We start from the raw sequence: 72,089 nt of genomic DNA, 5'->3' as shown, positions 1-72,089 counted from the left end.
CGAGCTCTGCCAATGGCTCACCCCTGCCTTATGGCACCAGGACACCCCCATACGACATGCCTTCACCGTTGAGAAATGCATTGGCATCGCTGTCTGGAAGCTGGCCACTCCAGACAGCTACCGATGTGTAGGGCAGCAGTTCGGCGTGGGCAAGGCCACCGTAGGGGCTGTCGTCATGGAGGTAAGAGGACCCAGGGGGAGGGGGGAGCCCGGCGGGGAGCTGGTGCTTGGGGGGAGGGGGAGCTCGGGGGGGAGAGGGAGCTTGAGGAAGAGGGGGAGCCCAGGGGGGAGCCCTGGGGGGGACGGAGCCCGGGTGGAGGGGGAGTCTGGGGGGGAGCCCTGGGGGAAGGAGGAGCCCAGGGAGAGGGCCAGACACACCCTTCACACCCTTCATGGGTGTTCTCTCATGACCTTCCCCTGCAGGTGGTCCGTGCAATCAATGCCCTGCTCCTCCACAGGCTCATGCGGCTTCGGGACCCGGATGCCGCCATCACAGGGTTTGCCAGCCTGGGCTTCCCTAATTGCTTCAGGGCTCTAGATGGGACCCATATCCCCATCTGTGCCCCAGAACACAGAGGAGGACACTTCCTGAATAGGTCCTCCAGGCCTATGGACCACCATTCTGTGGTCCTCCAGGCCTTGGTGGACAGCTGGGGCCGCTTCTTGGACATTTATGTTGGCTGGCCTGGCAGCACCCATAATGCCTGGGTGTTCAGGAATTTGGGCCTGTGCCGCCAGCTGGAGGCGGGGACCTACATCCCCCAGTGGGAGATCCCACTGGGGGACACCACCATGCCCCTCTGCTTCGTCGGAGACGCGGAGTACCCCCTCCAGCCGTGGCTCATGCACACCTACACAGGCCATGTCAGTGCCACCCAGGAGCGGTTCAACACCGGCTTGAACCATGTGCAATAGGTGGTCAGGCGCACTTTCGGCCACCTCAAAGGCTGCTGGAGGTGTCTCCTCACCCACCTGGATGCAGGGCTTGCCAACATCCCCCAGGTTGTGGGCACATGCTGCGCACTCCACAACCTGGTGGAGAGCAAGGGAGAGGCATTCTTCCAGGCCTGGGCGGTGGAGGCTGGCAGGGCCAAAGCTGCCCCCAGTCACCAGGTCGACCCTGAGGGGATTTGGGTCCGGGAGGCCCTGTGGGCCCATTTTGAGCAGGCTGCGGGGTGAACGCTGGCAGGGCCAGCTGCTGGTGAGCCCCCCCCGCCCCCCCCACATCCTCCACAACACTACCTGCCCCCACGCCCACACCACTGAGCACCAGAGAGCACACACCACCCACACACTTCTTTTGTAAATAAACCAAAACCTTTTTTTGAAACAAAACAGTGAAGTCATTACATTAAGAAGTGGGTAACGATGTACATGGGGGTGGCGGCTACTAAAGGGGGTGGGACAAATAAACTATTTACAATTATGGGGGGGAATATGTACAAAGGAGGGGGGGCCTGGGGGAGCTACGTTCTTGGCCTCCTTCATCCCTATTGTCCAGCACTTGGCGTGGGGGGGCGCGACCCATGTCTGGGCCGGAGGCTCCATCGAGGCTGGGTGGTGGCCGGGAAAACGGGGAGATATGGCCGGGCTGGTTCCTGAGGCTTGTGGTCCCCCTCGGCGGCAGGCTCCATGACAGCTGCTGGTGGAGGGCAGCTCAGAGGGACGGTGGGCGGAGCGGCGGGGGGGGGCAACTGCTCCGCAATCTGCTCGAAGGTCCACATGAAGGCCCCCCCAAGCCTCCTGGTGCCAGGACAGCGCTCTCTCCTGCAGGTGGAGCTGCTGCTCCTCCACATGCAGGTGGCGCTCAGAGACCTCCACCTGACGTCGGAGGGTGGCGAGGAGCTGGGGGTCAGCAGACGCCCGGGGATGGCTCCGGCGTTGTCAGGCTCATCCTGGGGCCAGTCCCTGCTCCGCTGCTGGGCTGGCCTGCTGCGATGGCCCCAGTGGGCTGTCCGGCACAATGGACACAGCGCCTGTGCTCTCGGGGCCCTCACATGGTGCAGCTGTGGAACAGAGGGGGGAAGAGCAGAGACAGCCATTAGTCTGGGCCCTGACCCATGGCCCATGTCCTCCCACCCCTCTGCTACTGGTTCCCCATCCCTGTCCCCCAGAGATGCTGATGATGATGATGGGTGTGCTATCCCCCCTGGGGGACCTCTAGGTTCTGCTCCCACCATCCCCAGGGATGGGGCATGGCACTGTCCTGCTGGGGGGCAGGGGCTGATGGACTCTTCTGAGGGACATGCCACTGCTGTCCTCAGGGCCATGGTCATCTGGGTATGTAGAGGGCCCTGGTCATATCCCTTGTTTCTTCCCCTTAACCCCTGGGGTGTGCACTGGGGTACATACCTGACGGTCCACTCCCACGGTCGGGTGACACCCATTGGGCAGACGCCCTGCTGGAGCTGTAGGAGGGGAGGTCTATGAACAGCCCCCCGCTGCTGGAAGCCTCCTCCTCCTCCTCTGCTGTCCCAGGGGTGGGCTCCTGTGGGGGACCCTGGGGTGCAGGGCTGGCCTCCGGGCCGGACTCCATCTCTGGGGCCTGCTGGGGCTCATCAGCCTAGGTGTCAAGGGTGGCCAGGGGGAAGGTGGTGTACCGGGGGCCCAGGATTTCCCTGAGCTCCCTGTAAAAGAAGTAAGCAGCGGGGACGGCCCCAGATCGGCTGGCCATATCCTGGGCCCGGGTGTAACCCTGCTTCAGCTCCTTCACCTTACTCCTGATGTGGTCAGGAGTGTGGACAGGGTGACCCCGGGCAGCCAGGCCCTCGGCCAGCTGAGTGAACGCATCTGCGTTCTGCTGCTTGCTCCCCATTACCTGTAGCACCTCCTCCTCGCCCCAGAGCCCCAGTAAGTCCCGGATCTTGGCCTCCAACCAGGAGGGGCCCTGCTGCCTCTCCCCCCACTGGCTGGCTGGTTGGGAGCCCTGGGTCCCCTTGGGGTGGGTGCTCTGTGGGTGCTTGGGGGGCTGGCTGGCTGCCATGGGTGCTGGGTGGTGGGTTGGGGCTTGTGGAGGACATGCAGCTGGGCACATGTCTGTGCTGCTGCCTGCACCCTCTCATCTTCCTGCACAGGAAATAAGGGGGTGGGGAGCTTTAAGGGGCTGCTGCACACGGCGACCATAGAGCTCAGGGACTGGACAGAGCGTCTCTCAACCCCTCAGCTGATGGCCGCCATGGAGGACCCCGCTATTTTGATGTTGTGGGATGCGGATCGTCTACACGTGCCCTACTTCGATGTTGAACATCGAAGTAGAGTGCTATTCCCATCTCCTGATGGGGATAGAGATTTCTACGTCTCACCGCCTTACGTCGATTTCAACTTCGAAATAGCGCTTGGCACATATAGACACGGCGGGTGCTTTTTCGAAGTTGCCTTGGCTACTTCGAAATAGCCAGCTAGTGTAGATGCAGCTTAGGTGATTTATATATTTTGAACGCCATCAATATTTCTTCTCTGAGTTTCATAGTGATTGATCCAGTCTATTCAGGGAGCCCATTCAGGAGAATCACTTTCACTGCTTTACTGTCCTTACAACTGACAAAATCCCTTTAGAAGCTACAATTCAGAAATGGTTTGCTAGCAAAGTTCTGGAGGCAAGCATGGTCTCCTATGTATATACAGCTCTGACGCTGCTCTCAACAGTAAAAAACTAAGGCAACAGAATGCTATTCTGCATTATTATGATTGACAGGGTATTAAATAAAGGACAGTTGTCATGCATTCAGGTCATGCAATAAGAAAACTAGAGGCATTGAACAGTCCATTACATACTGAACTTCAAAGAGGGTGATACTGTAAATATTCTAAATGGTAGAATCTAGAACTTAAGGGGGGGAAATGTAATGGAATGTTAGATTCTATTATATGGTTCAGTTATAGGTGCCACTATATGTAAAATACCTTATTCAAATGAACCTCCACCATATCTAGCTGAGGATTTTATGATGAACACTTCTCATGTTCAGTAAGCTCTGTTGTAGAGGAACATAACAACTAAGAAATATGAGACATTTGCTGTGAAGATGCAGACCAGATCCTAACATTAGATCTTTTCACCCGTTGCCCCTCATCGCTTCTTGCACAAACATCTCAGGCTAGATTCTGCCTGTCCCTCATACAGATGTGCAATGTAGAGGGAAGGAATAAGATGCCCTCACTCCAGGTGCATTCAGAGCAGCGCATGGATTGTTCTCTAAGCATGTCGCTGTAGGTGCTCTGCATCACAAAGGAGAGGGGGCAGAGAACAGCCGAGATCATGACACTGTCCTTGAGACCAGCAGCACAAGGAAGTAAGCTGCACCCGCTCAAAGTAATACAGCATTTTTGTGTTCTCTGAGACAGATGTGCCACCCCCTACCATCCACATACAGGCCTGAGTCAAAATGTTATTGTCTAGAGTAGACCTCAGTCATCTTACATTCCCCTGAAAGAGATGTTCCTGCCTGAAATCAGAGATGTCCTCACTGTTGGTTTTGAACAGCTCAGGAGGTTTGATGGTGTGCTCACGTTCCAGGGAGGAACAAAGACAAGATTGGCTTGAGTAACTGTGGATCCAGAATAGCTATTTTTCTCTTCTCCCCTCCCCCTTTAATTAAATTGATTCTGTGCTAGTGGATCTTATTAATGCAAATTCTCATTATGTCATTTTGATGGCATTTTTTCTAAGACAAATTGAAGCAAGTTAAACATTCTTAATTATTTTATTATTTCAGAAACATGTTTTAAGCACAGTAAAACAATTCCTTCAAAGTATATTTTCTTCAAAATCAATAATAGTTCTTAATGGCTCAGAAAAAAAATATCATAATACACCACTATCAAAGCTAATCTACCATAAGGAGAATAGTAACATCAAATGGCTTCTCCTACAGCAACAAATTGTAATTAATTACCTAATTTGTTGGAGCATTAGTAATATATTTTTTCATAGCTCCACAGCTTGATATAAACTTCCAGACAGCTGTCTGAAGAAATATGATCTAAGCGTTGTCTCGAGCAGATATTATCAAATAACTCACCATGCTATACAAAAGCTCAAACAAAACAAGAGTATAATGTTTCAGCTTCTAATGCCTCAGGAAACTTTCTGTTCCTTCCTAATGTTTCACTCCAAGAGTCTCCATCCCTTTGCCTTTATATCTGGAAAGTGCAGCCGATCCTTTAAATATTCAGCTTTCACTTCCTAATGCGTTCCTTGGTATGGGTTGGATCATTACTGCTAACCCAAAGCAAACGATGCCCCCTCACTATACATCATAGTCCAATTACAAGAGACTGCCATGTGTCTAGAATGTGATATATCCCACCTTTTATGCTGGATGACAGGGGTGTTAAAAAATGCTGAATTGTTGTAATTGAACAGTTAGAAGCCCTGGGGCAGCTTTGCATTGTTAACACCACTCTTATTAATGAGGTTATGTCACAGTTTATGTCAATGGAGCCCTTTGTTTAACGTCTTCCTGGTCATGCGACTTTTTTGCAAACAAAATGGTTACTTACTGGGACTGTGGTTCTTCAAGGTGTGATACAGTTGTGTATTCTAAGGGAGACTTTGCAAGACTTTGGCCTACCATTACCTGTAGAGGGGCAGCATGCACGCTTTGCTCTTATGGCATTTCCCATGGCTATATGCATGGCACTGTCCCAACCCCCCTTACTTCCTTGGCACAGAACATTCCAGGAAAGACTCCAGTGCAGACAGGGTGACTTGTGGAATATATACATCTCTACAATCTTAGTTACAGTAAGCAACCGTTTCTTCTTTGAATAGATGCAGACAAGTATTTCAAGTAGATGACAAGCAAGCAGTATCCCTGTCCAAAGGCACGGTTCAGAGGCTATCTGAGTAAGGAATGCAGGGCTGCTCTTCCAACATTAGCATCTGCTCTGGAAGAAGCAATTGTACTGTAATGGTCCATAAATATATGTATGAATGATTGTAAGGGTGATCAGCAAATGTTTACCTTGGAAATGTCATTGAGGAGCACTACCAATGTTGCCTGTGCTCTTGTTCGATGAGTGTGTATCTGCGCAGAAAGCATAACCAACACTACTTCATATGTAGTCTTGATATTTCACCCATCTTGAGATGGTTGGCTCAGAGACTGCTTGTTCTTTCATGTGGTCCACATGTTGATACAGATCGGTGAGGTGAAGAATGAAAGTGTTCAGCACCTGTTCAGGTAAAAGATTAGACAGCGTCATTGCCTTTCCAGGTCAAGTGGAATGCAACATGGAGGAGAATACAGGCAAATTCACTTATTCGTTCAAATGAAACTAAGAAACTATCTTGGATATAACTTTCAGGTGTGGCTGAAGCATTACCCTATCCCTGGAAAAATAAATGTAAGGAGCCCTGCCATCAGGGTGTTCAATTCACCCACCTTTCTGGCAAAGGTAATGTCTATCAATAATGCAGTTTTCTGAGACAGGAGGGACAGCAGAGAGGATGCAAGGGGCTTAAATGGAATTTCCCATAGGTCTTCTAAAATCTGGTTGAGGTACCAAAAAGCCACCAGCTTTTTGACCACAAGATGCAGGTGGAGAAGTCCTTTCAGAAATCTTGTCACCTTGGTGTAGGAAAAAATTGATTTCCCATAGACAGGGGGATGAAGTGCCAATATAGCTGTCAAGTGCACTTTCAACAAACTGAGTGGGAAACCCAATTTCTAAAGGTGTAGAAGGCATTCCAGGTTGCCCTGGATCAGAGTTCCCATCCGATTGGTCCTGCAGGCCAAAGCTGACCCTGAAAAACTCCTCCACTTTGTCAAGTAAAGCACCTGATTGAAAAAGTTCCCTGCTGTTGAGTAGGATCTGTTGGACAGTCTCTGAACAACATTCTTCCTCCTCATTTAGTCATGCAAAAGCCATGCTGCATCATACGTGGAACTGATCATCACAATCAGAATGTAGCCATGATCCTGTGTAAGGAAGATGGGAAGGGGAGGCTGAACTGATGTAAGAAGGACCTAAAACTAGCACTGTCTTGGTCAGGGGTCGGCAACCTGCAGCTCTGGAGCTGCATGCAGCTGTTCGAGGAGTCACTTGTGCCTCCTTGAGCTGACTCCTCTGCAGCTCCAGAATCTGGAGTTAGGCTTACCATACATCTGGTTAACTCCTTGTCTGGCCAGGCATTACAAAATCTGAAAAATGGCTTGGATTTTGCTCAGTCTTGCAAACTTTTTTTGCAGTCCCAGAGCTTCCCCCTGCTTCCTATTCACACCTCCCCCACTCCCGCTATTAAGTTTACCTCAGCTCAAGGTACAGCTGCTCCACTAGTCGACGAAGAGCAAAGTCAGAAATGGAGCGGGCAGGAGCAGAGCCATGCTAGGAGACAGTAGGACGGGTCCCCCCCTCCCTTTTTGTTTAGGGAAATAAGATCTGTGGGGGTCGGGGAGCCAGGCTGGAAGCTCAGCCCCTCCAGCTGGCAGTGTGTTTGCTGCCTGCCAGGCCAGGCATTGCCCCTCAATGGCAAGGTAAGCACTCGCCTCGTGGGGGCGGGTTCAGGCTGGGAGCACAGCCCAGCAGGCAGGGTGCTTGCAGCCCAGCTGTGAATGGAGCCAGTCTAGGGTGGGGGAGAAGTAGCTTCCAGGCAGGCTGCATTGCTGAAGTCACCACACAGAACTGTCTTGGCCTGATTGCTGTACAGTTACTGTCAGGGTTTTGGACACTGTGTTCAAATAAACTAATATGGAGATTTTCCTAGCTATGGACTCAGGGGAGCAGGAGGGAAGAAAAAAGTGTTCAACTTGGATGGCAAAAGGGTGCTCACATTCACCGCGGGCTATTGGATTCTCTTCCACCTACTTCCCTAGGTCTATGATGATCTAAGGCTCAGGGTCTGTCTACCACTGATGGGCTTTCAGCTTTCCTTCATGCCCTGAGCTGTACATCCCAGCAAGTAGGAGGCTTCAAGATTAAGCTTGCCATAGGCTGCTGGTGGGGATCAACCAGATAAGTTTTGATTCATTCTCCTAGTATCTCTGTGAGACAGGAATTATTATTAAACCTATTTCACAGATCAGGCAACTAAGGCTGAGAGAGCCAGGCCTCATAAGCATTACAAACCTGTGTCTCAAAAATGGGCCCTGGCTAATTCTGTTCTGCTGCCAATGTGCGTTGAAAGCTCCTCTCAATCTTGGTGTGTGATTTATGGACTTCCGCTTAAGCTGAACCAGTGAAATGCCAGAAAGAGAATTCACCTCCAGATGCCTCAGCTTCTGCTCTAAGCACTAGGTGGGGGCATGAAATTTCATAACAGGGGGGCACACTTCAATCAGCCTCCCCCCGCTGCCTCTTCCGGTTCACGTCCTCAACCCTGCCACTGCAGGGGAGCATGGCACATAACTTGTGGGAGACCTAAGCTTGCTTTGGGGGCATTGGACAAGCTGGGGAAGGAGCCTTGCTAATTGCAGGGACAAAATGTGGGGCCCAATATAAAAAAGTTTGCTGACCACCAGTATACTGTATGCTCCTAAATTGACTCCTTTTGGATCACCAATTAATTTCTGGTAGTCATTGCCGCTAGATAGGACTGATCTTGGAGCTTACTAGAACTCAGAAAAGGGATAAATATTCCCATGGATCACGTTAAAAGTTATTGTGTGTGCATTGTTGTTAAAATAGGGGTGACAAAAAGTACAGTTTGATGTTATTTATTAAGGACTGTCTTGTATTCACATTGTGGCTCTTAAGTATTGATTTTGTAACCAAATCAAAAAATGGCTCTTCTCGCTATTTTGGTTGCAGACGCCTGGTCTTGGTCATACTGGGATGACCAGGATCAGCCTGATATGATCTGCCTTACTCTTGACAATGACCTGAAGAATGATTAGGATAGGAGGAAAGTTGACTTTCAGCTGCAGGGGAAGGCCTCAGAGAGGGACTGAGACCTTCGTGAAAGAGGAAAAGATGACACTTTCTGTTTTCCTCATCACCAAAAGGTCAATCATGGTAATGCCCCATATGGTGGGAACAATCCAAAGGACACTCGTCTTCAGGAACCATTAGTGGCTCAGGAGAAAATCCCACTGAGTTAGTCTTCAAGGAATGTTTATATTCCTGGCAAATGGAAAGCTGTCAAGGTGACATCTTCTTCAAAGCAGACACCCACAGACTGGTCATTTCGAGGCAGAGCAGTCTGGAGTGGGCTGTCCCTTGTATAGTCGTGTAGTTGTTCTGGTGGTGTTATTGGAGAGTATGTGAACCACTGGATGCCTGATGAGGCTGTGCAGGTCCCAAAGCACCAACATACTGATGTAGAGTAAGGGTTTTTCTTCCTACCATAGTATCTTCAACATCAATGAGTCCAGATATGCCTCCAACCAATGCCCAAATTTGGCACGATTGGTCATATGAGACCTCTTTCTTGGTGCCAATAACTGAAAGCGGCAGCAGCATCTCTTCAGAGAGGTCGCTGTCCTGGAACAAGAAGCAGCAGCACTTTCTGATAGCTCCAATTATGCTGTGGATTGGGATTTTTTTACAAGCTTCCCAATCTGAGGGTGAAATGCAGCCCACAGAAGGCCTTAGTACCAGGTCAGCCTGCATGGCCTGCTGAGGCAGGTGCTGCTTGAGGCAAAAGTCCCATGCTACTGAAGCGCTGTTTTGGAAAGTTTTACATATTACAGAGCGCTCCCTAAGGTAGGCTTTGCTGCACGTGGATGTCACTGTTGGGAGTTTGCACTCCCATGAAGGGCAGTGCTTGAACCCTGCTGAGGGCATCAACGAGGACACTACTACTAACACTATACAACTTTAAAACAAATCTAATAGGAACTATTAAATGTGCAGGGAGCTAAGTTAAGAAGATGAATGTGATGTTGTGAAACAACAATTACACAGAGGTCCAACTCCATGATGAGAAGGGACTAACTAAGGTTGAGGCAGCACTTCCACAGTTAACCAAGGGAAGGAGTGTAGGAACAAGATCTGAGCACCACTGCTTTACAGATACTGCCAGGCAAAAGCCTCTAGCTTTAGCATGTATCAGAGGGGTAGCCGAGTTAATCTGTATCTTCAAAAACAACATGAAGTCCTGGGGTACCTGATGGACTAACGGATATTTTGGAGCATAAGCTTTTGTGGGCAAAGACCCACTTTGTCAGATGCATGAGCAGTCAGCTTCAGCATGCGGATTTATGGAGCCAGTGAACTTCCAGGCAGCTTTGAGGGAAAATGTTGGTCAGCTGACTTGACCAGTCTATCAGTGCTTTGCCAGAACTTTATAATATATTACAGGTGGTTAAAAAGGCATAGTTTTAATGAGAAAAGTTAATACCATTTTGCCTTCCTTTTACTCAAAACTAGCTGAGACATTTTAACTCAAATTTTACACCCCCGCCCCGACCCAAAAAAGACTAATCTGGAGAAATGTTAGCTTAAGAGGTAAAAATTTCAGAAAGTGGTAAATTTATAGAATTATAAACTTATAAACTAGAGTGTGCAGTTAAAGCAATGAAGCACAAGAGAATAACCCTGAGTAATGTTCTGTGAAGTAGAATTAGACTTGGCAGAAGTTTGCTGTGGAATAGATATAAAAACATAAATTTGCTATAAGCAGCCAGGCAGCATGGTCTGATGAGCTGATGCAAAAGAGAATGACAAAGCTCGTCTTTGAACGTTCAAATGTCAGTAGTTTAGCCTATAATGAACTGTGCAACTGTAGACATATCATGACTGCTGCTACAGATACTTGTAGGCTGTGTATGGAGGGAAATGGTGTTAGGCAGTCACTCTAACTTTTATCTCTGTGACATGATATTTAAAAGAACCAGTAAAATTACTGTACACGTTCAATGTTGACAACATCTAATGACAAATTCTAAAATAGCTTAGCAAGTATCTTGTATGCAAAACACAAGAGTAGGTTACAGAGTAAGGCTGTGTCTACATTAAGCCCTTGTGCCAACAGTCTGATGCAAAATAAGAAGTCTTGAAAATGCAAAATTGTGGTTTATTTGCATATTGGTTCAGCTAATGTGCATATTCATGGTGCTAATTTGCATATTTTGGCAAAACTCAGTCAATGGTTCTGCCATAAATATGCAAAAATGGCTCCCTAAATATGTATATTAGCCACACAAATATGCAGATGAGATGCCATTCTTCATTTTTGAGACTGCTTATTTGCATCCAACTATCAGCACTAGGGCTTGGTGCAGACACAGCTCAAGAAAAATCCCCTGTAGAACTTAATCATTTGTTTCTATAGCATGATTCTTTCTTTATTAAATTCCAGTGCCATATAGTTTCCAAGGTGACAACCCTGGTTTCTGAAAGCCCCTCCATATTCAGCACAGATGCCGCAAATGTCTTCACACCGTTCCACTGTCAAAGAGCAGTCCTGACTGGCGTCCCAGCTTGAAACAGGCCACAACAGGCCACAAGACAAGGGTGCCTGCTTTAGTTTTTTTCTCTCAGGTATCCCAAGATCTCCACTTCAGACTCCTGTGCTTCAAATATACTGTGGTTCTGGATATTTTTACAACCTTCCCAAACTAGCATTGATGCACAGGGAAGAAGCCGTACCAGTCGTATGCTGCTGTTTTCATTTATCCTAAGGAATTGAGGTAAACTATTTCTTTCTGCCAGCTATGGTTCTTCTCGAGTTTTATCTTGGGTGCCCTCATTTATCTCATCAGTTGCTTTCTACCTAACAGTTTCATGTGGGCATCTGTGTTGGGCATCCAGAGTGCAGCCCTCCCCAGTAGGACCAGTATTTCCTTCTGATTCTGGAGAAAACAAGCTGCTGCTTGATCATTTCTTGGACGCGTTCTTTACTGATTCAGTCTTTTTAACCAATCATAGGGGCATCTCATGTTTTGTCTGATGTCTTTATAGCTGTGCGTTTCTCACAGCCAGGTTACAACACGATTGCATTTTAGTTGAAAACTCTCAGGTTTGTTCGGGTGCTGTATAACTTTGATTTCCCTATGGCTATGATTACACTACAGTGCTCTGTTGATAGGAGTCACTGTAGGAAGAGATTTCCCAACAAAACGTCCGTTGACAGAGTGCAGCCACACACAAAAGCCAATCAAGAGCGTGCTCAGCTCAGTCGACAGAGTGGCTGGACATCCCGGCCACTCTCTTGACAAAACAGGCCCCCAGAAGCGCAGCAGACAGGGCTGCCCATTGTTGTGAATGCCCTGTCTGTTGAAAGGAGGGCCCCAGAGCACCCACACAGCTTTTTCGTCAACAGAATCTGTTGACAGCAGCATTATGCCTCAAGACTTTGAGGCAGAACACTGCCGGCAAAAGGGCTGTGTTTTGTCCAGAAGCTGTCTACAAATGCCAGTTTAGGGGATTTGCACGAAGTCAAGTATTTTTTCCATGCTAGCCCTCTTTGTTTGTTTCAGGATTGTCACTCAGTAGCACAATATTGTTAGCAAAGTCTGTGTCCTAGGCATGGCCCCTATACCTATGACATGTTGATGTTTGTGTTGCTAATACACTTCTTAATAACCCAGTCTATGTCAATGCCAAACAACATTGGAGATAAAATGCAGCCTTGTTTCACATCAGTGTTCACACAGTAACACTCTGCTGTCTGGTTATTCACCCTTGCAGAGCACTTCACATCTGCGTTGATGATGTTTACATAACTATGTGGAGACTAGTTAAAATTGAATAGATGTATAAACACTGAGTTCTGATCACAAACTCTGCACAATGAATAATCCCAGCACATTTGATCCTGACTGTTGCAATCATTACAGTTCTTATGACATTTATTCAACAGCATGTTTTTAACCTTAGCCTCCTGGTCACATTCACTTCCAGTGAAATAATGAGAGAACTCTGAATTCTGAAGCATTTTTTCAATGAATCCCCAAGACTGGAGGTCACCTACAAACTAGAGCTTAAATTGTCCATGAGCTGACCCTCTGCATCAACCAAATCCATTCACAAATAACAGGATGTAAATCTGATTGAACAGAACAGTCATTCAGAATTTGAACAAGAGTTAAAGATCACAATTGCTGTTTTGGGGTATCCAGACAGGCTTAGTCAGGCCCTGGGCTTAACACCTGGTTTCAAAAATGGTACCTTCAGGAATGCCCAATTGGTCTACACTAGAATTTTTGCTCAGAACTTATTCAGAAGTGCAATTTGCCGCTGTGTTTTCAGACTAAATTACATGTATCTGGGAGCTCTTCTCATGCGACCAATATTGGGCATTCTGTACAGGTGGATCCATTTACATTGACTACATCTACACTAACTCCAGAAGATCGACCAATTAGGTTTGATCTTCCAGGGCGCTGTTTCTTGCACGTATGAAATGGCGCATTCCAGAGTCAATGTCAATCCTGGAACTCCTCATAAAACACAAGGATTAAGGAAGGTTGATGGGAGGAACGCTCCTGTCAACCTTCTGCCATGAGAGTCGGCAGCTGAAAAGTTGATTTTTGGTATGCAATTGGGGTACCAAATATCAAGTATCAGCTGTTGACTTTCCAGCTAAGTGCAGACGTAGCCTTTGTCGATTATCTTCATTCTTTCATGTTACAGAGTGTCTTATAATAGAAACAATAAAAAGGCTACTTTCCAGATAAAACTCTAATAATATCCTACCAAGTATAAGAAACGTATCAGAGGCATGTAGGAGAAATATCTACTGGAACAATCATTTTAGGAAAGGCACAAGCTCATTCATAGTGCTAAATTTACTTATTACCTTTTCTCTGTGTGAATTATTCAGCAAACCCTCTTTCATGTCAGAAAGTTCATTGAAAAGATTAAATTATTTCACAGAACTCTTTACTGTCAGATCTGACATAGGTCCATCTCTTCAGAGAGTCTCTTCAACTCGTAAAATAAATGCTACTGTTAATAACATAAACCCTCAAGCTTTTCTGCTTACATTTCCCCCAGCACAGCAAGAAATTTAAGTCTTTCTGTTCAAGTTTATTGGTTTTCTTTAGTTAGAGCAAAAAGAGAGCTACAGAATAACTAACTGGGCATAATAAGCTTTCACTGGAATGTAGAAACTGTTAATCAAAGCCTGTCTTTACTACCCAGAAAAAATACATAGAAACTCATCACTTTCTCCTTTTATATCTTTGTTGCTCATATTTTGTGGTTGCTGCTGTCGTTTCCATTATGTTAGAATTTAAGATTTCCCAGAGAGAAGATATATTGGTGGGAAATACTTATGCACTGCACAGTGGAAATAAATACCACACTTTAACACATACAGGGAGGAAAGAGCTTTGACTGAATGTTTTAATCTTTGCACAAAATATTAAAAACAATCTGGCTGAAGCTAGGAGGAAATATTAAACCAATAGGACAGTTAATGTTGTTCCAGGGATTAATATGAAAAAATAAGAAAACAGATGAATGATGCTGGAGGTAGAATATGAAAACTCAAACAGAACAACATCTACAATATGTAATTTCAGGCCAATAAAAATTGATGCTGGCCTGCAATGTTACATGCATCAGAAACACAGCTGTTCACTGCGAATGGGAGGTAGGATACAATGAAATGTCCTACCAACCAATGACTTGCATCTCCGTTGCAGATAGCCAAGTATAGGCAGAATTTGGGGTCTTGTATGGGGCAGGCCAGAGAAAGCAACGAATGGCTCAATGAGTCAATGAGCCAGGAATCATTTACATTGGCAGGTCACTCCATGGTTATAGCTATAAGATTGTTTTACATGTCTACTAAAACATTCCCCTCCAGCCTTATCAAGCTCCTTTTCACACTGCATGCTCTCCCGTGCAAGTTCTCAGCAGTTACACAGATCCTATAGCTTTTACACAACAACAGAGTCACCAGTGGGGAGACCATTGTTCAACAAGCATTTATGCTTCTCTTCTCTTCTCTTCTCTTCTGTTCTCAATACAGTACTCTGCAGAGCTTGGAATTGACACAGCAATGAAGCAGCTCTGCAGCCTCAGCCCTGTGAACCTAGTCAGTTGGCATGGGCCAGCCACAGGTGTCTACATATACTTGAAGTCTGCTACAAAACACAGTGGGCCAGACTGTGTCAGACTACATAAAGGTGTGAAAGGGGAGGAGGAGAGAAGGTACAAGGACCTATGATGCCTCTTCCAATCCTGAATATAGGCTTTCTACATGGATGTCCTTCCACTTGGGAAAACCAGAGTATATGGGAATGTCTATACAGGCTATTGCAATGAGTCTCTTTGCTTAAGTAAACAGACTTGTGGGGCTCATGCTACCATGCTAAAAATAGTTTTATGGACACTGCAGCTCATCCTGGAGCTTGGGTCCTGAAACCAATGACCTGTTCCTACCCTCTCCATTGTTCCTGGTGATACTAGTCTATAAAATAGCGGGAAAGACTATAGCCAATGACCTTTTCCTACCCCACCACCATTCTGGAGAGCAGAACTGGCCCCTTGCAGACTTTGCCCCCTTTCAAAGGGTATCAGAAGGGTACCAAAAGGGCAATGCTCTGTCTGCATTTCTTGTGGCATTTGTTACCAGATTTGCCCATTACTCTGAGATACGCTCATTTATTTGGGACGACGGGGGGAGAGGTAAGTAATTCTATCAATGTACTGCTTGAGACACTAGTGTTCCTAAGGAGCTTTGCTTCTCCCTTCTGCTAATTCCCTCCCCATGGAGCTATTCTGCCTGACCCAGGGTCCACAGGATTAAGTTCTTTCCACTCTGTAGACTCAGGTGAACACGCACATACGCAAACACATTGCCAGAGCTTATCTGAGAGGACCAGTTAATCAGCACTTACAAGCTGATGCCTTATATGTCCCTGTACTGAGTGGTCTGGCTTGCACAGCAGTGCCAAGCTCTGGCCCTTATGTGCCCTTGGACTCAGTGGCTGAGTTAAACAGCACCCTCAGCTGCCACCCTCATATGCCACCCCAGTTCAGCACCCCCTCTCCCCATCCCCACTTTCACAGCACAAGCATTCTACTAGTAACTAGGTTTGCACTGGATGGGCAAACCCCACAGGAGTTCTGGGCACCACAGGGAACTTTTAGTTTCGGTAGAAGAAGCGCTGTTGCAGCATGACTGGGGAAGCCAGAATAACACCCCTGAGGAAGAGTAAGCCAGAGAGGAACTAAAAGAGAGAAGCAACCAGTTTAACAGTGAAAGTTATTTATTTTTGGATAGTGAATGTGTATTTAGCAGTTACAATAGTACATAAACTGATTACATATGTTATAACTGATTACATAAGGCAAGGTTAGGAGGCTATGCCTAGAGAAAGAGAGAGAGAGAGGGAAAGAGAGAGAGATCTCACCACTCCATGGAGCTTGCACTGGTCGGGGGTCCCAGATGGTGATAGTAGCCAGGGATCCAGAGGGCAGGAGACAAGCAGAAGCCCCCAGTATGATCAGGCAGGAGATGACGAGGTCTCAGTAGAACTGATGTAGAGTTTACATCCAGGCATCAGAGGAGTTTGTTGAGCAAGGGTGGGTGTTCTTGTAGAGACAGGACAATGGTTAAAGAAGAGCATTTGATTTGATGATGGGTAAACAGAAGTGAGACAATAAAGACAGGTCATGCCTGGCTATGGGTGATGTGGATCCATTACTAGAATTGGTCTGATAATGACTCATTTGAGTGTGAGCAGGCCTGGGTTCATTGGCAGCTGGAGCAGAGATTTCCCATCAGGCAGTGCTTCTCTGCTTTCGGTATCCCATAGGTCAGTTCAGTTCTTGCTTTGGAAAAGCTGTTCTTCATTTTCTTTGCTAACAGAGATGTCTTTCTGTTCCATCTTCAATGCAGATGAGGCTATGGGTGTTTCCTTAATCCAATCACTCTTGTTGATGGGATTTAGGTGTGTCCATCCCTGCCGGTTTCAGAGCTTTGACTTCGGTTCAAGCAGAGCCCTGGGGAAAGGGGATTTGTTTTCCGTGGTTGTCACTCTCTGGCTCCCCAAGAGCACAGGGCTGATACGTGGTCATGCTCTGGTTCCCCAAAAACACAGAGATGGTAGGCAACATATTGCGCCTGCCTGAGGAGCAATGGCACTGGGAGCCCCTAAGACAGGATTCCTCCTCATTCCTCCTCACTGAGTGTTGTTCTTTAAAACCATAGCACAGTTCTGTAGTGTTTGATGAAGCCAGGTATGTGAAGGAGTTTGAATGGAGAAGTCCTAGTGGTTGTAGAGGGAACAGGGGGCATTTCTTTTCATTTCTTCTGTTTACATTTGAGTTTAAGACAGGCTAGGCATGTACCTGGCTACTGATGAAGCTCATAATGAAACATCTTGGGTGGATCTACAAGAAGCCATGCTCAGCGTGGTTGCCGGCAGAGCTACGCACGTGAGCTTCTTGGGATTGCAAATGGCTGCTTATTTGCATACTCCCGAAGCTCATTACCATAGCCATGGGTTTCAGGCACAAGGGGCTGATGACAGAGGGGCGACGTCCACACGGTCTCTGCAGCGCCAGCACCCCCTGTCTGCTGGCACCAAACTCTCGCGTGGCTATAGTATTGAGCTTTGGGAATATGCAAATAAGTAGCCATTTGGAATTCTGAGAAGCTCACTTTGTATAGCTCCACCGGAAGCAGAGCTGAGCAGAGCTTTGTGTAGACCCAGCCCTTGAGTTTGTAGAAGGAAAGCAATATACAGTTATGGTACGTGCAACTGTACCTTTAAAAATCCATCTTTTGTAAACAATGCAACTCTCTCTAGAGAGCTTGGAAATTCAATACTTTTGCTGAACCAATGACCTGCCAATGATAATGTTCCTTATTCAGTGCTTTAATCAGGTTCAATGGTTATTCTCTTCTGAACATTCTTTGTCCCTTTCTCCCACTTGCATGTAACTCGGTGCATTTTTCAGGCCTTCCTGTGAGTTCAGAATACTCTTCCCCTACTTAAGCACCATTCTAATTTGTTTTCTCCATTCATCTCCTTCCTCAAAATTCACTACTTCTGGAATGGGCAAAACAACCAAAAACAAAACAAAAAAAAACTTTTCTTGAAAAATGACATTCTTTCAACTGTTAACTCTTTAATTTCTTCTGCGTCACATGAAAGTTTAGCCATTCCCATTTCATTTTGGACCACTGGACTCAGACTTCATGAGTTGTTGAGTTAGGCAGCTTTGGCCCTTACAGACATCCTGACATGTAACATTTGCTTCAATATATATAAGCTGTAGTGAGAAGTTATGCAACTTCTGTAAGAAATAAGTCAGGTAAAGGAGAACTGAGAACTGAGCAGTAAACCCTAACCCACCCCAGGCTTAACCTCCACATCCCCCTCCCATTGCCCCAACCCACTGCCAGGCTTCACACTCCCCAACTGCCCACCCCACCCCACCCCAGGACTTACCTTTCAAAAGTAGCTCCAGGTGCTCCTGCTGCTTCCCCTGCTGCAGAACGTGCATTCCACCATGAGAAAAAGCAGCCCCTGACCTATGTGAAATTCCAGTTATGCAAGGGTGTGTGGGACTGGCACCCTCACATAAACTGAGGCACTACTATAGAAGTAATTCAGACTGAAATTACATGGTCACTGTTGTGTGGATGGAAAATCTAACATTTTTAATACCTCTTAGCAATCTCTGCAAATTCTAGAATCCCTGTGGTATAGACCAGGTTAAATTGATTATTTCAGAAAAGATAACATCAAGTTATAAGAACACTACTTATTTATTAGCTTTTCAATAAACAATTCAGCAAAACTATTTCAGACAAAAGGTTTAATTGATACCCGAAATTATTTAACAAATCCCCTTTATTTCATATCTGACACAGGTTCATTTCCTTACAAACATCCTTAGAGTTCTTAAGTACAACAGCACTCCTATTGTGATAAACCCTCACTAGGTTTCCTGCATATATTTGCTATGACATATTGATTACTGTAATTTGCTCTTTTCCAGTAATGGTTGGTAATCTTTTTTCTGAGCTAGGAAAGCCTAATCTGAAACTAATACAGGTCTCGTTCCTCTTAGCTTTTATGCTGATGGTTTAGTGGAAAATATATGAAACAATAATTCAGGTAAACTGGAAGAAGCATTCTTAAATCATGAAGTCCTATCTCTGAAATTGGATTGACCTTCTTAATCTGAAATCTCTTCTTCAGAATTAAGTGGCTGCTGTTAAATGTTGTGTCTTTCATTATCATGAACAATCTGCAGCTGGGATCATATTTTCTTTGTAGCAGATCTGCATGGGAACGTAATGTTAAGAATCTTGATTTGCTGGTGCTTTTGACATCATTTGAGTTTTTTATTAATGGCTCAGTTGTAGTTATCTGAATATTTCTAAAAATAATTGGTCTACTAACGACTGCAGTATTTGCATGAGATACACTATTGCATATTAGTACCACTCATGTCCACATGGGATATGAGAATATCAGCTACTGACATACAGCTTTTGAGGATCCCGAGATAATATTTTTAGCATAAATCAATGCAATCAAGATGAACTGGAGAATAATACAAAGAGGGTTTTTTTGAAGACTTTCAAAATGCTGTCAATATAAGCAGTGCCCTGATTGATTGCTTTTTTCCCCAACATGCATTCAAATATAAATGACCTTTGATTCCTTTTAAAGTTAATGCAGTGAAGGTTTCAAATCATAATGGCAAAGAGCTGATGTAATAAATGGCAGATGTAATAAAAAAATGGAGATCTGGAACTGAAGTTTCTCACAGACATACGATTTTGGTCATAGCTATAGCATGTTTGGGTGACTAGTTATACTCTTAATATTACTGTTTAGTATCTATTTCAGACCAAATCATGTTATTAAGGCTGGAGCTTACATTTGGGTCGTTCAGAACAGCATTAGCCCAGAGGCAACTAAAGGAGGCTCTGTGCTACATTCAGCATGAAACTGCACAGATTCGGTCCTCAGTGCACAAGCCCACTGGTCTATAGAGCGGTAAAAACATGCGGCAGAAGATGAGCCTGCAAATGTTAATGGCCTTTTTGTGGCCCATATAAAAATGAGGGAATTTCTTGATTCCTGCTCCTGAGAACAAGGCAAATGCCAATTTGGCTAAACGTGTAACATGGCAGAAAGGATTTAGCAGATGAAAGTTATTTAGCACCTGTTACGTTGAAAGAATGACTTCTAAGGGTGAAAGGACTGTCAGTTTTCATGCCCATCAAGGCCTTGGTTCCTCTGTGGCAGGGGTGGGTAATAATTTTCACAGAGGGGACATTCCACAAATTTTGGTAATGGTTGCAGGCCAGCTCGGGGCCCCCTGAAAGGGGCAGGGCCTTGGGCAGAAAGGGTGGGGTTGCAAGATAAAGCAAGTGTGGGCGTGTGAAAGAGAAACACGTTGTGTCTGAGAGACTGACTTTGTGACACAGATTGAGTGTGTGCTACGGTGTGTGTGTGATAATGACTATGGGTGTTTGGCACAGACTGGATGTGTGTAACAGTGACAGAGTGTGTGTGCTGGCTGCTGCTGGGTAATTTTCTGAGAGAAGCCACCCTCCGTTTCTTTAAGGGAAATCTTTCCTGCTGTGTGGTCTAGCCCCCTCTTGCTCTGCACCCCTGAGCGAGTCACTTACTATCCACGCTTCAGAATGGAGCAGCTCTGCTGTGTGTCCCCTCTCCCCAATCTCCACTCCGCAGAGATGGGGTACAGGGGCAGGGGAACACCCTGACTTCAGCACAACCCTCCTCCTCTCACTGTGGCACAGTTAGCAGGAGAATCCTAGGAGCAGCTGAGCTGCATATGGAATGAGATGAGGTGGGAGGGGAAGCTAAACACGTGCTGCTGGCTGTAAGAATGCATGCTCTGCTGATCAGCTTGGCAGGCCAGAGAGAAATGCTTGGCAAGCCAGGTTCAGCCCTCAGGGCTGACTTTTGCCCCAGTCTTTCTCTGTGGAGATACCAACATAAGTCCCACTTGTTGCCAGTGGTGATGGCGACTTTTGTATTGTGGCCGCCTCAGATAGTATTCTTTGTTTTTCGAAGGACTGTGCATACATCTCATGAACTGGAAGAATTTTTCTTTTCGCTGATCTCTCATCAAATAATCACATCCCATACAAATGGCTGACACAGCAATATCATCACTTGGACTAAAGAAAAGAATACATCAGGATTGGTTCGATGAGAACCAAGAAGAAATATGTTCAGCACTGGAAGTAAAGAGAAAAGCCTTTATCGAATGGCAGAATGACCCCTCCTCAGTCTCCAAACAGGACCATTTCAAGCACCTTCAGAGCAAAACACAGAAAGACCTCCGTCAGATACAAGACAGCTAGTGGGAGAGCAAAGCCAAAGAAATTGAGCACTATGCTGAGACCCACAACTCAAAGATGTTCTTTAGTGCTATTAAGACTGTCTATGGACCTTCTAAACCAAGGACTAACCCATTGCTGTCATCAGACAAGACAACACTGATCAAAGATAAAGAGGGCGTCAACAAAAGATGGTGAGAACACTTTAGCAATCTCCTTAACAGACCATCGACCGTGAATAATAACGTCCTCAATGAAATTCCACAGCAACCCATCCTGACAGATCTTGACTTTCTGCCCACTATAGATGAGATTAAGAAAGCTGTTAGCCAGATGAGTTCAGGAAAAGCTCCTGGAAAAGATGGGATTCCAGCAGAGACATATAAAGCGGCAGGTCCAGCAGCACTAGCAGCATTCCATAGCGTGATCATGAGCATCTGGGAGGATGAAAACATACCACAGGACCTGCACGATGCTATTATTGTCTCCCTTTTCAAGAATAAAGGCAGCAAAGCAGAATGTAGAAACTACAAAGACATATCCCTCCTCTCCGTTGGAGGGAAGATCATAGCCCACATCATCTTAAACCACCGAACAGCCAGTATTTCTGAGGCAAATCTACCTGAAAGTCAATGTGGTTTTTGACCTGGCCGGAGCACAGTCGACATGGTGTTTGCTGTCAGACAAATAAAAGAGAAATGCATTGAACAGAACATGCACCTGTATGCTGTTTTCATAGATCTCACAAAAGCGTTTGATACCGTCAACAGGGAAGCCCTTTGGACCATTCTAATACGACTTGGCTGCCCAAGAAAATTTGTCCAGATTATACGCCTTTTCCATGATGACATGACAAGCAAAGTACTGTCTGATGGAGCCACATCAGCCCCCTTCAACATAACCAACGGCATGAAACAAGGATGTGTTCTCGCTCCTGTCCTATTTAACCTGTTCTTTGCATGCGTCCTTCACCATGCAATGAAAGATCTGGACCGAGGTATATACTTGAAATACCAGCATGATGGTTCACTTTTTGACCTCCGTCGCCTGAATGCAAAGACTAAGACAGTGCAGAAACTCCTTTTTGAGGCACTCTTTGCTGATCACTGTGCCCTTATGTGTCACACTGAAAATGATCTTCAGCACATTGTCAACAGGTTTGCTGAGGCCTCGCAACTTTTCGGACTAACTATCAGGCTCGGAAAGACAGAAGTTCTCCATCAACCTGCACCTGGATCGAATGCTCCTGTCCTGAGTATCTCCATTGATTCACTCAGCTTAAAATAGTGGAGAACTTTAAATACCTGTGTATTGTCATATCCATTGATGGATCACTAGATAATGAGATCAACGCATGAATACCCAAAGCGAGCCAGGCACTTGGCTGTCTGCGTGTCAGAGTTCTAAACCACCAAAACATCTGGATGTCAACAAAACTGCTTGTGTACAGAGCTGTTGTTCTCTCATCTCTTTTGTATGGGTGCGAAACATGGACACTATATAGGCATCACATCAAGCAGCTCGAAGCATTCCACATGCGCTGCCTCCACAACATCATGAAGATCCGCTGGCAAGACAAAGTGCCCAATCTTGAGGTCCTTGAGAGAGCCAAGATGACAAGCATCAAATGATGATTATGAAGTCACAACTACGTTGGACCGATCATGTCAGCCGCATGGATGCCAACATAATCCCTCGCCAGCTTCTGTATGGTGAACTCTCCCAGGGCATCTGGCATATAGGTCGTCCACGGAAATGCTACAAGGATACCATCGAAGCCAATCTGCAATACAGAAGTATCAAACCTAGGGACCTTGAGGACGCCACCAGTGACAGAACACAGTGGCGTGCAACGGTCAGAAACATCTGCATTGCCTTTGAGGAAGACCACTGCCGGCATCTACAAGAGGCAAGCGAACAACATCACAGAGCATCAGCAATGCACAACCCACAGATTGCAAACTTCCCATGCACCATTTGTGGCAAAATGTGCACCTCTAGAATTGGCTTATACAGTCACCAGAGGGCACACCGTGAGACCAATAACAGATGATCTGCACAGATTTGTCATCATCGGATCGATGGACTACCATTATACAAATAGCTGTGGGTTTCTAATTACATTTCAACACTACTAGTCTGGATGGGTAGTGGAAATAATTAAACTCTGAGTCATGGCTAGAGGTTACACTGATACTGAGATATCTGCCATTATTCTAGCTATGTATCTACTTAACAACTTATAAGTTTTCTATGGTGCCCATCACGCCAAGTGGAATGTGTAGAAGGGTAGGCCCATGCCCAGGGATACCTAGAGCTAAAATAATATTTCATATACACTTTGCAAGTAAAATCACTCACAATGTTCCCTCTATTTTTTCCATCCAGGGTGGAATAAATTTTGACATGTGCACAAAGGCATGAGCTGATGTGCACCACCAATAAAACCACGTTGCCCACTGTTTTTGCCTCTGGGTATTCTGCTAATAAGGTGAGTTGAACCTGACTTTCTCCTGGGCGCCCACCCAAGCTCTCAGCTTACCGGGAACACTGATCGCTTATGTCACTAACAGCAGAATGTAGCCCCCTAATGTTTTTTACTGAAGTGGCTCAAGAGCTCTATTAAAAGGAATAATACAACCTTAAATGTTCCTGCATTTCCAGAAATAAAAGTAGGCTGTGTCTAGATTAGCCCCAACTTCGAAAGGGGCATGGTAATTTGGGTGTCGGGAGATTACCAATGAAGTGCTAAATCTCCCCTGTGGCAACTTCGAAGTGTGAAACTGCTAGCTTGCACATAGCCATGGCTATTTTGAAGTGCCCACGCTCCTTCAAAGTCCCTTTACTCAAAATTTTGAGGCATAAAGGGACTCTAAAGGAGCACGGGCACTTCGAAGTATCTGTGGCTGACCCGCAGCGACACGCAAGCTGCCATGTCGAAGTTGCACACTTCAAAGTTGCCGCGGGGGAGATTTAGCCTAATGAAGTGCTGCATATGCACCACAGCATTTCATTAGTAATCTCCCAACACCCTAATTACCAAGCGCCCTTCAAAGTTGGGGGCTAGTCTAGACACAGCTGTAGAGTTTTTAAAAACAGCATTTGTCTACTGTACCTAATGCCCTTTTTTGGCACGAATCCTTGCATACAGCACTGTGCAATATTGGAAAAAGAAAGGAAAATGCTGCCATTTTGTTTTATGACTCAAACATAATTGCATTTTATATTCTCACAGAATGTCATTTGTTTTCCAGAGGTGATATGCTTTTATGTGTCAGAAGCATAATTTGTCTCAAGCTATGGCATTAAGCCAAGAGTTGAGACAAGATCTGAGTTCACCTTAGGTATTTAAGAATTGCACAGTGCTAAATGCCCTGGGTCTTATTCTCCTCCTGTTTTCCCTGTCGTACACTGGATTCATGGTATTGACTCCAGTGGAGTTAGTCCTGATTTACACAAATGAGAAGGAGGAGAAGCAGGCTCCAGGTCAGATTTTGGTTACTTTGCATGAAAGACTTTCGAACATGCCCAGAACAGAGTCAAATTCTCTGTTGGTGTAAAAAAGCACGTGTTCATTTAGTTCAATGGAACTGGGCCAGTTTTTTCCCACCAAACAGCCTGGCACCTTCTTTATGAAATAAGTCTAAGCTGGCACAATATTGATGAAAACCATTCCCAACACTCCTCCCCCTCCGCACCCCAAATATAGCCCCTCCCCTTTCAAATCATCTTCAGAATAGCTTTAATAAACAAGTCAGCTTTGTAACACTGTTCAGAGGTGCACAGGTTCCAATGGGAAATGGAGCCCAGAACTGAGGGTCCTTCCCTGAGGGTCTTCAGTTCTTAAACATGGAAAGAGTTTGCTCAAGTGCTATATTTTATTTCAACTGTCAGGTAAGAAGAAAAGCAAACATGACCTTTTCTTAGATCAATTTAGAAAGTAAAAACCAGGACCTTGAAGTCTACCCAAAGTCCATGCAGCCTATGAAGTCTAGTCAAGTGTAATATGCTCTACAGAAAAAGCATCAGTAACTCACTTTGCATTTAACTATATTAAATTACGCTTCTTGGAACAGTCTGTATACATGCTGGAATACTATTTTACCAATACAATATATGGAATCTATTATATTAGGCTAGCTACTGTACTTACTAAGCATGGTTAATTGTATATTTAATTTAAATGTAATACAGTAGTATATTTCTTAGGTGTTAGAAAAATATTGTTTGCTTTTTAAAAATCTTTTATGATTTAATAATTAGTTCTCTATTCATGGATATAATTAGAGCATAGCCATTGAACAACAGCAAATAGGCAGCAATGGAGAGTAATTAGTTAACCTAGCGTAACTGTCTGATCATATTGTGATTGTAGATACAGTAGAATGAGAACAGATGGGCAAATAATGCCCATAGAATAATTTATTCAATAGATTTAATTAATTATTTGAAACATTTCCTAAAAAAGGAATTGACTTATGTTAATGTTTGGAGTTCAACATTTAATTTCCATGATGTACAATTTGCTACTTGTCAGAAATGAAATGCTTCATGGTCCCAGGGCTGGATGTGTATTAGTGCTTCAAATGATTCTACCCTTTTAAGTCTGCTTTGCCTAGCAGGAGGCCTGTTGTATCGAGGTGGGATCCTGGGATGAAGTTGTTCTTTGATTCTTTTAAGAGCTTTACCTGTGGAGATTGTGTATCAGGGATGTGTTCACTGTACTCTCTCTTTTCTCAGCAGGGGATGTTAACGATTAGAAAGCTAAAGCTACAGGTGTCTAGAAAATTGCTGGGATTCATAGTGTCTGAGTTCAGCATTCAGACTCCCTGAAGGATGAATGGGGACTGACAGCTAAGCCAGGGATTGACAAAAGCCAGCATATGAGGTGGCTCCTCATCTAAACCAGGTTGCAGGCACTTCTAAGGGAAAGGCATGTGCTGAGATCTGCTCTTCCCTTGGCGATGGATGCCTAAGTCTGGGCTGCCTCCCCACTTGAGACTCTCAGTCACAAAATCTTTCTTTTTTGCAAGAAGCTCATGGGGAGAGGGGAATGGCGGACCACCCTCGTAACATTAATCTGATGTTTAAAGTACTCACTGGGATGCGGGAAAGGTACCCCCCAGTTTATGTGTCCTCAGTCTGATCATCTTCTGTCTTTTTGGTGAATGCTCTAGTGACAGGGCTATAGAATATGCTAACATGTGAGCTCCCACAGTCTCTCTCTTCAGTCCCCTGTGGAGATATCCAGTAGGAAGAGTGTGTCTCTGACTAAATTAACTGGCAGGTAAATAGGAATCTCAGCGGAGCTTGCCATCAACTGATTGACATGGGCAGGATCTCATATCTAAGTAAATATATGGAGATACACATCTCAAAGAACTGGAAGGGACCTTAGGTGGTCATTGAGTCCAGTCCCCTGCCCTATTGGCAGGACCATGCACCACCCCTTTTTTAATCTATTTGCCCCGGGCGCCTAAGTGACCCCCTCAAGGACTGGGCTCACAACCCTGGGTTTAGCAGGCCAATGCTCAAACCACTGAGCTATCCCTCCCCTCTGAAGGCTGCATCCTCAAAACACCACCCACCACTCAGAGTGAAGTGCAGCAAAGCTCTCTCCTCTAGGCAAACGATACACAAAATCCAAAACAGGCTTCTGGATCATCCCCCAAAAACATATGCTTCAAGCTTATGAAGAAAGCAAAAGATGTACCAGTGGCAGTATGAATGCTAGAAAAGTCCCTAAACCCATATGTGCTTTGACTCTAACCTGTTAATTATCATTTATCATTGGCACATTTCCAAGATAATAGTAGATGTTAGTCATTTTAATTGGACTTATTTAATATTCCCTTCAAACATACTGAATACCTTTGTGTGTTATTTTCTATTAAGCAAAAATCCTCAGTTATATCTGGCTCCCACTCTTGCTTCATTCTCTGAGATCCAGTTCAGTTCTGCAGTTCAAACATCTGTCAGTGTAAAAGTAATTGAAATACCCCTGAATTGATGTGTTCTAACCTTTCTTACAGGCCTGTCAGCAGCACATAGTTCCTGGCCTGACCTTTCTCTCCCCCAGGAGGCGAAGAACATTTCACCAGCCATTTTTTATGTTTTTAGTATTTGTTTATTTTATCTTAAATATCCAACTGTTGCATACATAATGTGCAGATATTATTCTTTTTTCCAAATAGGCTGTGCTTTTGGACGACCCCAGACCAAATCACTTCATTGTCTGCACAGTCCAAGTCCTAAAGATAAAATATGGCTGTAAGTCTGCACTTGGCTGACTGTCAAATGTTTCCGGCTTCTATCCATCACATGTATTTAAAAGATTATAATGATGTTACAAGGATTTTCCACTTCTATTTTTCTAGACAGCACATAAATATGAGACAAATGACCCAACCAAGATCTGGTGCAATCATTTTTGTCTGAGTCTAGTGTGTGTTATCATAGAACTGGAAGTATCCTCAAAAGGCCATCAAGTCCAGTCCCCTGAACTCATGGCAGGATGAAGCATCCTCTACACCAGAAGCCTGCAACCAAAAGAACAAGAAGGGCCATTTTTTTTTAATTCAGTAAAAACTCAATAATTTGAGAGCCACAGCGCATGAGACACTAGACGGCCCTTAATAAATAACGGCAAACCATATTTTGTGTAATTGCTATTTTAAGGACAGTGCACACACCTATCCCAAAATGCACTGCACATATTAAAGGGGGAATTATCCAACATTTCGAGAGCACATATTATTTGATATTTAGGTAGGCGTTGCTCATTGTTCGGCTTTTAGACATTCACTGAAATATTGAAAATACTCAGAGGGGTTTTTTTGATTTTGGGGGCTTTTTGGTTTTTGTTTATTTACTTTGCATTTATAGTGTTGGGAGCTGTCATGAAGGGATTAATCTCTCCTGATTAACTTGAATACAGGAGAGCCAATGGGAGTGAAGTAGCTTTGTTTAAATTGACAACAATTGCAGCTTTGGGTGGGGGGGTTGTCTTCATAACAGCAGAGAGAATGTCCATGGGGGCAGGGAGAAAATGTCTTTTAGGCAATTTGGAATGAAAATCAGAAATATCATGACCATCGCAAAACCTGCCATTGGGGTGTAAGTAAAAGGGAAATGTATAGTTAGATGCAATAAGGTTACGGTTATTTTGAATTTGGCTGGACTGCCTTCTCTGTTTTTCTCTTTTGCGTTGAGATTATTCCCTTGTAACTTTTAAGCTGAATCCCAGGGAAATATTTCTGTTTGTGTGCAACTCATTATTTACCTTTCTCTTGTTTTATGAATAAATCACTGTTTTTAAGCAACTGATCTGATTCTGTGTCCTAAGGAAGGTCTGTCTGTGTCCATCGGCCATATCTATCAGGTTACAGCTTGTTTTGGTTCTCAAACCCTGTATGGAAGGGAGAAAGAGGCTGGAATTTTCCCCACAGGGGGCATCTCCCAGTGTGCCTCCCAGGGAAAAAAGGGTCTCTAAGAACTGGGGTGGTGGCAGGTACCTTCCAAGGTCTAGGTGATCTGCGACGTGGGAAGTTTTAAAGTAAAGCCTGTGTATAGGCAAAGTGTTTTTAAGTTTCTGCAGGGCCTCGCTTTCTGCACTCCAAATGTGGTGTTGGGAGGAGCCCCTGACAGGAGCAACAAAGAAATCCTTGAAGAGCCGTATGCAGATCCAGAGCTGCAGGTTGCAGACCCCTGATCTAGACCATCCCTGACAGGTATTTGTGGACCTGCTCTTAAAAATTTCTAATGAGGTAGATTCCACAATTTTTCCAGTAATTTCTGAGAGGAAGTTTTTCCTAATGTCCAGTTTAAATGTCCCATTGCTTCCTGTCCTACCACTAGGCATTAAGGAGAATCATATTTTCCCCCCTCCTTGTAACACCCTTTTAAGTTTTTGAAAACTGTTGTCATGTTCCTGTTCAATCTTCTCTTTTCTGGACTAAGCAGACACAGTTCTTCCCTTGCATTTATGCTTACTGAATTTCATCCTTTTTATTTCAGACTGTTTCTCCAGTTTGTTCAGATCATTTTGACTTATAATTCTATCCTCCAAAACATTTGCAATCCCTGCAGTTTGGTAGTATCCACAAACTTTATACGTATACCCTCTATGCCATTATCCAAATCACAGATGGAGATATTGAACAGAACCAGATCCAGAACTGATCCCTGTAGAGCCCCACTCATTATACCCTTCCAGCTTGATTGTGAACTGTTGATAACTACTCCCTGGGAATGGTTATCCATACTGTTATGCATCTAACTTGTAGTAGCTCCATTTATGTTGTATTTCCCTAATTTGTTGATTAGAAGTTATGTGAGACTGTTTCCAATGCCTTTACAGATCATGTACAACATCTACCACTTCCCCCTTATCCACCAGGCTTGCTATCCCATCAAAGAAAAGCAATTATGTTGGTTTGGCATTATTTGCTCCTGACAAATCCCTGCTGATTTTTATTTAATGCCATTTTATCTTCTAGATGTTTTGCCCCCTTAATTATTTGTTCCATTGTCTTTCCTGGTACAGAAGTTAAGATGACTGGTCTGTAATAAGGATGTCCTTATTTCCCTTTATTCCACTCATCTAGAACGTCTCCTTTATTCAATAACTTTTTTAAAACAACAGCTAATGGTTCAGATGTCTCTTCAGTCAGCTCATTGAGTTTTCTAGAGTGAATTCCATCAGGCACTGTGGCTGGAAAACATCTAACTTGTCTACGTAATTTTTAATTTGTTTTTTCCCTATTTGAGCATCTGAACCTATCCTGTTTTCACTGGCATTCATTATGTTATGCATCCAATCGCCACCAACCTTCTTGGTGACAACTGAATAAAGAAGCTGTTAAGCACATTTGCCATTTCCATATTGTCTGTTACTGTTTTTCAATCTTCATTGAGTAATGGGCCTACCCTATCCTTGGTCTTCCTATTGCTTCTCATATATTTGTAGAATTTTTGTTACCCTTTTGTGTCTTGAGATTGTTTGCATTTGTTTTGTGCCTTGGCCCTTCTAATTGTGCCTCTGTATGTATGTGTTATTTGTTTATATTTATCATTTGTAACTTGTAGGACTTTTTAGATTTTTGGATCATTCAAGAGCTACTGGTTAGGTTGTCATGCTTGCTATCTTTTCTGTGCAATGAAATACTTTGTTTTTGTGCCCTGAAACAATTTCTCTGAAGATCTGCTAACTGTCTGCAATTATTTTTTTCTTTTAGATTTGCTTCCCATGAGATCTTACCTACCAACTCCCTGAATTTGATGGAGTTTGTCTTCTTGAAATCTGTTGTCTGTATTTTGCTCTTCTCCCTCCTACCATTTCACAGAATTATGAACTCTACAATTTTATGATCCCTTTCACCCAAGCTGCCTTCTATTTTCAAATTCTCCATCAGTTCCTCCCTATCTGCCAAAATCAAATCTAGAACAGCCCTCGCCTCTCCCCCCACAGCTTTCTTGACATTCTAAAATAAAAATAATTGTCTCCACTACATTTCAAGAACTTGTTGAATAATCTGTGCCCTCTTATTTTCCCAAGAGATGTCTGGGTAGCTGAAGTACCCATCACCAGCATTATTTTGTTGTTTAAAAAAGAAAACGTCATCTAACTCTTCTTCTAACATCTAACATCACCTAAGTTGCTCACCCCTTTTATCCTTGCTCTGAGTTTTTGGAATGTGTTTCAGCCCAGAGTACAAGAATGGTAGGGTTTGAGTTTGGATCATTTGGAGGAATGGTGGCAGAAACATGGACAGACAAGAAGGCTGGTGGAGCAATGGGGTTTCCAAAATATTTTGGCTGTATAATTGTATCAACTTAGGGTACTCGCCTGAGCAAAGCAGAAACTCTGAACCACATGGGATCAATATGTTCACTACTCACTTAGGTTAGGTCTACACTACAAGATAATTTCAAATGTATTAAAAATAGATTTTATAATGCCGGTTTTTGTAAAACTCAGTTTTGAGTATCCTCACTTCCATGGGCTCCCAACAAATTTAACATACTGTTGCCACACTGAAATCACCAAACATTGACTGTTGCAGCAATGCGTTGTGGGAAGCTATCCTACAGTTCCCTCAGCACTGCATTCTGAGCCGGGAGCCAGGTGCAGAAGCGCTGTCAGTTTCCCAGGTCCCCACAGCTTCGGGGTGGGGGGGGACCTGGGAAATTGACAGTGCAGCAGCCATGGTCAATTTCCTGGTTGCCGCTAGTAGCAGGGAGCTGGGAGCCAGCTGCAGCACGTAGCTTTGTGGGATACGTACAGGATACTTGTGGAGGCTAATAAACGCAAATGAAAGACATGGTGCTTCCAGACTAGCCTTTATTCTGCATTTTAAACTTGAGATTGATGCTATAACCTTCCATTAATATCACCATTTTGTTATTGATATCAGGGCAGACTAAATTGATCTAACGACATTTACAGTGAAGACAGTGACATTTTATTGTTGAGCTTACTCCTTTAAATTCGATTTTGGAAAGAACCACTGATACGAATTTGGTGATATACGAGTAGGCATAAAAAGGTGAGAACTCTAGTTTTTTATTGCTATTTCTTTAACACACTGCCATTTATATTATGTTTCCTTTAAACAGTTTATGAATGTATTTCAAAGTGCTTACCTGTTAAATATGAAAAATGACACAAAGACTGGGTCTACACTTGCCCCCAACTTCGAAGGGGGCATGTTAATGAGGAAGATGGGAGATTTCTAATTAAGTGCTGCAGTGAATATGCAGCACTTCATTAGGTTAATTTTCCCCTGCAGCAGCTTCGAAGCTTCAGACTTCGAAGTGCCAGCCTGCGTGTAGCCGCAGGCACTACAAAGTGCCCACACTATTTCAAACTCCCTTTACTCCTCCCTCTTTGAAGTTGGGGGGCAAGTATACACAAGCCCAAAGCGTAATAGATGAAGTTCCAACCTACTCTGCTAATCTTTGACTGAAGTACCAAATTTTACTTCTGGAGACCAACATTAAAATAGAAAACATAAGGAATCAAAACCTGAATATGTCTGGGGTTCCCTAGATGTAGTGTATATATATTTTAAAATTGTTTTGTGTTAATATCCCAGATATCACAATATAATTACTCTTACCAGATATCCTCTGTTTGTTTTATTGTAAAAAGCAGCTGGTAAATAGGAACATTTGGTAATGTTATGGATTAGCTATGACATGTAAAGAACCCTCTTACTATTTGATTTGGAACATAATGGGTCCTTATGAAAGCCATTCAGACAATGATACAAAAATACAGTAGTACATATTTCAAAGATGCATCACTTTTGTGTATCTCTATGATTTTTAAAAAGCTACTGTCATTCTTGTTGAACAAAGAATTTCATATGACAGCAAGGGGTTGTTTGATACTGTGAACTCTTACTATGATATGCCACATAAAAAAAATAAACATGCAACCTTTTCATAGAACTATACACACCAGGGCTTGTCTACATGGCAAGCTACTGTGTACCAAAACAGGTTTAAAAATCTACAGCGTACCAGTTAGTTGCACAGTAAAGTCTTGTATGGAAGTTGCTACAGAGCAGTTTTCTGCAAAATTTATCCTGCATCCATATCATTAATTTCTCTCCCACCAGCAATGCACCAAAATCTGCCATACACCTGCATATTTATCAAATGTTACCCAAAGAGAAAAGAAATGTTGATTGGGTAGAAAAAAAAATCACACGGAAAATCATTTGCTGACTGAACAGTTCAAGGTGATTTATCATTTCTACTGAAAATAATTTAGCTCCCAAAGAACAATATTCCAAAAAAAACCTTTATTCTTTATATGGAAACAGAAATTACAATCTCTTGTTTCCTGCACAGAGGAAGGAAGAACTCTAATCTTGTGCTGATAACTATGTTACTCATTTTATTCCTCCTTTGCTCTGAGTTTTTTTTTTTCTATCCTGTGGAGAGCACTCACCTTTTGTCCGACAAACTCATGCCATCATATGTATTCAGAAATGTACACAGGGATTATTTGCAAAAATCCCATTATACACTTAACAGAGTGGGTTGAGGGAACACTCAGGCAGTGCTCTGAAGCTTTGCTCCCAAAAGCCGGACCAATGGCACTGGTTCTAGACCGTACTTCGGCAGCATAAAGAGACAGAAATCAGCTGGATTTCCCTCTAGGGTAGAAGCCTTCTCAGACAGCATGAAGAAGGTGTAAAGGTGCTATGCTGCCTGCCTGCTTACAGCTCCAGATGATGTGTGTATGTATGTATTATGGAAGAATGCCCAGCCAATGGCCTGGACAAAATTTAAATAAATAAATAAATAAAAGCCTAAATAAAGAGACCTGTTAAACTCATCTCTCATCAGAGTGTGCCAGGGTGGGCAGGGATGCGCAAGGGTGGGGAAAGGCTGCACTTGAGTGCACTGAACTCAAGCTGAGCCGGACTGCAGAATTGTACCTCGCGCACTGTTGTGTCTGAAGAGTTAGTTTTAGGACCCTCAGTTCTTGTTTTAGCTTATACATTTGAAGCCTAGAGGTGCAGAGGTGACATAAAGCAACTTCTGCTCAGGCGAACTCCACAGGAGATCTGCCTGCTCAGTTACTCCAGTTAGCTCCAGTTAGGAAAAGTTCCTGGCAACACCATCCTTGCCACCATGGATGTAGGGGCTCTGTACACTAATATTTCACACGAGGATGGATTACAAGCAATCAGGAATACCATCCCTGAAGTCACCACAGCTAGTCTGGTGTCTGACCTCTGTAACTTTGTTCTCACCCACAATTATTTCCGATTTATACCTCCAGATTAGTGGAATTGCTATGGGCACCTGCATGGCCCCACAGTATGCTAATATATTTATGGCTGACCTGGAACAAAGATTCCTTAGCTCTCATCTGCTATTACCCCTTCTCTACTTACGATACATTGATGACATCTTTATGATTTGGACCCTTGGTATAGAGACTCTAGAAGAATTCCACAGAGACTTTAACAATCCACACCCCACCATCAACTTATGCCTTGACTACTCCATGCAAGAGATACTTTTCCTGGACACTACAGTACAAATCAAGGATGGCCTGATCAGTACCACCCTCTACCAGAAACTCACTGATCGCTATACTTACTTCCATGCTTCTAGCTTCCATCCTGCACATGCAACTAGATCCATTGTTTACAGTCAAGCCCTTAAGTACAATTGCATTTGCTCTGATCCTACTGACAGAGACCAAAAACTATAAGATCTTTACCAAATATTCATAAACCTGAATTACCCACCAGGAGAAATAAAAAAACAAATTGACAGGGCCAGGTGAATACCCAGAGACCCACTACTCCAAGATAGGCCCAAAAAAGCCAAGAACAGAACACCACTGGTCATTACCTACAGCCCCCAACTCAAACCGTTGCAACGCCTACAACCTATCCTTAATCAGGATGCCACACTCCAGAAGGCCCTAGGTGACAGGCCTGTTCTCTTCCAGAGACAACCTACCAACCTTATGAGGATTCTCCCCAACAACCTCAGTCTATACCACAGGAACACCAGTGCTGGAACTTTTCCTTGCAACAAGGCCGGTTGCCAACCTTGTCCACATATTTTCTAGGTCATTATAGGGGCTCTTATGCATACTTGGCTTTATCAAATTATTGACTGCCCCCCACCTTCTGCCCCCTACTCTCTGATTTGCTCACCTTGATAACATTTTTCTGATTTGTCAACCTTGATTACTATTTTTGGTTCTCTGTACCCTAAGTATTGAGTCTGTTCTGGTACGGCTATGGTCTGAAGAAGTGGGTCTGTCCCACAAAAGGTCAGCTAATAAATTATTTTGTTAGGTCTTTAAAGAGCTGCTGGACTGCTTTTTTGTTTTGATAGTATGTAGACTATCACAGCTCTCTGTCTGTTATTGTCCAGTTAGCTCAGTTAGGAGCTGGGGAAGAAGTAAGGCCGGGTCTATATTAGACCTGAAAATTGATAGTAGATACATGATTCCAGCTGTGGTAAGTGCGTAGCTGGAATCGACGGATCTATAATTGACTTACCTGGCCACAGTCACTGAGGGATGTCGATGGGAGAAACTCTCCCATCGATTTTTCCCTCGCTACTCGTGAGATTGAGGAGTACAGGGGTTGATTGTCGACCCCTGATAGTTTGATTTTGCTGGGCTCCTAAATCGAATCCTGGAAGACATACAGTAACTAAACAAACCTTTGAAAATTTGGGCTGTAGCATAGCACTGCTACTGCAGTCTTTGTAATTTTACTATATTCCCATGTGGAAAATGATACCCCTTCTTATTTAATATATAAACAGATATGATTATATGGCTTCAATCAATGACAAAATATGTTTCCATTGATCTGTAGAAGACATGAAAAGAAAGGTAGAATCCATCCACTTAGAGCTAGTTGCAGATCATACATTCTGTTGCGCTTGCCATATTCTCATATAAAGCATAAGTACTTGTACTGTAGGGGATTCTCTTATTCAGGTTTGCCCTGCAATTAACCTAACAAAATTGCACAGTGGGTGTTAATCTCATTTTTCTCTACTCTTACCACATTTGCTAACCCTAAAGGTATTGCATGTTTGCTAAATCAGGTCTTGCAATACCCAAAATATAAAATAAATCATGAATCAATCGCTGCAGTTAAAAAAGCTGCCATTGCTAAACATATTGGAATCAGTGGAAAGCATTTTAGTCATGTACAAATGAACTAATTTTAAATATATAAAAGGCTATCATTTTGGTTAGTTATACTTATAAACAAAAATACAGCCTTTCTGTATGCTGAGTGTAAATGTGGATCATTTACTGTTGAAACAGCTGCTACTGAGATCTATTGTGCAGGTTACTGAAGACTGGCTTCATTCAGAAATTAACATGCCTTGTGAGTTGCAAGATAATTTGCACATTGACATCTACATTTTAAGGTATGTATTGATTTTTCCTGCAGATTGTGTTTCTGCGGCAGCCGCAATGAACACAAGTTGATGTAATTCATGATAATGTGCAACAGCAGGTTTTACAGCACCAATACCAGGATAGTTTGTTAAATGATACGAGCTCAGAAACACTGTATGGAAGATAATGAGGATGTCACAGACCTCTGAGCCTGTTCTGCTGTGCCATAATCTAGCAATTGTGCTGTTTGTTTGTATGACAGTCTAGCCAAAGAAAAAACAGATACTTTAAAATGTCCATAACGAGGTGGCAGAAGTCATCCAAAGCAGAGGCCAGATGACACCAGCTGCCCTCTTTGGTTCCTTCTGATCCTTGCTCATTCATGCCGTTTGTGTCCCCAGAGAAACTTTCACAAACTTGTTTTTAAAAAAGACAGAAAAAGATTTAGAGGAATACTAGTGTTGCCTGCAAAGGGGAAAACCCCATCCTAAAGGGAAAAAAATAGGCAGAGAAAAAAGTTTAGCTCTGTGTGGACAATTATAACACTTCTATGCAGTTATAACCATCTAATAAACAACAAGAAGTCCCGTGGCACCTTATAGACTAACAGATATTTTGGAGCATAAGCTTTCATGGGCAGCTGATAATGGGCCACATCCTCCATGACTGAACTGACCTTGTCAACTCTGGCCCTCCTTTTCACTGGGACTCCCTCCTTTTCATGAGCCTATATATTTAGATTGTCCTCTGGAACCCCCACTCATGCATCTGACGAAGTGGATCTTTGCCAACGAAAGCTTATGCTCCAAAACATCTGTTAGTCAATAAGGTGCCAAAGGACTTCTTGTTGTTTTTGAAGATACAGACTAACATGGCTATCTCTCTGAACCCTCTAATAAAATATTAAAAATGGAAACCTTCTACATCTTCTCCCTGTTCTGGTTTGCTCTTACTGATACAGTTCATCTATCTTAATGTGCTTATTCAAGGGGGAGGTGCTGAGAACTTTGTTCATAGAGACCTTTAATACTTCCTTAGGCTGGGGTGTGTACTCACATAGGCCCTGAAGGGGTTGATGTAGGCCCAAGAAGCCAATTAACATAACTGATAACACCCATGTATGAGAGAGAAAACCAGTTCTAATAGTTAATGAAGCCCGTCTGGGGAGGAGCTAGGTGGTGGTTATACAGCCAGGAAGATTGTAGTAGGAAGGGGCTTTTACTAGCTGAACTAATGTTGGCATTAAACTGAACAAGAGATGTGTGACCAGCTGCAGCAGTAATTTTATGTGATTCCTGGTCAGAGATAATGACAATATGGACTTTGGAAGGCAGAAGTGATATAAACAAGTGAAATAACATTCCTAACTATGGAAATAGTGCAAGCAGATATATGTGTAACAATAGTACAGATTTCAGAGGGGTAGCCAAGTTATTCTGTATCTTCAAAAACAACAAGAAGTCCAACGGCACCTTATAGACTAACAGATATTTTGGAGCATAAGCTTCCATGGGCAAAGGCCCGCTTCATCAGATGCATGAGTGGGGGTTCCAGAGAACAATCTAAATATATAGGCTCATGAAAAGGAGGGAGTCCCAGTGAAGAGGAGGGCCAGGGTTAACAAGGTCAGTTCAGTCATGGAGGATGAGACAAGTAGACAAGAATTTGGAAGTGTGGTCATGAAGGGCTTTGTGAAGAAAATGGCAAGAACTGTGAAAGTTCTGTCCCCATTATCACTTATGCCGGCAAAACTTATGTCACTCAGGAGTGTAAAAAACAAATACTCACACATCCGGCCATGCAACATAAGTTTTGCTGGCTATTTCGATGAGTAACGTCTACACGTCCTCCAGGGCTTGCAACGTCGATGTTCAACTTCGACGTTGCACAGCACCACATCAAAATAGGTGCTGCGAGGGAACGTCTACACGCCAAAGTAGCACACATCGAAATAAAGGTGCCAGGCACAGCTGCAGACAGGGTCACAGGGCAGACTCAACAGCAAGCCACTCCCTTAAAGGGCCCCTTCCAGACACACTTGCACTAAACAACACAACATCCACAGAGCCGACAACTGGTTGCAGACCCTGTGCATTCAGCATGGATCCCCAGCTGCCGCAGAAGCAGCCAGAAGCCCTGGGCTAAGGGCTGCTGCCCACGGTGACCATAGAGCCCCGCAGGGGCTGGAGAGAGAGCGTCTTTCAACCCCTCAGCTGATGGCCGCCATGGCGGACCCCGCTATTTCGAAGTTGCGGGACGCGCAATGACTACACGGTCCCTACTTCGACGTTGAACGTTGAAGTAGGGCACTATTCCTATCCCCTCATGGGGTTAGCGACTTCGACGTCTCGCCGCCTAACGTCGAAGTTAACTTCGAAATAGCGCCCGACGCGTGTAGCCGTGACGGGCGCTATTTCGAAGTTAGTGCCGCTACTTTGAAGTAGCGTGCATGTGTAGACATGGCTTCTGTGGGAGATAGAACAGGAAGCTAGCACCCCAGAGAGGCAGAAAGAGGTCTGAGGGAGTAGATTTTGCCAGTTACAGGGTTCTTGGGCTGGAACCAGAGTAGAGGGAGGGAGGGAGGGAGTAGAGCAGCAATCAAGGAGGCTAAGGGTAAAACCCCCTGAGGTTATTGATGTAAGGGCCCTGGAACCCAAAGACAGACCAGAGATCTGCTGTAAGGTCATTAAATTGTAGCTTCATTAGACGTTCAGTTTTCCTGGAAGGGTTGGACTAAAGTATGACCTGGCCAGAAGGTCAAGTTGTTGAAGAGAGACCACTGCAGTGCTGGAGATGTCATGGGGATATCATATGGAGAGGTAGGTTCTATGCCACCTGGCAACAAAGGGGATGCTCCCATGGTGAGTGAACCCTCCTGAAATCCCCAGAGGAGGGGAGGATGGCATAGTTTCAATGGCTGTCACTAGAATTTTCCTCAGAAATCATTTCTTGTCATTGCTTATTTCCTTAACTACTACCCTGCCTTTAACATATTCTTGGGTAAAGTTACTTGAAGTTTATGGTAAAACAACCCTCGTGATTTTCTGTTGTCCTCAGAACTTCATGAGTCTTCTCCATCTGAATTCAGGTCTGTGTTCAGTACAAGCATGGCACTGGTCCCCTATACATGGGATCTTCTCCTTCAGACAACAGAAAATCAGACCTCATGGCAATTCTATCAGCTGCCTTCGAGCCTGTTGATCATGAGGCACTGTTAGTTTGATGGCTGACTTTCTATGAGGAGATGCTGCAGTATGAGACACTCCCAAGTTTATTAATTATCCCCCTTAAATGCTTTGAACTTTTAGTACAGGTGTCCAGTAATAATGTAAACCACTGAAAAATAAATGTACAATTATCCAGTATTTAAAGACAAGGAAACAGTAGAAAGATGTAGAAGTCAGAATGCTGAATAATTGTTTCTTTCAATCCCAAATACCTTACCAAAAATCCTCAGTCTCTAATCCTAAAGATTTTTATGGCACACAAGAGAACAGAAGGAAAATATAAAGAAATAAAACAGATATGTAAAAGCAATTGAGTATCTATTGTTAGATAAGAAAGCCTGCTTAGTCTATTATTTTCATTTTACAGACAAAAGGACAAGAGGAAATTATTTGAGGAGCAAATATCATGGTTGATGGAGTAGTAAAATACTGACTTTCTGACCTTTTGGCTTTGGAAAGCTCCAGCAGATAGCCTAGGAATACCAGTGTTCTGAGCTATTAGCATTTCTGTGTATGTGGCAGTTAAGAAGAATGAGCGATCACAGCCTTGCATGAGTACCATGTTTCAGCATATGATGTTTTTAAAGACTCTCGTTGATCATCTGCATGACAACGGGCTGACCATGACTCCAACGAAATGTGAAGAGATAACAAACTTATCAAGGGGTCAATGACGCATCTTTCAAGGGACAAAAAGACTGCACTTATCAGAAAATAGAGTCGACCTGGATTTGAAACAGTTTGGGAAAAGCATGACCTGAAACTATCATGACTTTAAGCGTACGGAAGTGTTCTCGGTCAGCCTACCTAGATCCAAAATGATCTGACTGATGCTGTAGCAAATTGAAAGCTGAAGGTTATAGAAGAGAACTTTCAAAACTAGCTTTGGCATAATATACTCGATGGGAATTTTTCACATTGGTTATTACTGCTGTACATTCTCTTGCAATATATCAAGTAAGACAAACAGCATCTAATTTTAGGATGCAGTTGCTGAGAGCACTGCATCAATGTTAAGTGAATATATAGTGAGCTATACTCAGGAGCCCAGTTTTAACCAGAAGTCATTGCACAATCCTGTGACAGTGTTTTACCTATGGATGGAGATGGATTAGTGGTTTGAGAATGAAAGAAAGAAAGAAAAGGAAAGAAACATAAAAACCATTTTTGCACTGCTGTGCTAGTACAGGTTGCACCTCCCATAACTGGCATGCTCGGGACCTGACAGGTCCCAGAAGGGAGAATTTTCTGAAGGAGGGGCGGTTGGGAGTTTCTGCACCCTGACAGCCCTAAGCACAGGGCTGCTGCAGCCCCAGCCTCCAGCCTCTGTCTCCTGGTACTCTGGCCCCAGCCCAGGCTCTCAGGGGCTGCCTCCCGGCTGACATGGGGCCGCCAGAGGGCTCGGGCTCTCAGTCCCCAGGCTGCTGGGGGGGCAGTTAGGACTCCGACTCCTGGCCCCATTGGGACTCCTGTACCAGCCAGGCACTCTCTCCTCCTGGAACATCCATGGTCTTGCCAGACACCAGATGTTGCCGGACGAGAGAGTACTGGATTCGAGAGATGCAACCTGCATTCTAAATGGCATTTTCTCACTTGGTGGTGTCAGTGAAAGCGATTTGGATTTTTCTGTAAATTCTGCACAGATTTTCAGCTCTGAAGATCCATAAAGTAATCTCACACCCCTTGCAGAAGGCAGCTTGATATAAATTGTAACCATGTCCTAGATTTTTTCAGTCAGAAATGTTTAACATCATTTGAGAATACAGATTTGGATCAGCTCGTAATTATACTCTTGTCCAGTCCAACCCAGGGGATTCTGAAGACGCCTTCAAGAAAATTTATTTTGGGGTCCATTCTTGAAAGCCTTTCACCATGGCTTTTCATATAACTATTATTAGGTTTAAAATACTGCTGAGAAGCACAACAGATACTGGGGCCCTACTCTGCTGGGCCTTTTACATATATAAAACTAGAGGCAGTTCCTGTAACTGAAGATTTTACAAACTATGACAAGGCAGACAAAGCAACAGCAGCATCACTGCCATTTTACAAATGGCAAACCAAGCTACAGAAGTTAGGTAATGTAACTAAGGTCCCAAAGGAAGTCTGCAGCAGAAACTGAGACTCAATCTCCTGCTTTCCAGCCCAGTACTTCAAGGACAAGGCCAACCTTCTACAGCAAGATATTTGCATTCACAGATGATTCGACAAAGTCCTGGCAAGATGGCAGTTTGACAAAAAAAAAAAAAAGGTAGAAAAATTAAAAGTACGCTGGGCAAAGTCAGCCAGACATGAGATGGAGTAATTTTAGAGAACAACCTATATGATTACAAAAAGACTTGTGATGAAACACCCAAAACCAAGAGGACTGGAAATCTCCATGATAAAGAATTGTCAGACATGATTTTTAAAAAATTAATTGATGTAATTTGTATTCAACTAGACTAACAATTCTGCATTAACAAGTTCAGGCCTGGAAAATTGAGCCTGATTACAGAGACCACTGAAGTCAATGAAAAGACTCAGGCCTTTTGTAAGAGACAGATTTTGTGGGTATGCTTCAGAAAATTGTATTAATTCACTATAATGGCAACATTTGCTGACATGAAAGAAAGAGAACATAAAGAAAGAGATGCCCTTATTTGGAGGGTGCCAACACAAAGGGAAGGGGAATGGAGAAGGGTTTGAATTTTATTCTTAATACCAGCATAGGGATTGGTTGCCAGACATCCCCATCTTCAGCATTTTGGATAATTTTTATGTCATGAAAACTGAGTTTTCAATAGTTAAGATTTTTAATGTGTTCTAAAGCTGAGAATTGTGCAAGTATGAAAAACTGCCAATAAATCAGACCAAATAATTCATGGTGAATAATTTATCTGGGAAATGCATCATCTTTTATAGCGCAGAAAATTTACCTGGCATGGCTCAGGTCCTTGTGGGGGCTCAGGGCAGCGGGTGGGGGTATGTGTATGTAGGAGTCAGGGCAGGGGGTTGGGAGGTGTGTGGGGGCTCAGGGCAGTCCGGAGGCCAGCCAGGGCTGTTTTGACCAGCCAGTGACTACTCCCTGAGGCTGTCTGGGACTAGGCCCAGGGGTGGTGGGCTCACGCTGCCCAATGAATGGCCGATCCCTGAGGCTGGACAAGGTGGTGGGAGTGCATTGCCCATCTGGGCTGCCCCCTCAGTGTCCAGCATTTGGGACAAGGGTTTGGTCTCTGACTGAAAGATATCAGAGCCACTTACTCTTGGATGGTGATTGGCAACAAGCAAAGCTCTGACCCTGCAGCCGGCCAGTGTTTTACAGGTGTGTGCACCCGCCATGTGATCACTCTGCTGCATAAATATTCTTGCTGCCCCTCCCTCTGAGGTCATTCCAGAGCATAACTGCCCCTCCTATCAGACCACCTCCCTTTCAGTGTCATCACAAGCAATCGAATTCCAGGCACATCCCATCATCCTGGCACAACCAAACCCCAGCCTTGCTTGGAGTTATGATAAGAGGAAGCTGCGTACCACACATGGTGGTCCTAGCTCTTACCGCATAAGAGGAGTTCTTGAACAAACAGATGAACAGACGGGCAAAGATCCTAAAATAAACAGTAGATGGAATAGGCACACCCAGATACTTATTTTCTCCATGCAAGATCTAGATTATGCTTTTAGGTCCTTATCAAAAGCATGTTGAAATCAGTGGGAGCATTTTAATTCTTTTTGAACCAGGCCCTGTAAGACACAGGACATGCTATGGGTCATGACATACCACCATCACCACCCCCATAGAGAGAAACGAGGCAACACTGGACAGTGGAGCACAATCAGTGGTATGCCTTTAAGAGGTATAATGTGTTCTTCCAGGGGAAGCAACTCAGTAACAGCCCTGAGCTCTGAGTGCAAGGGCTACAAATTCCAGCCACTCCTTATGAGGATAGCAAAGGGAAGAGTGGAGAGGCCTAGCACCTTACTCACACCCTCAAGGAGAGAGAAGAGCTTGCCGCTATCCTGGTTTTATTAATTTTTCAGAATCTTGTCTGACATCAAGTCCTATCTCAGAAGGGCGCCTTTTACTCACTGTCTTTCTGTTCACTAACAATTTCGATTGCCCGCCTAGCCCATGGGGAAAACACTGCAGTCATGTCCATCCTTCATTCCCCCTGCATTTGCGGTGTCAGCTCCTGCTGTGAATAACAACTTGGCAGAAAGATGACAGCGGAACAAAGATCTGGTGGTAGGTTATTTACCAACTTTCTCGGTTGACCACTTCCCAGAATTGAGTAACTAATTAGTAGGAAATTGTATATACTTACATGCGTGCTTTAAAGATTGTCTCAGAACTACTGCATGTAACTGTTGCAACAGGAGCCAATCAAAATTATTCTAAAGTAGCTTTAAAACTGAACAAGCTACTCTTAACTAAGATTCTAGAAAACTGTACACTGAGTCTACCATACATAGCTAATGGTTTCATACATCCTTTTGAGCGGTAAGTGTATAGACACCTAAAATGAGACCCAGTGAGCAAGCTCCTGCACTCAGTCTATCCCAGGGGTGGGTAAACTTTTTGTCCTGAGGGCGACCGAAAGGAAATTGTGTGGCAAGCCAGAGTTAGTGACCAGCTGGCATAAATAAGGGCCAGTTTTGGTGGGAGACTCAATCAAAAATCTCACCAAAGTCACCTTCTCAGGATGGTGATTGGATATGTGTTATTTGCTATTATGGCTGTGTGATTTGCGTCTGAAAAATGCAAGTGGTTATATCAACTAATTTTGTAGATTGTGTTAGCCAAATCATAGTCCAACACTCTTTGTCTTCTTATATCCTGTGCTATTAGTTGCTGCTGTGAACAATTAGTCAGTAACTATATAAAATTAATTTTGTCTTTTGAGCCTTTTTCATTTAGCTAAACAAAACACAAAATTCAAAGAACCCTGAGAAAGGTGACACCGGTAAGCAGTTAGGCAATTGATTAACTAAGGTTTCTTTTATACCCTATCTTTCTTACTAGGTTCTGGGGGGAATTTTAGACTAAGGGGTTGGAAATTCTGGTTTATCCATAGGGGAATGGAGCCAAGTCACACAGCTGCAGGAGAAGAATTTTGAAGAAATGCTGCAAGCACCTGCCATTTCCTATATGGGTTAATCCTATTCAGAGGAAAAGTGTGCTCAAATATTTGCCTGTTTTTTCACAGCATGTTCCCGTGATTGCAATAGGAACATGGAACGTAAGAATTGTATGAAAAATTTGATCATGAACTGAAGAATTGTCCTCTTTTCATTACTCAGTTACAGATCCCTCAGATGATTTCAGAAAGAAGTCTGACATTCAAAGTATTATTTAGATGTCCATTCGACTCTCATACAAATTATTACTTTCCTGTCCTTTTGCAAAATCCAGGATATTCTTTGAATGCTTTATTGTATACATTATTGCTACATACTGTGATCAACCTTTGCCTGGGGCGGCAATGTGTTTTGTCAAATGAAAATGATTGATAAGGTTTGATTCTGTAGAAATACATTTAGCAAAAAACAGAAACCAATGAAATGTAGAAGTTCAAAATATTAGAGCTAGATTTATTTTTCAAGAGACATGCAAGGGAACAGACATGGGCCACATCTTGAGCTCCAACATGGCACCTGGGCTTCGCTCCCAGAGCAGTGTCCACAAAGCCACCAGAATGAGCATAATGGGAATCTTTGAGTCATACAGAGCAAGACTGGGGACTCTATGAAGTGGGTCTTTGCCTACAAAAGCTTACGCTGCAATGAATCTGTTAGTCTATAAGGTGCCACAGGACTTCTCGTTGTTTTCGTGGTTACAGACTAACATGGCTACTCCTCTGATACTTTACAGAATTAGGTTAACGTGCAGCGTTACATCTATCGAACTCTGGATCCCACTCACAGAGAAAAAGCTCAAAAGCGTCTCTGAATTTGGAATGTGCAACTTGAAATTCCTTGGGCCTGATGTTTCAGTCAACTTAGAAATATATAACACTGTGTATGGTCAAAGCACAGCTTCCATTGCCTTCAGTCACAGGTCTGAGTTCCCAGCACTTCTGTAAATCAAATGCTAGGGCAGCGGTGACCGACCTGAGCCTGGGCAAAAGCCAGAATCTAGCAATGTACATGGCCAAAAAGCCACAGTAACACGTCAGAAGCATCCCCCCATCAGCTCCCCTGCCTTTGACCTCAAGTGTCTCTCACCTGCCAGCAGCCTTGCCGATCAGTGCCTCCCCTCCCTCACCGTGCCTCTCACCTGCTGTGAACAACTGCTTCTCACATGTAGGAAACTGAGTGGAGGAGAAAACAGGGAGGTGTGAAGGCACGGCAGGCTTGGTGTTAAGAGATGTGGGGGGATAGGACCTAGGCAGAACTGCCTGTTGAGCAGTGAACACGCGGTGGCACATTGGAAAATTAGCACCAGTAGAGCCTTCCCCAGAACTGGCGCCAATACACGCAGTTCTGGAGTCACAAGTTGGCCACCCCTGCTCTCGTGTCTCAGGTCAGGCACCCAGACGATAAAGAACACTGAGTTAGTGACCATCTGTGAAAAATTCAGCTTAGGTCACTTTTCTGGCATCATGAACAAACTCTATGGCAGAGGCAGGAATAGAGTCTAATTCTTATGGGCAGCATTCAATTGGCTTAACCTAGAGAGCATTCTTTCTTTTCCAGCAATCTCCTGCCTCATTCACTACATACTTTTCAATTTCTCCAACAACCAACCACAAGCTCCTTAACTACCTGCTTTGGTCTAGTCTCAGCACTTTCAATCCAGTCCTGTAGAAAAAAATAGCATGTGATCATGTAGCTAAAGATGGTATCGTAAAGCACATGCAGAATGTGGTGAGTTAAGGTTCTAATGGCAATCTTAATTCTGGGATTTCCTAACTTTTTGTGTGCCTGACTTTGCAACCTTAATAATGTTATTTTAACAGATGCTGTGCGTGTGAACTCCTATTGCACCTTGTCCTATGGTGATATTATGTCCATAGCTGCTATATGTATAGAGTCCTAAGCTAGGTCTACATTAGAGTGATCTGAGGACAGAAGTTACTGTCGGAAGATACATTCCAACAAAACTTCTGTTGATAGATTGTGGACAGACTGAAAAGCAGATTGAAAGAACAAGCCCCTCTCTCAACAAAACGACCAATTGGAAGCATAGCAGACTGGGCTTCACGGTGTCCTGGAAGCTCTGTCTGTTCACCAGAAGGCGCCCCAGAAAATCCAGACTGGCTTTCTTCCTCATTGGAGAATGACAGAACACTGTCAACAAATGTACCACATTCTGTCTATTTACTGTCAACAGAATGCCTTGGGAATATGGACACTCCACAGGCTTTGTCAACAAAACTCTGTAAGGTACACATAGCTCTGGTGTCAGACTAGACTTGACTAGATCTGACAATAAAACCTAGATTGGACAATATTGCAAATATATTAAATCACATCGTTCCCTACTTCTTACGCATATGAGTGGTTCCTTTGAGGCCAATGCAACTATTTCCATACCCTTGAAATATAATAATAATAATAATAATAATAATAGTAATAATAATAATAATAATATGACATTTCTGATTACTTAGGTTTTTGTTAATATTTTTTATTATACTGGCACTGTTTTACAATTTATTGTCCAACCTAGGATTTTTTGTCGGATCTAGTCGTGTCTGGTCTGACATTAGGACTCTATATAGATAGCAGCTGTGGCCATAATATCACCATAATATTTTCTTGTTATACTGGCAGCTTCAGCATTTATTCATTGAAAATCTCTTGCTATTGTATGTTTGGGTACCCTCTTGACAGCTCTATGACAAACCAACCCTTTGTTGTAGGAAATTTATATTTCTGAACTCATTGTCTCACAGAAATAGATCAACCTCTCATTAAAGCTGAAATGTGTTAATATTAATTCCCCATAGTCATTCTTTTCATCTTACCAAATCTGTCTCAAAAATAAAGCCGCTTGAAAATATTTGGAAAACAGTCATCACAATTTATGGACCTTCAGCTTTCATCTTAGAATATGTTTACGGAGTTCTTCTCTTCAATTGCCTATTCTGCCTCTGCTTGATAAAAAATTTAATCATGTGATTCTTCTTTCGATCACAATCTAGTACTTTAAGTCCATTTTTCTTTTATCAATTAAAACAATACTGAATTCCTCACAGATGCGGGAGGTTAGTACTTTTTACTCCCAGTTGTTTAAAACAAGAACAAAATTAAAGATAGAAGAACGTTCATTTTTACTTCTCTAAGTTCCAAATTCTTTACTAAACTTGTATTTCCTGACTTATTCCAAATCATTCCAAATATGTATGTTCAAAAAAAAAAAAGCAATGTCCTGCCACCTTGTCAGTCTTTGTAATTTTGTGTAATATTGTACACCTTTCTGTTCTGAAAGTCATCTTATTTCTGCACCCTTTATTGCTCCTGAAATTATATATTCTTCTTTTTGTATTATGCCTCCATTTCATTATCCGATGAAGCTTGTTTTTTTTTTTACTCCAGAGAGTTTAGTTTCTTATCTAGTAAAACAGTTTGCTTTTCCACGACCTCCCGTCAATCCCTGATTCACCTCATTACCTATTGCAAAATTATGGTTATTATTTTTCTTACAACTACATATCCTTAGAGGTCTTAATGAGCACAAAAAACCCACAAACAAACAAAAATTAACTGGTGTCAGCACCATTAATAAATACCCCTAAGAAGTTATCATTCAAAGAAGTTATCATTCTTTGAGGATATTTAACCTGCATTACACTTCAGCACAGCATATTTGAATTTATCGTTACTCTAATAACTGACTGTAGCTCAATTTAATTTCCACAGAGTCAGTCTTCAGTCTAGACAGCTATTTTGCAATTGCAGTAAGCAAAGGCCAAATTATTATATGTATTTTGTTCTTCAATAGTAACAGAATCAGAGTTATTTTCTAAATCCAGCACAACAAATCCTTCTTACTTTATTTCTGGAATGTGTGAGCCATTCAGTTAACCTGCATAGTTTGAGGGAAAATACACAGAACTATTTTTAAAAGAATATTAATATTTAGCGATATAATAATTTGTTCCATTTATCTACAATTTACAGGAATAAATTTTACATTTCTGCATGACAAAATGTTGCAGCTGTCTGCTCATTATATTCCATTTTGAAGGTTTTTTTCTCTCTCCTTTCATAGACTGCAATTGGATGTCCAGTAATCTAACATTAAAAATAGCACGTGCAATGGGTATCAGAGGTTTGTGGAGGTATTGTTTTCCCTGGGTCTTAGCGCTCAACATCTTCCCTACCCTATCTCCCCTATCCCTATTCTGATATTCCTACTATCTCCCACATCAAGCTGCTTCAGACCGGTAAGTCTTCCCTGAAAGTGGAGCTATAGCAGACCTATTAGCATAGCTTTGAATCTTGGAAAAAGTCATTAAGTGGCAGTGAAGCCATTTAACGTACATGCACCAGCCTGGAAGTAAAAGACTGTCAGTTTCTGAATTTGCTATGAAAAATACATGGCTGTAATATTCACCGGGACCTTAGTTTAGAATTTGCTTCAAACATTTCATTAATTTGTTGCTGAAGATTATAAAATCACATCTCTTAAAAAGTCTTGCCTAGATTTTTAAATGAATAAGCTTTAGCCTCAACTGCCTGGCTCTTCAGATATATAGTTCACAAATACATTCTTTGAAAGACCACCCTTGTCTAAAATACACAAGCTAATTTTAACTAGTAGAGTACAAAATACTGCTTCCAAAGTCCTTCTGTCCTTTCTGTTCATCCCTGTTCTCCTTTCAACACCCTGTTGAAGAGAGTCCTTATAGAGACAACAGTCATTTTCGAACAGATAGCTGGACAAATGAGTTTCCTTTTCTTTATTTCTGACTCTTGATAAACTAGTTTTAAGAGAACCCAGCACCAAAGTCAGTAAGACTTTTTTTATGCCTAAAATCTTTTTAGAAAAACAATGAAATTTGTTGTGAACACACTTAACTCCTCTGACTGATTAATTTAAAATAATGCATTGTGTCAGTGCATTAAATATGTAGTAGTCTGGAATTATTTCTTTATGAAGGCTTAAAAGCACATTTAAAATATAAAATCAGCTTACAAATGGTGGTTAAGAAAATGTCAAACAAAAGAACTGCAACATGTAACATAACATTTAATGTTGTATTCAGCAGAATAACTGGCCACCTTACTACAAAGATTTTGCAAATAAATCTTTGACAAAGTTCAGGGTATATCAGAAAACCCGTAATTTGTCATTCCCAAATTTACAAAAAAATCAAGCAGTTCTGCAGCATGTTAAAGACTAACAATTTTATTGATTAGGTAATGAGCTTTCATGGGTAAGAACTTCAAAAGCTCATTACTTATAAATACAATGTCTAGTCTTTAATGTGTTACGAGACTGCCTGATTATTATTTTTTTTGTGAAGCTACAGACTAAGATGGCTGCTCCTCTGAGGCTGTGTCTACACTACAAAAATAACTTCAAAGTTACTTACTTTGAAGTACAGCTTCGAAGTAATCAACTTCGAAGTTGAGCATCTACACACACCCTACTTCTAAGTTAAACTTCGAAGTAGGGCACTACTCCATTCCCAGGAAAGGAGTAAGGACTTCAAAGTTGGGCTCCCTACTTCGAAGTTAAGTTCGAAGTGAGGGGAAATGTGTGTAGACTCTCTGGTGGCTACTTCAAAGTAGTGCCTAACTTTGAAGTTAACTTCAAAGTTAGTTCCTAGTGTAGACGCACCCTGAGACTATTCTCAAATGTAGTACTTTTTATTAGGTACCTCTTACATCTCCAGTCTTCATAATCTTGCATGCTGTGGAAAGCACGTGCTGTTTTCTTTAGAAAGAAATTGTATAAGAGGGGAGTTTTTTCCAAATGTCATTTGCTACATTTGGGTTCAGGGATTTGGCTTAAAGGGGTGAGCTGAGAGCAGAAAGTAAGAGAAGAGGAAGACAGTGGGGAGGGAGAGAGGCCTGGGCAGAGTAGGGGTGTGGCCTAGGCAAAGTCGGGGCGTGTCCTGGGTGGAGTAGAGGTGAAATATGAGCCAGGCCACAGGCTGGGGAACTTGTCTTCCCACACAGCAGCTTCACCCACCATCCATGAAAAACATAGTTTCAGTATTCTGTGACAGACTGCTCTGATGAGGAATTTTTTTGTGAGCTGCACATATGTCATCTGCCCACTAACTTGCAAAAATATCTCATTTGCAAAATTTTCTTGTCAGCCACAGATTCACCAAAAGAGGGCAAAACAGTATAATGAATTATGTGGACACACCCTGAATAAAATCTGTCTTTACAGTAGAGGGAAATATCATGACTTACCTTAAAATATTCTGGACAGCAACCATCAATGACATATCATGGAGGTGATAAGTGTTCTCAGTGATCAGTTGCTTCCTCAAAGGGAACAATTTAAATTTAATTACCAGTACTGTGCATTCCCTCTTTCAGAGAAAAAATTATACAGGCTTTGTTGCTAGCATGGGAGAGCATGGCAGAGTGCATGCTGGGCTAACATGTAAAACTGAGATATGAGAATATAGGACTTTTCAGAACTAGTGACCATAAGCGAAGAAAGGACAATGTTTAGCACACACTTGAAGGCCAATAGGTGGTCTTCTTTATTACAAGTCATCATTTTGTCATAGCACACTGAAGAGGCGTGCTTCCACTTTTAAAAACAAATAGATGTTTCTTATTGTCAGTGGCTTACTTCCAATAGAGACCCATGTTGTTTAAATCTACCTTTCACTCAGTTTCACTAAGTTTATATCAGATCTTCTAATTTTCATGTTCTTTCCAAATATTTGGAATTGAGGAAGGTGACTGTAAAGTACCCAGTTAGTTCTTCACATATATTGTTTTTTGAAGAGAAGAAAATTCTAGTTTTCTTAAACCTCCACTAAGATCTTGGGCCACATTTCTTCAAAACAAAAAAATGTTTATTTCTTGTTATACGCCACTGAAATTCCTTGAAATTTGCTACTTGTGTTTTGGTAGCACCCAGAGGTCGTTCATACACACTGGCTCACCAATGGGGAGGGGGAGAGGAGGAGCGCAAAGAGGGCAGTTGACCCTGGACCCAGCATTTCAAAGGGGCCTGGAGCACTGTGTCCTTTTGAATTGCCATAGCACACATGGCTGTAAGGGAGGAGGAGGGTGGGCCTCAGTGCCATGCCCCAGGGGGTGCTGAGGTCCAAAGGCCCTAGGATCTGCCCCTTCTGCCCTTTCTTTGGGGCAAAGAGCTGAGCCCCCCCCACACCTTGCCCTAGGGCCACAGCAGCTGTTGGCCCCTCTGCATACCCTTTCTAAGGTACAATTCCTGCCCCTAGAAGTTACTGCTTATGGGTATGTATACACACCAACTATGACTCAGGCTCATGGAGCTCAGGCTATGACGCTGTGTGACTTGGGCTGGAGCGCACGCTCTGGGACACTTCCACTTTGCAGGATTCTAAAGCCCAGGCTCTAGCATGATCCCAGATATCTACACAGCAGTAAAACAGCACCACAGCTCAAGCCCCATGAGACTGAGTCAGCTGGCATGGGCCAGCCATGGGTGTTTTGGTGCTGTAGATATAGTCTACGTAGGCAAGACAGGCAAAGGGAGGGAAGGAAAGCAGAGGTGGAGAGAAGGGACGTGATCTTACAGCAAAGCTGTAGGTGAAACCCAGGTCTCCTGAGTTCTAGTCCTTACCCCTAGATCACACTGCTGGTCAAACATAGCAATTTAAGACTGTATGATAGATGATCTTCTACTGCCTTTCACCATCATTTGCATCTGTGCAAATTGAGTGTAAAATACAGCTGATCTGACTTGGTACTAATCTAAACTCACTTTGAATGCATATAAATGACTACATGAGGTGCAGGGCAATAGAGAATTAGGCCTCATATCGCCATTTCAAGTTCTGTCTGAAAGGCAAACATCTGCATTCTCCTCCTTTTTGGTGCAGGTGTTTCTGGTACAGAGAAGACAGGACATTACCTGGGCCAATGTATGTTAGCCAGATGGAGGTCACTTCATTTCTGTGGTGCTGATCAACCAATCATTAAAATGAGCCAATTCTGTGTTTTGGAAGTGGCATATGTGGCAGAAGACACAAGTAGCTCTAGACTTTCTGGAGCAAATGAACTATGATCTAGCGTGTGAGCTGTGTCCTTTATTGAGACGTCAATTTGAATAGCCCATTCACAATATGTTGGCCAGACTGGATGAAAATTACCTAGTGGGTGATACCCCAGGAGCAAATACATTTGAAACACTGGCACTTACTCAGTATTCATAAATTTAGATACGGAGATGATACATGCCTACCAACAAAATAATTGTATTTGACAGACTGAACATTTTCCAGTGATACCTTACATGACATATTATATGTAAGATGTGTTGTGGTTATATAACAGTGAAAGCAATAGTGATACAAATAATTTAATCCTCCATCATTGCACTTACAAAATCCAAACTGCCACTACATTATCTTCCTTATGACTCACTTCTGACTTGATACGCACAAAACTGAGCCAATTGGACATAACAGCTACGTCTACACGAGCCCCAAACTTCGAAATGGCCACGCAAATGGCCATTTCGAAGTTTACTAATGAAGCGCTGAAATGCATATTCAGCGCTTCATTAGCATGCGGGTGGCCGCGGCACTTCGAAATTGACGCGCCTCGCCGCCGCGCGTCTCGTCCAGACGGGGCTCCTTTTCTAAAGGAACCTGCCTACTTTGAAGTCCCCTTATTCCCATGAGCTGATGGGAATAAGGGGACTTCGAAGTAGGCGGGGTCCTTTCGAAAAGGAGCCCCATCGGGACGAGACGCGCGGCGGCGAGGCGCGTCAATTTCGAAGTGCCGCGGCCACCCGCATGCTAATGAAGCACTGAATATGCATTTCAGCGCTTCATTAGTAAACTTCGACATGGCCATTTGTGTGGCCATTTCGAAGTTTGGGGCTCGTGTAGACACGGCCAACTAGGCAGGTGACCAGATGAGCCAATTCCTCTTCTTTATCTCCTATGCTCTTCCTCCCTACTTCTAACCCTAATTTAAAATGTTTTAAAATCCCAGCAATGCATGTAATTAATTAAGCTAAGCCAATTCTTCACCAAACTCATTTGCTTGTCTATTGCATTCATGTCTCCAACCCTTCCTCTGGTGGTTTCTTTGAATTATAAGCCTTCGGAGCAGAGGCTGTCTGTTTTCAGTGTTGTATAGCTTTTAGCACCTTGAGACCATAAGATTTTGGGAGATACTGTAATAGGAATATTTATTGCTGGTAATAATTGTCATTCTAGCACATCTATGGAGCTTACTTTTTTCATTGACTTGAATGGGAGTAGGCCCACAGTCATGAGAAAATTGCTATTGTCCTGCCAAAATATTCCTTCTTTCACAAAGAAGAGAATAAATGTTGATTGTAACTGTCGGTTCAGCAACAAAGATCAAATCAAATGCAGCAATCAAATGTAACTAACACAGTTGGAGCTTAGAAAAGAGAAAGACAGCAATGTGATACTTCAGCAGAAGTCCAACTGCACCATGCATCAAGATAGTCTTTATTAATTCAGAAAATATAAATCAATAAGTATCTTATTATCAACCCAAAAAATCTTGTTAGCAGCTGTACGTCTACATGTCATCCTTACTCGTTTTTTTTTTCTGGAATTATTGTCCAACCACTTATTTCTGATGCAAACCAGGGCAAGCTGACAATATTTCAATGCACACTATCTTAGTTATTTATTTGCTCGCTTTCCACTGTCTTGAATTGTGAAATCCTGTTGTATATAATGAAGCTTTTGTCCCCACCTCCTGTCCTCAGATGTTCAGTAGTACAGATGTTCTATGGTAAACAAATGCTGCATTCCATCCCAGACATGGCTGTTTTTAAGCATTGAGCAGTGCTGTTATTGGATTTATATGATCCTGTTACATTGCTATTAAATTCATTTGATGTTTAGGATACTTTACAATTAAAAGTACAATATAAAATAACGTTATTGAGAATAAAGTTTTAGTGTATCTCACAGATCGGAAGCTGTACAACACTGAAAAGAGACAACCACTACCCTGAAGGGCCCATAATGGAAAGAAACCACCAGAGGAAGAGTAGGAGACATGGATGCAACATACCAGCAAACGAGTCTGGTGAAGAATTTCTGTGTTTAGGAGTGGCATAGGGTTAGGGTTATCCTGCTGAATTAAGTCCTTTCACCCTTAGATCCCAAGATATGATGACCAATGGAGTTATACCACAGAGGAAGTTTAGACTGTGCAGCAAAGTCAATACACACTTGCTCCTTTTTACCTGACATCATTCCATTCATCTACCCGTACATTTCAGCATCCTTTTTGGTTTAGTTTGTCAGTAGCTAACCATTGGCAGGAAAACTTAAGATACTTCGGCAATCACTATCTCCCCCTATCTGGGTCAGTATTCTGCATTCATACACTTGCAGTTTTCTTTTTTCCATCACAGTATTTTATTAGTGTCCATGTCTGCTGCTGACATCTGTTTATCCTCACATTTTTTAAATTTGAAATCAAAATGAAACACTTTTTCTTTTGTGAAAACAGAAAAACTTTTAGGGACCCCCCCCCAAAGACTTTTTCCCCTGAATCTTCCTTTGCAGAGAATTTCAAAAGATTTGGGTTTGGTTCCTCCTTTTAAAAAAAATATTATAATTGCACTTTCTGCATGTGCTTTCTGTGCAACAAAGCTGGCTTCTTGTAGTGATCACACAACTTTCCAACACAGCCCATGTAGCTGTAAGCTCTTAGTGTTTTTCTCAATGGATAGACAAGTGTCTGTGTGAAGCTTCATCATCACCATCATCATCATCATCATCAATAACCATGGGCTCAGCACCCATTAGTGTCTGATGCCTCTCTCACTATTTCCTTCCATCTTTCCCTGTCCCAGTGCAGAGTGGCTTAGCTTCTGTAGACCAGCTCCGTACCAATCAACTATATCGTCTACCCATTCTCTGTGGGTCTGCCTCTCCTATTCAAACTGCCATTATGCCAAATGCCAGGGTCTTGATTTTTCATTCATCATTCATTCTGCAAATATGCCCAAATACTTGTAGCTTCCATTTTATAACCTTCTGCTGCAGGTTCTCTTTCAGCTGTATCTTTCTATATAATTCCTCGTTGGTGACCTTCTGCATCCATCCTATTCTCAGAATCTTTCTATAACAACTCCTTTTGAATGCCAATATTCTTCTTTTCGAATCTTTCATTATCACCCATATCTCACATCCGTACAACATGTTGCTGAGTACACACGATTTCAAGATGCCCAGCTTCATTCTTAAGCTAATTGCTTTGCTTCTCCAGATCTTATCCATCACCTTCAAGCTTCCTACTGCTTTCACTATTCTAGTCGCTATTTCCTTCTTACAGCCTAAATCATATGTTATGTTGCTCCCCAGATACGTGAACTTCTCTACATTTTCTAGTTCAATACCATTGACACTGATCTTCCTTCCTATTTCCTTATCGCCAAATACCATTGTTTTTGTTTTATAAATGTTCATAATCAGTCTGTACCACTTTCTTTCCTCAGTTAGCATCTGCACCATTTTAGCTAGCTTCTCCTCATCTTCCTCGATGATAACTATATCATCCGCGAACCTCAAGTTGCTAATTCTTTTCCCATGCACAGATATCCCTTCTACCCCTTCCTTGATCTTGTCCATCACTCTCTCCAGATGTGAGATGAAGATACTTGGCAATATTAGATCTCCTTGTCTCATACCTCTACTTGGTTTAAACCAGCTTCCCAATTCTCCGCACGTTCTCACCACTGCCTCTACATTATCACTGATATCCTTCAACAACCGTTTCAGTCTGCTATCTACTCCATATGACCCCAACACAGCCCAAGTCACTTTCTGATCTATACTGTCAAATGCCTTTTGAAAATTGACAAAGCAAGTGTATACGTTCTTGTTCTTTCATCGAGCTTTCTCTGCTATCAGTCTTAGTGCCAATATCTGCTATGTGGTACTTCTATCTTTTGTGAACCCCGCTTGCTCGTCTGCTATATGTTCTTCTATCTGCTATCTTAATCTCTCAGTTAATATCGTCATCAGCACCTTGCCTAATGACTCGTTAGGGCAATCATTCTGTAGTTCTTGCACTCCAATGTATTTCCTTTCTTGGGCATTGTCTCTAGCACAGATCTTGTCCATTCCTTAGGCGCCTTCCCGTCTTTTCATGATATTTTACATAGTTGATGTATTTCCTGAATCATGCTTTCTCCACTGTATTTGATCATCTCTCCCATGATCTTATCACTTCCAGGACTCTTGTTGTTCTTTAATTGTTTCACTGCTTTTTCTACTTCCTCCTTTGAAATAACGGTCTCGCTCTCAACTGGGCTTTGTATAGTTCAGTGCAATACCTCATCCGTCTCTACACAATCTTCTTCCTGTTCATGAGCACTTCTTTGTTCTCACCTGTGATCTCCATCTGCTTTGGTTGCCATTTCCTATTAATATTCCTAATTGTCTTATACACCTCCCTGATCCTACATTCACCATAATATATTTCAATATCTTCACATTGATCCTCTAAGCATTTCTTCTGATCCTTTCTGGCTGCTTTCCTTACCTCATAGCATTTCATCCTATATTGTTGTTCTGCCATCTCAGAAACATCTCTTTGGATCTTCAACGGTCTCTTCTCTTGAACTAATTTTAGTGTCTCCTGGGTATTCCACTTCTTATTGATCTTTTCTTCTTCTGGAACAGTCTGCTCAATTGACTTCTATATCGATGGCTATCCCTGTGACTCGCTTATCTAGATCTTTCTCTGTGGCGATATTCTTAATCTTCTCTTTGAGCGCTGCTCTGTATGTATTCCCTGTTTCTTCCTCACATAGCCTCGCCACATCTCTTCTTTTCTTAAGCTGTGTCTTACATTTTCTTTTGAGTTTTATCTTGATGTTTGCAATCACTAAACTATGCTCTGAGTCTATATCTGCTCCTTGGAAAGTTCAGCACTGATGTACTGATGTTATCCAGCTTCTTCTTATCAAAATCATATCTATCATGTTCTTGGACTTCCCATCATTCAATCGCCATGTCCACTTCCTACAGTCCTTTTGTTGGAATATCATGTTGCAGATCACCATCTCATGCTCTGTGGCAAACTCTAGTAGTTCCTCATCTTGTTCATTTCTTTCTCCACATCCAATGACTCTCTCCCAACCTTTGCATTTCAATCTCTTCTGAAGATCAACACATCTTTCTTTGGTATTTCCTCCACTGTTTTTGTCAAGTCTTTATAGAATAGCCCAATCTCTTCCTCCATACTGTCCAACATGTGCGCATATACCTGATTGACTGAGATGTTGAACAGTTTTGCTTTGAATCTCGCTACCATCATTCTTGCACACACAGATTTGTATCCTAATAATGCTCTTCTAGCTGTTTTGCTAAGAAGGAATCCAACTCCTTCTTCATGCTTTGTTTGGTTTCCTGACCAAATGACTTTGCAACCACATATCTCTCCTGGTGCCATCCAACGCATCTCTGCCAGTCCAAGCATATCTCATCGGTATCTCTCCATCTCCTTCTGAAGCAGCTCTAATTTTCCAGTTGCCCACAGTGTTCGGATGTTCCATGTTCCAATGGATAGCATATGTGTTAGTTGTAATTTTCTTTCGGTAGCCCACTTATCTACCCAACCCCAAACACTTGATTGGTATCACGGACCTTGTTTATCTGGGCAACATCCAAGCCGGCATCTTTTATCATTTAGTTGTACTGGCATCAGATTTCATTTGTATTAAAAATCAACAAGAGTAACCGTCATGGTTGTAGTTATTGCCCTTTCTGCACCTTTCTGTGCAACAAAGCTGGCTTCTTGCAGTGATCACACCACTTTCCAACACAGCCAAAGTGGCTGCAAGCTCTTTGTGCTTTTCTCAATGGATAGACAAGTGCCTGTGTGAAGCTTGCTGAACCTATTTTCCTTTCTAGCTATTGATAATAAAGAATTATTTAGAAAATGTCATGTAGTATTAGACTCATTTTCCCTTTCTATTCCATTGTTCATATATTTTTGCTCACTATTTTTACTTTACTCTAGTTAGCATTTTTATATGTACATAAGTCTGCCCATAGCGAAGAAAGTTATTTGCAACTATTTGTATATGTTTTTTTGGTTTTTTTTCCCTTTTTACCTGGATTTTTAACAATTAATTACTGTATATACTCATTCATACACCTAATCTTTGGTGAAAAAAAGAGTGAATCAATGAGTGAGGGTGAACTTATGAACAGGTCAGTAAACATTGGTTTCTGGCCTGTCCAGGGAAAATGTTAGCACGTCCAGATGTTGTATCACAGAGGTAGCTGTGTTAGTCTGTATCTTCGAGAACAACAGGAAGTCTTGTGGCACCTTATAGACTAACAGATATTTTGGAGCATAAGCTTTCGTGGGCAAAGACCCACGTCATCAGATGCATGAGTGGGGGCATGGTTTCAGAGGGATATTTAAAGAGTAGGGTCCCAGTAAAAGGGAGGGCCAGAGCTGACAATTGGCCAGATGTTGTGTGCACCTATAACACTGACAGGCACAGAGCTCTCCAGCCCATCCAGCTTTGCCAGTCCCAGCCAATGGGAATGGTGGGAAGTGGCCACCAGCATGCTCCTCAGCCCCTATGACTTTGCACAGCTCCCATTGGCTTGAGCCAGTAAACCACAGCCACAGGGAGCAGAAGAGCTCCATGCCTGCTGATGCTCCAGGCACACACAAAGTCCAGGAATGACAACAGCTTTCTCTGACAGGCTGGGGGCTAGCGTTTACTGACCCTGCTGTATTTTAAAATTTGTAATCAAAAGAAACACAAAAGTTTTAGTAAATAATTTTAATGTAATCTAATGAAAAACCTGTTTATGATAACTGAGCAAATAGGTATTCACATAACTTCAAAATTACAGTCAATGTTTTATGTTCATTTACTGATTTTAAAGTCTTATATCGTTCTAATGTACTTATTTCAAAAGGCTTAAATTCTTCGAAGTCTGAATCAGTCTCCAGTTTGCCAAGCAGTTCATTAAACTCAGCTTCAGTCATAGCTGCTTTTATACTGTCATCATAGATGTCAGCAATGTTGTCTTCAGACTCAAACTCCTTATCATCAGCCTCCAAAGTACAAACACAAATATGGCACTGCCTTCTCACCCACTGAATGCAATGTGGATAACGGCATTTCTGAAATGATACTTTTATCATTTCCAAGGGAATGAACTCCCACAAATTCTTGACCCACTGGGCAACCAGATTGATTTCAGGCTTCATAAGGTTCCTGCCTTTTGTCACCTTTGCCATGCCTGAGCACATCCAGTCAGACCACATTTTGTGTAGCCTGTCTTTAAAGGGTTTGTTCAGGCAGATATGAAGTGGGCTGTAGAACAGAAATTATGTCTCCAGATATTACAACCAAAGTAGTTTTCTTTTTTTTTTTGGACACGTTTCACCTTATCTGTCTTGTGTGCCCTGAACACATCCCAAACAAGCATAGCAGGTTTCTTGAGAAATGTTCCTGGTCTCCTATTCCACATTTTTCCTAGCCATTCAATAGTCCCACTTTCATCCATCCATTCTTTTTCATGTGCTCATACAATGACACCCACAAAAAACTTCAAGTTTTAGGCAAGGTTTTTCTTTTAAAAATAATAGTAAGAGGAAGCTTTGATCCACTGGCCAAGCATGATAAAAACTCTGTAAAATAGATATTTTCATGGCCAGTGGTTTTAATTAAAACTGTTTTATTTTTTTTTCACCAGTGCCAGCTATTGTTCTGTTGCTGGGCAGATCAATGTTTATTGATGTTTCATCCATATTTCCTATTTGTGACTGCTCAAATGTATATTCCTTTCAATGTTTTAGAACAAACCTTTGGAAAGATTTAATTTTTAATTCCAGATCTCCAGCTTTTGCGCTACCTTTGTTCGCTGATGAAGAGAGAGACTATGGCAGTTCATGGAGCGAGTACTCCAGTCCCCTATACAGCAAACATTGACGGCTTTATTTCCTGGTATTTATTGTCTTTTGACACTTACAGAGCACACAGACAAGTTCCAGTTCTAGTGACAAGATAGCCATTTTATCGACATTCAACAACCCAATCACTGAGATCTTTCTCTAGCCCACGAAATGAGGCCCACCTTGTTGAATATTTTTTTCTTGTATCTTGGCATGTCTCTTCATGTTGTTTTATTTTTTGCCATTCTCTTACCTGCTCCTATTTAATATTGAGTCCATGAGCAGCAGGACAACTATGACTTGCTTCTGGATTCTCAGTAACTGTAAGTTTGAATGCTGCATTATAAGCAGACCATTTTCTTTTAATGTCATCATGGTTCACTTTAAATACTAATATGAAAATCTTAGAAAATAACTCAGTTATGGATTTGGTAAGACTTTATCTAGAAATGTCACCTGCTTTATCACTGTCAAGTTCTTTGTTCATTTCAAAGCAGCTGTACAGATTGACATCTCTGTGGCAATGAGGCCATTTAAATTTTATTAGAGATTCCATCGATTCTGCACATTATATTTTCAGATCGGCTCGAGGCTTAGGGCGGTCGAGTGGTTAAGATGCATAAAGAGATCAAATTACACAGTAGCAGATGGACACCAGTGCCATAGAAAACAAAGCAGCAGAAAAGTAGCACTTTAAAGACTAAAAATATGATTTATTCTGTGATGAGCTTTCGTGGGACAGACCCACTCCTTCAGATCAATTTCATTTCCAATACAGACTGACATTCATAAGTACAGAGGACCCAAAAAAAAAAAAGACAAAAAACTGCAACAAAAACTGACAAATCAAATAGGATAGAGGGAAGGGGGTGAGAGGTGGGGGGATGTTAATTGTCCTGTCTGAGATAATTACGAGCACCAAAGGAAGGGAAGCAGTCCTTGTAATGCATGAGGTAGTTGATGTCTCTGTTCTTACTGTCTGGGTCTACACGAGCCCCTTCCTTTCGAAAGGGGCACATTAATGAGCAGGTTCAAAAGATGCTAATGAGGCGCTGCAATGAATATGCAGTGCTTCATTAGCATAATGGTGGCCGCGGCAATTCGAAAGTGCAGCTTTTTGAATTGCACACCGGGCATGGAGAAGGGACCTTCCGAAAGGAACGCCAGTTTTCAAAAGCCCCTTCTTCCTATCTGGTGTTCGGCTTTTGAAAACTTGAGGGGGGTCCTTTTGGAAGGTCCCTTCTTCATGGGCAGCTCATGATTCAAAAAGCTGCACTTTCAAATCACCACGGCTGCCATTATGCTAATGAGTCGCTGCATATTCATTGCAGCGCCTCATTAGCGTCTTTCGAACCTGCTCATTAACATGCCCCTTTTGAAAGGAAGGGGTTCGTGTAGACACAGGGACCATGTGTTAATGTATCAAGTTTGAACATGTACTCTAACTCAGATATCTCTTGTTCTAATCTGTTGTTAAATTCTCTATGTTGCAAGACACAAATTCTCAGGTCTTTAACAGAATGGCCCGCTCCATTGAAGTGTTCACTGACCAGCTTATGTGTATTGAATTTCTTGATGTCTGCTCTGTGTCCACTTATTCTTTGACAAAGGTTTTGCCCAGTTTGGCCCATGTGCATGGTGTCAGGTTGTTGTTGGCTCATAATATAGTACATAATGTTGCTGGAAGTGCACATGAATGTGCTTTTGATCTTGTAACTAACATAGGTCCAGTGAGGGTATCTCCAGAATAAATATGTGGACAAATTGGGCAGTGGGGTTTGTTACAAGGAAAAGTTCCAGGATCCATATTACTGTGGTGTAGCCTGTAATTGCTTGTGAGAATCTTTAGTGCTGTAGCATTATCATTCATCGAGTTTCTCGGGTTGGCTTGTAAGGTCTATCTCTCATTTTGTGAAGTGGGTGGGTCAAATTTCGTGCAGACTGACAACACTACTCTTTCAGCATTCATTTCAACCCAATCTACCTCACTACACAAAGCTTTTGCAACATTAGATGGTTGCAATAGTGATGTCAATAAATTATTATACAATCAATATGAGTACAATATGTGCTGTAAAAGTATTGTTAATTATAATCTAGTCCTGTAAAAGAATGATACTAGAAAAATCACACAGCTACCACAAGGAAAAATTAACTTTAGGGAAGCACATGTTTCCAAGTGATATGTTTACACTGGCATAAATGATAGTATCAATATCCATGCATTTAATTTACATTAATATACAGTATTTTTATCTCATTTGTAAAATAGCAAAAATACAATTTAACTGAAATTACAATTTCAGCACTTTTTAAAAAGAAACTGCAATGGTGAGGAAAATTCAGCTCCCAGCCAGTAATGGTAAGCCATTGGTGTACTGGGGTATTTTGTTTACCAGGTGTGTGGGATAGCAGGTTGCTGTTCCTGGCCAATGGGAGTTGCAAGAAACAGCACAGGCTAGGGACATGCTTGCCACCTCCAGTTGCCTGGGGACAGTGAATGGCAGAGTTCATGCATGGCTGCTGATGCTTTCGGTAAACAAAATGTTCTGGCTCCCCAGCAGCTTACCATGATGGGCTGGGGTATGAATTTCTCCAAGCCCTGAAATATACAGTTGGCTTATAAATGAGTCAGAGCAATTTTCAATTTTTGACTATATCTCTTGGCTGGGCAGCAGGAGGGGGTTGGTTTATAAATGAAGTGGCTAATGATGGAGTACATGTGGTAGTGTCTTTGTAATGATCACTTCCCCCTCGTAATTGCTTTCACACTTATGTTTTACAGTGTGTGTTTGGGGGGGGATTGTTGTACCTCTCAAATCTGGTACTCTCTTGTCTGGCAACATCCCGCATCTGGCAGGATGAGTGATGCTGCCAGATGAAAGGGTAGCAGGCAGGTACAGGAGCCCCAGCAGGGGCTGGGGCCCAGAGGCCTCATCTGACCCATAGCAGCAGGGACTAAGAGGCTACTGTGGACCAGGAGATGGAGCTCCCACCTACCCTTTGGCAGTGGGTGGAATCATGGGCTGGCTGGAGCTTGGTATGTCTACCTTTCCTTGTCCAGCAAATTCTGCTGTTCAGGACCAGGCAGGTCCCAAGCATGCCAGATAAGGGAGGTGCAACCTGTATTCCTTTAAATAATAGACTGGGCATTACAGCCTGACCATAATGAAGACCGCCTGGGTCTGGTGCTGAGCCACATAAATAGGAACAGGAAGAACCTGGAACAAGGGAGAAGGAGCTGGACAGAGGCAGGCTGCAGCTGTGGTGTCAGGCACCTGGAGACAAGCGTAACTTGACTCAGACATTTGGAAATGGACTACAAATGTGGGAGCATTGACCTGGGATCCTGAAGCACAATTTATTGTAATGATTCCTGTCAGGAAGCCTGACTAAACAAGGATGTGGCACTTGGTTTATGTGAATTGCCCAGAGCTGTTAAGCTGAGCCTATTACTGCTCCACTGGGAGAAATGAAAGTAGGGATCCAGCTGCAAAGGGTATGCCAGTTCCTATACAGTCCTTAGCTGTGAGATGTCCGATCTCCCTGGTTAGTGGATGGAGCACCAGTGATGACAGCAGAAGTTCTGGTCCCAGCTTTTGGGGGCTGGAGACACTGATTGGCCTGTCCCAAATGCCAAAGGGGAAGGAATCATGCAGTCCTGCCAGCTGGCTGCCGTGATGAACACAGGGAGGGGGAATCTGTACCATTTCTGAGTTTGTAGATGATTGTCCACCACCAGCCACGTAATGACCCCTTTTGATGAATATTTAATTCGTGTTGCTGAAGATATACAGGATGCAATTTTTCCAAGTAACTAGCACTGAAATCAAGCTTAGGGAGAACGTAGGAGAGTGAAGTTCCACGTCTAGCTCAAGAAAATGAGGAACGGTATTCAAACTTCTCTTTAAGTGTCTCAGTTGTCTATTCACTTGATGAGTTCCAAACAGCCAGCTGTAACATTCAGCCCTAGACCTTTTATTGTGCCCTAATGTTGTCTCTAACATATTACAGTTTATACAATAGCAGCAAATTCTCAGCATGATATATACTGTTGTATCAGTGAGCTTGTTGTACTACAGAAGGCTGACACTATATTAGCAAAAAATTGTTAGGCCCTCCCTAATTCTGAAATATTTTTGACAACTGTGAGCACTTGTATAAGTAGTACCATTAATTTCAATCACCTGATGGTTACCTGTTCTGTTTATTCTGTCTGAAGTACCCTGATTGGCCAATGTCCAAAGACCACCCACCAGACTAGATGGACCTGTGGTCTGACCCAACATGGTGGTTCTTATTCATCTGCAGATGTTCCCCAGCGTGGGAAAGGGAAGCACACTGGGACCATTAGTTTTTAAGGAAATTTTTAGAAACCTCTTTTCAAAAGTTGGATGAAGTGAACCTTGCAGAATTTAGAGCATGGCAGTCAAGGACTGCAAACTTAAATCAGACACCTGGTAGAGCCAGCATAGTGCAAGCCCATCCCATAAAGGCAATTAGCTCTTCCATTTCATGTCATTCTAATCAGCATCTCACACTTGCTATTCCAGTCCTAAGCATGAACTAGCAATCTCCATAAACTGTTCCAAAGGTATAGTGCTTGGTATTAGCTAAACATTTTCCACACATGACTTCTAGGCTCATTTCTGTTATAAGCAGAATGGTGCTGTATACAAGCACAGCTCTCCAAATGTGAAACAGTAAAACATTAGCCCACTTTAGTCCCTGCACGACTCTGTTGTTCTAGAAGCTGATATATCTGATCACTAATGGAAACATAGAGCTTCCAAAGGGAAATGTTCCTCCTGTTGTGAGGCAAGGGCTTCTGCAAATTTTCCCATAGAGAAAATTTTTACACAACTGAATACAGATTAAATCAATAGGGTGTAACATTACCTATCATACAATCTGGACCACTGAGCAACTGCATACGCTTAATTCTCTAGCCTGGGGTGCCTTTTACACACTTTTGCTGACAGAAAATTCAATTCCCCGATCTGCTCACACTGGCAAATTCACTCCCAGTGAAATACATGAGCACTCTGACTAGTCATTTGTGAATTACATAAAGGGCAACACACACAAATTCTTACTCCCAGCCTTTTCCCCCTACCCTCCCCACCACCTCCCAGCCCCTGGAAATGTGTGTGTTGTACCGTTCAGAAGTGTACTAAACAGTATAAGTTCATAGAAAGTCTCTCATTTCATTAACAGAAAATGATAATGTGTCAGCCTCGTTACCCCAACAGAGTTACCCATGCCCTCTAATCCAAACACACTAGATAATATAAAACAATAAGGGCTTGTCTACACTAGCTCCCTACTTCGAAGGGAGGATGGTAATTAGGGTGTTGGGAGATTATTAAAGGATTGCTGCGGTGCATATGCAGCACTTCATTAAGCTAATTCTCCCCCGCGGCAATTTCGAAGTGTTAAACTTCAAAGTGCCAGCTTGTGTGTAGCTGCAGCTCACCTGCCGGTACTTCGAAGTGCCTGGGCAGCTTTGAAGTCCCTTTACTTCTCAAAATTTAACACTTCAAAGTTGCCGCAGGGGAGAATTAGCTTAATGAAGCGCTGCATATGCACCACAGCACTTCATTAATAATCTCCCGACACCTTACTTACTTGTCATGCTCCCTTTGAAATGGGGAGCTAATGTAGACACAGCCTAAGACTAGTTAATTAACTACAGAAGGAAAGAATTGAAGTGCTTACAAATATTGATGCATGCAAGTCAGGACTAGTTACAAATGAAAAAACAGAGTAAAATGCAGGCTAACTCCTAACTTAACCAGGTTATTGAACTTAAAAGCAAAAGGCTTTGACTCACTGTGTACTACAATAAATTTCACATACTGTGTCTCCTTTCAGCCTGGGATTTCACCCACTTAGTTCAGAGTCCTTCAGGTATTCATTGGCATCATGAGTAGAGAGATGGGAGATGGAGGGGGTGAAATGGAGGTCACTGTCTTTCCAGCATTGGCCTGCTAACCCCCGGGTTGCAAGTTGAATCCTTGAGGAGGCCATTTAAGGATTGGGGTAAATAGATATCAGGGATGGTGCTTGCTCCTGCCAAGAGGGCAGGGGACTGAACTAGGTGACCTCCAGAGGTAATAATAGGAGATTTCAATTATCCCCGTATTGATTGGGTGCATGTCACCTCAGGACGGGATTCAGAGATTAAATTTCTTGATGCCTTAAATGACTGCTTCTTGGAGCAGCTAGTACAGGAACCCACAAGGGGAGAGTTAATTCTTGATCTAGTCTTGACTGGAACGCAGGATCTGGTCCAAGAGGTAACTGTTACTGGACCGCTTGGAAATAGTGACCACAATATAATAACTTTTAATATTCCTGTATTGGGAAGAACACCGCAGCGGTCAAACACTCTGGCATTTAATTTCAAAAAGGGGAATTACACTAAAATGAGGAAGCTAGTTAAACAGAAACTAAAAGGTAGAGTAATTAAACTAAAATCCCTGGAAGCTGCATGGAAACTGTTTAAAGACACCATACTAGAGGCCCAACTTAAATGTATACCCCAAATAAAAAAACACAGTAAGAGACCTAACAAAGAACCACCATGGCTAAACAGCCATGTTAAAAAGGCAGTGAGAGAGAAAAGGGCAGCTTTTAAAAAGTGGAAGTCAAATCCTAGTGAGGAAAATAGAAAGGAACATAAACACTCCCAAATTAAGTGTCATAATGTAGTAAGAAAAGCCAAAAAAGATTTTGAGGAACAGCTAGCCAAAAATTCAAAAAACGATAGTAAAATGTTTTTTAAATACATTAGAAGCAGGAAGCCCGCTAAAAAAGCAGTGGGGCCCTTGGACGATAAAGATATAAAAGGAGCGATCAAGGAAGACAGTGCCATTGCGGAGCGATTAAATGATTTCTTTGCTTCAGTCTTCACGGCTGAGGATGTTACAGAGGTTCCTAAATCTGAGCCAGCCTTTTTAGGTGACAAATCTGAGGAACTCACTCAGATTGAAGTGACATTAGAGGAGGTTTTGGAGTTAATTGATAAGCTGAATAGTAACAAGTCTCCAGGACCAGACGGTATTCACCCAAGGGTTCTGAAAGAACTCAAATGTGAAATTGCGGAGTTATTAACAGTGGTTTGTAACCTATCCTTTAAATCCACTTTGGTACCAAATGACTGGAAGACGGCCAATATAACACCAATATTTAAAAAGGCTCTAGAGGAGACCCTGGCAATTATAGACCGATAAGTTTAACATCAGTACCAGGCAAATTAGTAGAAACACTAGTAAAGAATAAAATTGCAAGGCACGTAGAAGAGCACGAATTGTTGGGCAAAAGTCAGCATGGTTTCTGCAGAGGGAAGTCGTGTCTAACTAATCTATTAGAATTCTTTGAAGGGGTTAATAAACATGCGGACAAGGGGCACCCAGTGGACATAATATACCTAGATTTCCAGAAAGCCTTTGACACGGTCCCACACCAAAGGCTTTTATGTAAATTAGGTGGTCATGGGATAGGAGGAAAGATCCTTTCATGGATCGGGAATTGGTTAAAAGACAGAAAACAAAGGATTGTAATAAATGGTAAATTTTCACAATGGAGGAGGGTAACTAGTGGTGTTCCCCAGGGGTCAGTCCTGGGACCGATCCTGTTCAACTTGTTCATCAATGATCTAGAAAATGAGGTAAGCAGTGAGGTGGCAAAGTTTGCAGATGACACCAAGTTGTTCAGGACAGTCAAAACCAAAACAGATTGTGAAGAACTGCAAAAAGATCTCAGCAAACTGAGTGATTGGGCAGCAAAATGGCAAATGAAATTTAATGTGGGTAAGTGTAAGGTAATGCATGTTGGAAAAAATAACCCAAATTACACGTACTACATGATGGGGTCAAATTTAGCTACGACAGATCAGGAAAGGGATCTTGGAGTTATAGTGGATAGTTCTCTGAAGACATCCACGCAGTATGCAGCGGCAGTTAGTAAGGCAAATGGGATGTTAGGAATTATTAAAAAAGGGATAGATAATAAAACAAAAGATATCATACTTCCCCTATATAAAACTATGGTACGCCCACATCTTGCGTACTGCGTGCAGATGTGGTCTCCTCACCTCAAAAAAGATATATTGGCGTTAGAAAAGGTTCAGAAAAGGGCGACTAAGATGATTAGGGGCTTGGAACGGGTCCCATATGGGGAGAGGCTAGAGAGACTGGGACTTTTCAGTTTGGAAAAGAGGCGATTGAGGGGCGATATGATAGAGGTATATAAAATCATGAATGGTGTGGAGAAAGTGAACATAGAAAAATTATTTACCTTTTCCCATAATACAAGAACTAGGGGACACCAAATGAAATTGATGGGTAGTAAGTTCAAAACTAATAAAAGGAAATTTTTCTTCACATAGCGCACAGTCAACCTGTGGAACTCCTTGCCCGAGGAGGCTGTGAAGGCCAGGACTCTATTAGGGTTTAAAAAAGAGCTTGATAAATTTTTGCAGGTTAGGTCCATAAATGGCTATTAGCCAGGGATAAAGTATGGTGCCCTAGCCTTCAGAACAAGGGCAGGAGATGGATGGCAGGTGATAAATCACTTGATCATTGTCTTCTGTTCTCCTTCTCTGGGGCACCTGGCATTGGCCACCGTCGGCAGATGGGATGCTGGGCTGGATGGACCTTTGGTCTGACCCAGTATGGCCATTCTTATGTTCTTATGTTCTTCCAGTTCTAGGAGCTGTGTATCTCCAATTATAAAAATAAAAAAAATATATAAAAATAAATAAAATAAAATTACACTCCACTCTTTGAGGATTACACCCAGACCAGATACAGGAAACAAGTAGCCTCTTGTGGACAACAGGGTTTTACTGTCTCTGTGATTAAATGTAAAATTCTCATTAATACCATCCCATTGCTAGGGTAGGGCTGCTTAAGTAAGTGACAGCCCACTTGACTTTGTTGATATCTGTTTGCACTGGTGTACTGGCACTTAAAATAATTTGGGCCTGTCTTTTTGACTCGGGAATGTGTTTCAGCAGTTCCGTATAGTAGACACTTATAATTTTACATACAATGTTGATACACATACTTCCCAGGGACAATAATGTTCAGCAGTTTTCATATAATACCTAATTTGTGAAAGATTTAAAAGTGGTGAACAAAGTGTTATAGACTGTTACAAAGAGTTCCAAATGAATGACTCTAAAAATATAAAAATGTAATATATAATTATATTCCTTTTATATGCAGTGCAGTCTAGCTGAGGACTGGCCTGGCCGGAGTGATTAACATATGGAGAGAGGCCTTGTTATCTGGAACATAGACTCAGGGAAAGAAATGAGTTAAGTATGTAGAGATGAGATAAAGCAGAAATCAAAGCATGGAAAGTGCCGGGGCAGAGCATGCTGAACAGAGATTGAGTCCTGCCAAGTGAACAACCCAATCAAAAAATATGTGATTCAGTGTTTAATAAATTTAATGAGATGTGTAAACATACATAATGGGAGACGGTGTCTGCCTAACTTAGAAGTCGTAATGTACCTTACACCCATCATTCAGAAACGTATGTCATGACTGATCAACTCAGCATAGCAATGCTGTGCCAAATAAAGATACCTGAATGCCAAAGGGCTGGAGGCAAAATGAATTCTTGGGAAGCTGAGTAAAAAAAAAGGCCTCAGAGGGAATCATAACGTGGTTGTAGCCACGTTGGTCCCAGGATATTCCAGAGAAGGGTGGTCGAAATAAGAGATACTAGATCACGCATCTGTGGCTACGTCTACACGTGAAGCCAACATCGAAATAGCTTATTTCGATGTAGCAACATCGAAATAGGCTATTTCGATGAATAACGTCTACATGTCCTCCAGGACTGGCAACGTCAATGTTCAACTTTGACGTTGCGCGGCACCACATTGAAATAGGCGCTGCGAGGGTACGTCTACACGCCAAAGTAGCACACATCGAAATAAGGGTGCCAGGCACAGCTGCAGACAGGGTCACAGGGCGGACTCAACAGCAAGCCGCTCCCTTAAAGGGCCCCTCCCAGACACAGTTGCACTAAACAACACAAGATACACAGAGCTGACAACTGGTTGCAGACCCTGTGCCTGCAGCATGGATCCCCAGCTGCCGCAGCAGCAGCCAGAAGCCCTGGGCTAAGGGCTGCTGCCCACGGTGACCATAGAGCCCTGCAGGGGATGGAGAGAGAGCATCTGTCAACCCCCCAGCTGATGGCCGCCATGGAGGACCCGGCAATTTCGATGTTGCGGGACGCGGATCGTCTACACTGTCCCTACTTCGACGTTGAACGTCGAAGTAGGGCGCTATTCCGATCCCCTCATGAGGTTAGCGACTTCGACGTCTCGCCGCCTAATGTCTAAGTTAACTTCGAAATAGCGCCCGACGCGTGTAGCCGCGACGGGCGCTATTTCAAAGTTAGTGCCGCTACTTCAAAGTAGCGTGCACGTGTAGACACAGCTTATATCTGTTTCATAGATCTTTTTAATCACCTTACAGAAAATGATATTTGTCAGTTAAATTATCCAGAGATTTTTTTCATCGGGTATTAAAGATTGCATTTTAAGAAAAAATATATACCCTGTGTTACAAAGAAGTCTCTTTTCACTGATGTTGCAATAGCTTGCCATCTGATATTGAGCACAGAAGATCTGACCCACAGCTCCCTCTGGGGCTGAATGTATCACAGAGAATGACTAAACCATCAGCTACGAATGGCAGGACTGCAGACTGTGTGTCACTTTGCAAAACTAGGTGACTTGACAGATGTGTAAATAGCCGCTGGAGTCTAACTCAATAAGTCACGGGAAGCGCAGATGATATAAGGAGTTTCGTATAAAATGCAGGAGAAATAAGATAAGATCTCAGTCTTTACTGGATGTGAGCCCTTCATAAGCCGTTCAATTCACTCTGATCATCTAGTTTCCTTATTTGCAGCTTATTTTTCATATTGTACAGCTACCAGTATAGATATACAGATATAGATATAACCCTGAGAAGAAACAGTGGGCTACATTTAAGTGCAACTGTGCTGAGTCATGGCCGAGCTTATCCATAATGGGGGAAGGGGGAAAGGATACAACTTCTTTAAGGGCCAACAGTTGAAAGGAACCCAACAGACAGAGTCTTGGGCCCTTTAAATCACCAGCAGAGGCCCGTGTGGTGCTGACAGTGGTGGTACAGTGCAGTTCAGGCAGTGATGAGTGATAGCTGCCACATCCCTGTTCCTTCTGCCAGAAGCCTTGCCCCTTCCAAGAGTGCAGAGCTGCTCTTTCACCTTTCCTAGTGTAGCCAGACAGAGTCTCCCCCTTACAAGCCAGCTTGCTCGTTGCCCCCCCACCCCCACTGAGGAGCACACAGGGCACGGAAATGGCTGCTGACAGCACAGTCTTTGATGCCCTCATTGAGGCCCAGATATGCTGGCTTATCGTGACCCTGAGAAGCAGAAAGTACAGCTAGAAGGCTAACAGGCCAGACTGTCAACATGAGGGGGGGGGTGAACCCTCAAGAAATCACCCCAGCTGGCATTGATCAATATGATGCACACACAATCACCCAGAAGGGGACGTGCCCCGCCCGCACAAAAGAATGTCCTGTACTCCTAAATTATTTATCTCTTGTCTTACAAGTGCAAACTAAGTAGAAATGCCCTTGTAACAAACTGGAGTCACAAAGACAAACCAGTATGATCTGGCACCATAGATAAGAAAGAGAATACGTAACCCAAAAGGGGTATA

The sequence above is a fragment of the Carettochelys insculpta genome, chromosome 2 (assembly GCF_033958435.1).
Source record: "Carettochelys insculpta isolate YL-2023 chromosome 2, ASM3395843v1, whole genome shotgun sequence".
Taxonomy (NCBI): Eukaryota; Metazoa; Chordata; order Testudines; family Carettochelyidae; genus Carettochelys; species Carettochelys insculpta.
The sequence above is the reverse complement of the archived record's forward strand: the minus strand, read 5'-3'. Positions refer to the sequence as shown.